Genomic DNA, 72,089 nt, shown 5'->3' with positions numbered 1-72,089 from the left:
CAAATTATGATAAAGATCATGATAACTCTAATAATATTATTAATACTGTTAATAAAAATGAAATACTTTTAATATTAATAATAAAAAAAACAATATTACTAAAAATGAATAAATAAAAAGTCTTATGCTAATAATAATAATAATAATATTTGTGGTAATAATGTTTATGACATTAATAATAATAATGATAATAATAATACTTTAAATGATAAAATTAATAATAATAAATTTACTAATAATACTTATAAGACTAATGACAATAATAATGATTATAACACTTATAATTGTGATAATATTAATAATAATAATTATACTACCAATAATAACAATAATAATGATAACAATAACAATAATACTTGTAATAATAATAATAATAAAAATAATAATAATAATAAGTTTGAAAAATGAGAACTACCTTAAAAGCCCTTTAATAAAAACAATGCACCAAGTGAGGATCGAACACGAGACCTCCCGTATACCGTTAACACTCTAAACCATTCAACCATTCCAGTCTTTCTGATTATTATCTCTCCTAAATCTATATATTCAGTATCTAATTAACTCTCTATTTCTTCTTCTTCTTCGCGATACTGATCGACCATAGCTCACATAATCAGAACAACAAATTATATTTGTGGTTTAGGACTTGAATATAAAACAGAATCGATCATTACAGGGTTATTGATTTATTTAAAACAGATAAAAAAATTTTATTCTGCCACAGACCCATTACGACATCATAAACTCATATCGTGATTTCGAATTTAAAAGCGTTTTAAATATAACTTACAATATGAAATAGTTTGCAAAAAACTCCTGTAAACTATATAAATCCTTAATTTGGCTTAAAACTTCAAATTGAACTCCAATTTCCCTAAGAACAGAAAGTTGACTTTTTATTTTGAAAACTTTGACTTCGAAATTCGATCTCAATTTGACGAGGTTTAATCTGAAACTTTCCAGAAATTTGAAATGGGAGATTTAGAATAAAACAGCATTAACAAAATCTGGTATTGATTACGATTTTGTTTGATTTGAAAAATAGAATGAAAACAGAACAGGGGCCTGGGTTCTTCTTCTTTCCATTTAAATTCGTAAATTCAAAGGCTGTAAAAGGGTAGTTGTAGTTGTTAAATGATATTGTAAATCGACTGGTAACAATTAACACTAAATGAATTCGATTATATAATGAATCTAAAGTCGACAGGATAAATTTATCCAGTACAAAATATATAATAAAAAAAAATATAAAAAGGTAAATGAGATAGCAACTGATTTGGATATTACTGTTAATGAAATCGTTTAGTACAGATTTTATAGGCAAAATTCCAATTTACCTACAGGTTGATAATGATACGAAACAGATTACATATTTATTTATTTTGCGTAAATATCATGTTTATATTCATATATATATATATATATATATATATATATATATATATATATATATATATATATATATATATATATATAATGGATCATAATAATTTTAAGTATACATATTTTAATATCTAGTATTAACAAATAACAATAGAAATAATAATGATAATGATAATAATACTAACAATAATATTAATCAGAGTAGATAATAATGATAACAATAATAAGATTTGTAATGAAATTGATACTACTAATATCATTGATGATATAATAATAGTAATAATAATAATAATTTCAATAAGTTTAATATTGTTTAAAAGTGATATTAATAATATTATTAATAATACTAATTTAAATAATATTAATATTTTTAAATGATAGTAATAATATTAATAATAATATAATAATTTATACATATCAATTTTAATTATAATAATATTAACATAATAACTACTCCCTAATAGGATTCAAATTCTTAAATTATAGTTTGTTGATGAAGCGTGGGATAAAGTCCAAAGATTAAATAAACGATGAAATTGTCTTAATGAAACAATGTCGATTTACTTAACTTATCGATATCGATTTTCTGAGTTATCCCTATTCCCTAATTTCACTTCCACGTTAAATAATATGATAACTACATTGTTATCTTATCAAAAGTCATGAGTAAAGCATGTATTGGAAATCAAACAAGAATCTCCACTAACTTTTGTCTAACTCTAGTTAAGTGATACTTTGTTCTCACTTGTAAATTACTTTACCATTTATTCCGAATACTGTTAAAACGAAACGATTTCTCAAATCATCGTGGACCTCATAAAAAGGACTCATAAATAAAATATCTTATTATGTTATCAATTAAATACGTTTATGTAAAATATTATATATTTAATACACATAATAGTTCATGAATCGTCAGGCATGGTCTAAAGGGTAACTGATAATCCAAATATAGATTTCAAACTTTCTAGACTCAACATTACAGATTTTTACTTATCGTGTCGAAAACATATAGAGATTAAGGTTTAAATTTGGTCGGAAATTTCCGGGTCATTACAGTACCTACCCGTTAAAGAAATTTCGTCCCCGAAATTTGATAGAGGTCGTCATGGATAACAATAAGAATGTTTTCATGATGAATATGAAGTAATAATGGAGTTTTATCATCATTGGGTAATGTAGATCAAACGATTCGATTACGTGAAGAATATAAATGAGGCTACCGCAAAAGAGTGAGATGAGTGAAAATATATTCATTTAACCGATGCCGTAGTTATGATTAATTTCCGGAATTTAGGAGATTTAAAGAAAATTTTACGTAATAAGATTTGGTTCTTCAGCGATTTAGGAATCAAATCTTCTTTGATTAATGCAATAATCTGTTCGGATTTCTCTGTCAGGTATATTGCTATAAATCCACCCCTTTCGTTTTTCTTATTCTCCACACCTTCTATTCTTTCTCCCTCTACTCATTCCTTAATATGCTCCATCCAATCCTGATTCTTGATATATTCTTAATCTTCACATCTGTCATCCTTCTCTTTCATCTACCACCGGAAAAATCTATTTACTTCTACTATACTCTTGGGTTTATAGTGTTTCTAGTGCTCCCGTGTCTTTATATTGCTATATGCATTGATATACACGGTTTGTAGTTTCTGAGTGGTTGATGGATTTTATATCTTCCCTTATACCTCGATGTTCCTGCTTCTGTCTTCTATAATCATTGTCATCCATAGTTAATGATCTCTCCTATTTGCCGTGATTTTTACTCCAATTTCCATTTCGGGGCTTTGTCCCTTCATTTCTTCTTCCCGTCCTCAAGTCAAGCGAGCAATGATCCGAAATTCGTAGGTATGAAATTTGAAATGAACCTAGTTAATGTTCTAAGAAAGAATTGGTAGTGGCACGATTTTTGATTCGTCAAATTACCAGAATACCCCGGAAAAGACCAGATCATCAAGAAATGTGTTCTTGATACTTTTAGAATTTGAATAGAATGTAAGAGTCGTGTAACATGGCACATAATGATGGTACTGTGAATCATCACATTTCATTAGAAACTCAACATGACTTACTGTAATATAATGACGTTGATCAAGTGTCATTATATTATACTAATTCATGCATCAGTTCCCAACACTACTTCAAAACATTCCTATTTCAAACACGAAGGTTTCAGAATTTAGAAACTAACACAGTTTCTTTTATATTGTAACGCAGATATTACGGGGAGATACATGATCTCATATAAGAATAGTTGTGAAAATATCTCCAGAAATATGGAGAATATGTATAACGGAAGATATGAAGATATCTTATAATATCTAAGATAAGATGATGATGAAGAATATCATTTGGAAAGGTTTGGAATAAGAAGTAGGGTTCTTACTAACGGTTTTAGCAGGCACGGAATCATTTGGATTCTTTGAAGGCAGGTTCAGTCCTTGTATTTGTTCTTTGTTTCCTTCACGGTTAGCTCAATCCGTTTTTCAGTACCAAATTTTTTTTATCGAGCGTTCCCAACACTCTATTCTCTTATCATAACTTTTGGCCATTAAGACCATTTACTACATGCTGCTTTGTCAGCATTTTCAAAGTTAACGGATCTGGGTCATTGGTTATCAAACCGAGGTGATTTCAGGAGAATTGTGTTTTTAGATGATTAAACGCTGAGGGTAATATAGTGGGATATAAAAGGTTCTCCGGTAATGACGGCGAAAAGACAACGTATATATATATATCGAGGTTATAATAAAACTAGTCTTACTGAGAAGTCGAAGTTAACTTGCTGGAGCTGTGACAAAAATTGACTACCTTGAAGAAGAAATCGTAAGGCTGTTTTTGCTAGTGAATGGTAAAGGATTCAACACAGGTACGTGTTAAACCATGACTTTGGGTTTGAGAGTTTTTCGAGTGCATAACTATATGCAACAATCTTTTCTTCCGTAGATGAAGTGCGGTTGATTCAACCTCTCGATTGAGGTATTTTCAAAAATCATGAAAGATTTGAACGCGGATTGTAACTGTTGAGGTACAAATGAGGTTTAAGATAAAATCAAGTAGCAAACTTGAAGAATTATTTAGTTTCATATGTTATAATCAATATTTTAAGTCATTTTAATTGTCCAAAGTTAGCAGTCCAATAGTCCGATTGTCCAATGGTCCAATAAATTCATATATAAATTAAATATATAATATTCAAATTAATTAATACGTATCGTGACCCGTGTACCGGTCTAGTATTGATCACAACTCAAACCATATATATATTTTGGAATCAACTCCAACCCTGTATAGCCAACTCCCACATTCACATATAGAGTGTCTACGGTTGTTCCGAAATACATATATAGATGGGTCGATATGATAGATCGAAACCTTGTATACGTGTCCCGTTATTTATAGTGCGTAAAATAAATAAATATATATATCATGACCCGTGTACAACGTATTATCTCAGAATTAATCCGACGTATTGTGTACGTGTGTCCCGATTTAAAGTGCGTAAAAGTAAATAACAGAAATTAAATGACAATTAAATTAAATTGCAATAAAATGTAATACAAAATTAATAGTTAGCTGGGAACAGTTAGCTAGGAACAGTTAGCGTGGAATCTTAACAATATTTCAATTAGTTAATCCGTTTGTTTCTAACACTTTTTATTTGTCCAATGTTTTCTTCGTTATGCCACTTGTTGGATTCTGATAGGTCAAAATCCAAATATGAAATTTGAATGGAATTGTTTATTTTGTGGTGAACAGATACGTATATCGGTGGTTGTAAGTAGGATAGTAAATAATCGTTGAATCAGATTTGAAGAATGACCAGTAGCTTACCGACTTGAGTTACCTCAACAACTCGCGGCTGTACATAACACTTTCCACGTCTCGAATTTGAAGAAATGTTTTGCTAAAGAAGATCTCACTATCCCGTTAGATGAAATCCAAATCAACGAAAAACTTCAATTCATCGAAGAACCCGTCGAAATAATGGATCGTGAGGTTAAAAGACTTAAGCAAAACAAGATACCAATTGTTAAGGTTCGATGGAATGCTCGTAGAGGACCCAAGTACACCTGGGAGCATGAAGATCAGATGAAGAAGAAATACCCTCATCTATTTCCAGAAGATTCGTCAACACCTTCAACAGCTTAAAATTTCGGGACGAAATTTATTTAACGGGTAGGTACTGTAGTGACCCGAACTTTTCCATGTTTATATATATTAATTGATATTGATATTTACATGATTAAATATTTCCAACATGTTAAGAAATCAAACTTGTTAAGACTTGATTAATTGAAATAGGTTTCATATAGACAATTGACCACCCAAGTTGACCGGTGATTCACGAACGTTAAAACTTGTAAAAACTATATGATGACATATATATGGTTATATATATAGTTAACATGATATTATGATAAGTAAACATATCATTAAGTATATTAACAATGAACTACATATGTAAAAACAAGACTACTAACTTAATGATTTTGAAACGAGACATATATGTAACGATTATCGTTGTAACGACATTTAATGTATATATATCATATTAAGAGATATTCGTACATCATAATATCATGATAATATAATAATTTAAAATCTCTTTTGATATTATAAACATTGGGTTAACAACATTTAACAAGATCGTTAACCTAAAGGTTTCAAAACAACATTTACATGTAACGACTAACGATGACTTAACGACTCAGTTAAAATGTATATACATGTAGTGTTTTAATATGTATTTATACACTTTTGAAAGACTTCAATACACTTATCAAAATACTTCTACTTAACAAAAATGCTTACAATTACATCCTCGTTCAGTTTCATCAACAATTCTACTCGTATGCACCCGTATTCGTACTCGTACAATACACAGCTTTTAGATGTATGTACTATTGGTATATACACTCCAATGATCAGATCTTAGCAGCCCATGTGAGTCACCTAACACATGTGGAAACCATCATTTGGCAACTAGCATGAAATATCTCATAAAATTACAAAAATATGAGTAATCATTCATGACTTATTTACATGAAAACAAAATTACATATCCTTTATATCTAATCCATACACCAACGACCAAAAACACCTACAAACACTTTCATTCTTCAATTTTCTTCATCTAATTGATCTCTCTCAAGTTCTATCTTCAAGTTCTAAGTGTTCTTCATATATTTTACAAGTTCTAGTTACATAAAATCAAGAATACTTTCAAGTTTGCTAGCTCACTTCCAATCTTGTAAGGTGATCATCCAACCTCAAGAAATCTTTGTTTCTTATAGTAGGTTATCATTCTAATACAAGGTAATACTCATATTCAAACTTTGGTTCAATTTCTATAACTATAACAATCTTATTTCAAGTGATGATCTTACTTGAACTTGTTTTCGTGTCATGATTCTGCTTCAAGAACTTCGAGCCATCCAAGGATCCGTTGAAGCTAGATCCATTTTTCTCTTTTCCAGTAGGTTTATCCAAGGAACTTAAGGTAGTAATGATGTTCATAACATCATTCGATTCATACATATAAAGCTATCTTATTCGAAGGTTTAAACTTGTAATCACTAGAACATAGTTTAGTTAATTCTAAACTTGTTCGCAAACAAAAGTTAATCCTTCTAACTTGACTTTTAAAATAAACTAAACACATGTTCTATATCTGTATTATATGCTAACTTAATGATTTAAAACCTGGAAACACGAAAAACACCGTAAAACCGGATTTACGCCGTCGTAGTAACATCGCGGGCTGTTTTGGGTTAGTTAATTAAAAACTATGATAAACTTTGATTTAATAGTTGTGATTCTGAGAAAATGATTTTTATTATGAACATGAAACTATATCCAAAAATTATGGTTAAACTCAAAGTGGAAGTATGTTTTCTAAAATGGTCATCTAGACGTCGTTCTTTCGACTGAAATGACTACCTTTACAAAAATGACTTGTAACTTATTTTTCCGACTATAAACCTATACTTTTTCTGTTTAGATTCATAAAATAGAGTTCAATATGAAACCATAGCAATTTGATTCACTCAAAACAGATTTAAAATGAAGAAGTTATGGGTAAAACAAGATTGGATAATTTTTCTCATTTTAGCTACGTGAAAATTGGTAACAAATCTATTCCAACCATAACTTAATCAACTTGTATTGTATATTATGTAATCTTGAGATACCATAGACACGTATACAATGTTTTGACCTATCATGTCGACACATCTATATATATTTCGGAACAACCATAGACACTCTATATGTGAATGTTGGAGTTAGCTATACAGGGTTGAGGTTGATTCCAAAATATATATAGTTTGAGTTGTGATCAATACTGAGATACGTATACACTGGGTCGTGGATTGATTCAAGATAATATTTATCGATTTATTTCTGTACATCTAACTGTGGACAACTAGTTGTAGGTTACTAACGAGGACAACTGACTTAATAAACTTAAAACATCAAAATATATTAAAAGTGTTGTAAATATATTTTGAACATACTTTGATATATATGTATATATTGTTATAGGTTCGTGAATCAACCAGTGGCCAAGTCTTACTTCCCGACGAAGTAAAAATCTGTGAAAGTGAGTTATAGTCCCACTTTTAAAATCTAATATTTTTGGGATGAGAATACATGCAGTTTTTATAAATGATTTACAAAATAGACACAAGTACGTGAAACTACATTCTATGGTTGAATTATCGAAATCGAATATGCCCCTTTTTATTAAGTCTGGTAATCTAAGAATTAGGAAACAGACACCCTAATTGACGCGAATCTTAAAGATAGATCTATCGGGCCCAACAAGCCCCATCCAAAGTACCGGATGCTTTAGTACTTCGAAATTTATATCATATCCGAAGGGTGTCCCGGAATGATGGGGATATTCTTATATATGCATCTTGTTAATGTCGGTTACCAGGTGTTCACCATATGAATGACTTTTATCTCTATGTATGGGATGTGCATTGAAATATGAAATCTTGTGGTCTATTATTATGATTTGATTTATATAGGTTAAACCTATAACTCACCAACATTTTTGTTGACGTTTTAAGCATGTTTATTCTCAGGTGATTATTAAGAGCTTCCGCTGTCGCATACTTAAATAAGGACGAGATTTGGAGTCCATGTTTGTATGATATTGTGTAAAAACTGCATTCAAGAAACTTATTTTGTTGTAACATATTTGTATTGTAAACCATTATGTAATGGTCGTGTGTAAACAGGATATTTTAGATTATCATTATTTGATAATCTACGTAAAGCTTTTTAAACCTTTATTGATGAAATAAAGGTTATGGTTTGTTTTAAAATGAATGCAGTCTTTGAAAAACGTCTCATATAGAGGTCAAAACCTCGCAACGAAATCAATTAATATGGAACGTTTTTAATCAATAAGAACGGGACATTTCAGTTGGTATCCGAGCGTTGGTCTTAGAGAACCAGAATTTTGCATTAGTGTGTCTTATCGAGTTTGTTAGGATGCATTAGTGAGTCTGGACTTCGACCGTGTTTACTTGAAAAATGATTGCTTAACAAATTTTGTTGGAAACTACATATTTTTAACATGTGAATATTATGTGATATATTAATCTCTTAACGCGTTCGATATTATGTGATAGATGTCTACCTCTAGAACAAGTCCCATTGACTCACCTAATAATAATGAAGAGTCAAATGTAAATTGGAATGATTCGTGGACTGATTCACAAGTTCCCGAAGAGGAACCGGAAGAAGAGTCGGAACCGGAAGAAGAATCGGAACCGGAAGAAGAATCGGAACCGGATGAAGAAATAGAACCGGTGGGGGAAATAATAAAACGGTTAAGTAAAAGAAAATCCTCAACCAACCGACCAAGGTTAATTATGGTCAATGGTGTTTCCGCCAAGGAAGCAAAATATTGGGAGGATTACCAATTCTCCGATGAATCGGATTCCGACGAGAATTCCGATGATGTTATAGAAATTACCCCAACTGAATTTAAAAAGGCAAAAGAAAATAATAAGGGAAAGGGCATAAAAATAGAGAAATCTAATTCCAACCCCGATGAACTTTATATGTATCGTCAACCCCCGAAGTCCTTAAGTTGTAACAATGACCCGGGAACCTCTAAACCACCAGGTTTTTCTAAACCAATGTGGACAACGACGGCTCGTATTAGGGGAACATCATATATCCCTACAAACTTGGCAAAACGAACCAAAACCGAACAAGAAGAAACGAGCGAGTCGGAATAAGATAGTTGTATTCGTGTGGTGTAATATATGTAATATAGGGTGCTTATGCTTTAAGATATATGTAAAAATTGCTTGTATTAATAAGTATTTTTTTTTATGAATCTAACTCTTGTCTATTTTACAGTATAAAAACACAAAATGGATAGACAACCCAATATTTTAAGAGACCTACCCGGAGACATGATTGATGAAATCTTGTCTAGAGTCGGTCAGAATTCTTCGGCACAACTATTTAAGGCGAGATCAGTTTGTAAGACATTCGAAGAACGTTCCAAGAATGTCTTGGTTTATAAGAGACTTTCGTTTGAAAGATGGGGGATATCACATTGGGAAACCCATAAGTTACGATGTGTTTACTTTGACGCATATATTGCGGGGAACCCAAATGCTATTTTACGCAACGGGTTAAGAAATTATTTTGACTCAATATATCCGAATATTGGACTTCGTGATTTAGAAAAAGCGACTAACATGCAACATAAAGAAGCATGTTATGCTTACGGATTAGTAATGTTTGCTTCTCACCAAAGTGAGAACAAGAACATCGGGCTACAACTATTAAACAAAACGTTTCCACAAGTGACGGAGTCGGTAATTGGGGTAAGAAATGAGGTTTTTAGATTGTTACGGGACTGTTGGACATTACGTAACCCTCGTCCCTTTGATGACGTTACAACACGCTGTCTTATCAACGGCCATAACGGTTATGTTCCACAAGACCAAGGATGGGAAGTAATCCTAGTAAAACCAGAATGCATGACTTGTTTCTGGACGTATGAATTACGTGTCTTTATTGCCTTTGCTGAACGACTTGTGTACTAGCTAGAATTATCTTCACAACCATCTTGTATCAAATTTATTGTGTGCTATATTTCATGCTATATGTAAAATAAGCGGTATTGTAAGTTTGTAAAATATTGTATAAAAGTTTGAACAATATTATTATAATCAGTTTTTCATATAGAATTGTAGTAGTTGAATTGTATATTAGCTACTAAGTATGAACTTAACGGGTAGGTACTACCCGAATTTAAACTTATAAAACGCTAATATGAAGAAAAAGCTTTTATAAATGAGTTCATATTATGCTACGAAATACTATTAACTACTCTTAATATTCTGTATGATTAACTTGTTCCATTTGACTATTTTGAAGGAAATGGCACCGACTACTCGACACACCGTGAATATGAATGAAGAGGAATTTCGTACATTTCTAGCTTCAAACATAGCCGCAGTACAGGCTGCGCTACATACCAACAATAACCTTGGATCTAGCAGTACAGGAAATCGTGTAGGATGCACCTACAAAGAATTCACTGCCTGCAAACCTTTGGAATTTGATGGAACCGAAGGACCGATCGGATTGAAACGGTGGACCGAGAAGGTCGAATCGGTGTTTGCCATATGTAAGTGTACTGAAGAGGACAAAGTAAAGTACGCTACGCATACCTTCACAGGTTCTGCGTTAACATGGTGGAATACCTATCTAGAGCAAGTGGGACAAGACGATGCGTACGCACTACCGTGGTCAGCATTCAAGCACTTGATGAACGAGAAGTACCGTCCCAGAACCGAGGTCAATAAGCTTAAGACAGAACTTAGAGGGTTACGAACCCAAGGATTTGATATTACCACGTACGAAAGATGATTCACAGAATTGTGCCTATTGTGTCCGGGAGCATTCGAAGATGAGGAAGAGAAGATCGACGCATTTGTGAAAGGATTACCGGAAAGAATCCAAGAAGATATAAGTTCACACGAGCCCGCCTCCATACAACAGGCATGTAGAATGGCTCACAAACTCGTGAACCAGATTGAAGAAAGAATTAAAGAACAGACTGCTGAAGAGGCCAATGTGAAGCAAGTCAAAAGAAAGTGGGAGGAAAACGGTGATAAGAATCACCAATACAACAACAACAGCAATTACAACAATAATCGCAACAATTATCCCAACAATCGCAACATCAATCGCAACTACAACAAACGGCCCAACAACAACAACAACAACAACAACAACAACAACAACAACAGCAACTACAACAATCATCCCAACAACAATAATAACCGCAACAACAACAACAATCAGAAGCAGCTATGCCAAAGGTGTGAAAAGAATCACTCGGGGTTCTGCACCAAATTTTGCAACAAGTGTAAAAGAAATGGTCATAGCGCGACGAAGTGTGAGGTCTACGGACCAGGGGTTAATAGAATGAAAGGAACAAATGGTGTCGGAACGAGTAATGGCGGAGCAAGTAGTGTCGGAGCAAGTTATGCCAATGTAGTTTGTTATAAATGTGGAAAACCGGGCCACATTATTAGAAATTGCCCGAACCAGGAGAACACGAATGGACAAGGCCGTGGAAGAGTTTTCAATATTAATGCGGCAGAGGCACAGGAAGACCCGGAGCTTGTTACGGGTACGTTTCTTATTGACAATAAATCTGCTTACGTTTTATTTGATTCGGGTGCGGATAGAAGCTATATGAGTAGAGATTTTTGTGCTAAATTAAGTTGTCCATTGACGCCTTTGGATAGTAAATTTTTACTCGAATTAGCAAATGGTAGATTAATTTCAGCAGATAATATATGTCGGAATCGAGAAATTAAACTGGTTAGCAAAACATTTAAGATTGATTTGATACCAGTAGAGTTAGGGAGTTTTGATGTGATAATCGGTATGGACTGGTTGAAAGAAGTAAAAGCAGAGATCGTTTGTTACAAAAATGCAATTCGCATTATACGAGAAAAAGGAAAACCCTTAATGGTGTACGGAGAAAAGGGCAACACGAAGCTACATCTTATTAGTAATTTGAAGGCACAAAAACTAATAAGAAAAGGTTGCTATGCTGTTCTAGCACACGTCGAGAAAGTACAAACTGAAGAAAAGAGCATCAATGATGTTCCCATTGCAAAAGAATTTCCCGATGTATTTCCGAAAGAATTACCGGGATTACCCCCACATCGATTCGTTGAATTTCAAATAGATCCTGTACCAGGAGCTGCACCAATAGCTCGTGCTCCTTACAGACTCGCACCCAGTGAGATGAAAGAACTGCAAAGCCAATTACAAGAACTTTTAGAGCGTGGTTTCATTCGACCAAGCACATCACCGTGGGGAGCTCCTGTTTTGTTTGTCAAGAAGAAAGATGGTACATTCAGGTTGTGTATCGACTACCGAGAGTTGAACAAACTTACCATCAAGAACCGCTACCCACTACCGAGAATCGACGACTTATTTGATCAACTACAAGGCTCGTCTGTTTATTCAAAGATTGACTTACGTTCCGGGTATCATCAAATGCAGGTGAAAGAAGATGATATTCCAAAGACTGCTTTCAGAACACGTTACGGTCATTACGAGTTTATGGTCATGCCGTTTGGTTTAACTAATGCACCAGCTGTGTTCATGGACCTTATGAACCGAGTTTGTGGACCATACCTTGACAAGTTTGTCATTGTTTTCATTGATGACATACTTATTTACTCAAAGAATGACCAAGAACACGGTGAACATTTGAGAAAGGTGTTAGAAGTATTGAGGAAGGAAGAATTGTACGCTAAGTTTTCAAAGTGTGCATTTTGGTTGGAAGAAGTTCAATTCCTCGGTCACATAGTGAACAAAGAAGGTATTAAGGTGGATCCGGCAAAGATAGAAACTGTTGAAAAGTGGGAAACCCCGAAAACTCTGAAACACATACGCCAATTTTTAGGACTAGCTGGTTACTACAGAAGGTTCATCCAAGACTTTTCCAGAATAGCAAAACCCTTGACTGCATTAACGCATAAAGGGAAGAAATTTGAATGGAATGATGAACAAGAGAAAGCGTTTCAGTTATTGAAGAAAAAGCTAACTACGGCACCTATATTGTCATTGCCTGAAGGGAATGATGATTTTGTGATTTATTGTGACGCATCAAAGCAAGGTCTCGGTTGTGTATTAATGCAACGAACGAAGGTGATTGCTTATGCGTCTAGACAATTGAAGATTCACGAACAAAATTATACGACGCATGATTTGGAATTAGGAGCGGTTGTTTTTAAATTAAAGACTTGGAGGCACTACTTATATGGGGTCAAAAGTATTATATATACCGACCACAAAAGTCTTCAACACATATTTAATCAGAAACAACTGAATATGAGGCAGCGTAGGTGGATTGAATTGTTGAATGATTACGACTTTGAGATTCGTTACCACCCGGGGAAGGCAAATGTGGTAGCCGATGCCTTGAGCAGGAAGGACAGAGAACCCATTCGAGTAAAATCTATGAATATAATGATTCATAATAACCTTACTACTCAAATAAAGGAGGCACAACAAGGAGTTTTAAAAGAGGGAAATTTAAAGGATGAAATACCCAAAGGATCGGAGAAGCATCTTAATATTCGAGAAGACGGAACCCGGTATAGGGCTGAAAGGATTTGGGTACCAAAATTTGGAGATATGAGAGAAATGGTACTTAGAGAAGCTCATAAAACCAGGTACTCAATACATCCTGGAACGGGGAAGATGTACAAGGATCTCAAGAAACATTTTTGGTGGCCGGGTATGAAAGCCGATGTTGCTAAATACGTAGGAGAATGTTTGACGTGTTCTAAGGTCAAAGCTGAGCATCAGAAACCATCAGGTCTACTTCAACAACCCGAAATCCCGGAATGGAAATGGGAAAACATTACCATGGATTTCATCACTAAATTGCCAAGGACTGCAAGTGGTTTTGATACTATTTGGGTAATAGTTGATCGTCTCACCAAATCAGCACACTTCCTGCCAATAAGAGAAGATGACAAGATGGAGAAGTTAGCACGACTGTATTTGAAGGAAGTCGTCTCCAGACATGGAATACCAATCTCTATTATCTCTGATAGGGATGGCAGATTTATTTCAAGATTCTGGCAGACATTACAGCAAGCATTAGGAACTCGTCTAGATATGAGTACTGCCTATCATCCACAAACTGATGGGCAGAGCGAAAGGACGATACAAACGCTTGAAGACATGCTACGAGCATGTGTTATTGATTTCGGAAACAGTTGGGATCGACATCTACCGTTAGCAGAATTTTCCTACAACAACAGCTACCATTCAAGCATTGAGATGGCGCCGTTTGAAGCACTTTATGGTAGAAAGTGCAGGTCTCCGATTTGTTGGAATGAAGTGGGGGATAGACAGATTACAGGTCCAGAGATTATACAAGAAACTACCGAGAAGATCATCCAAATTCAACAACGGTTGAAAACCGCCCAAAGTCGACAAAAGAGCTACGCTGACATTAAAAGAAAAGATATAGAATTTGAAATTGGAGAGATGGTCATGCTTAAAGTTGCACCTTGGAAAGGCGTTGTTCGATTTGGTAAACGAGGGAAATTAAATCCAAGGTATATTGGACCATTCAAGATTATTGATCGTGTCGGACCAGTAGCTTACCGACTTGAGTTACCTCAACAACTCGCGGCTGTACATAACACTTTCCACGTCTCGAATTTGAAGAAATGTTTTGCTAAAGAAGATCTCACTATCCCGTTAGATGAAATCCAAATCAACGAAAAACTTCAATTCATCGAAGAACCCGTTGAAATAATGGATCGTGAGGTTAAAAGACTTAAGCAAAACAAGATACCAATTGTTAAGGTTCGATGGAATGCTCGTAGAGGACCCGAGTTCACCTGGGAGCGTGAAGATCAGATGAAGAAGAAATACCCTCATCTATTTCCAGAAGATTCGTCAACACCTTCAACAGCTTAAAATTTCGGGACGAAATTTATTTAACGGGTAGGTACTGTAGTGACCCGAAATTTTCCATGTTTATATATATTAATTGAGATTGATATTTACATGATTAAATGTTTCCAATATGTTAAGAAATCAAACTTGTTAAGACTTGATTAATTGAAATAGGTTTCATATAGACAATTGACCACCCAAGTTGACCGGTGATTCACGAACGTTAAAACTTGTAAAAACTATATGATGACATATATATGGTTATATATATAGTTAACATGATATTATGATAAGTAAACATATCATTAAGTATATTAACAATGAACTACATATGTAAAAACAAGACTACTAACTTAATAATTTTGAAACGAGACATATATGTAACGATTATCGTTGTAACGACATTTAATGTATATATATCATATTAAGAGATATTCGTACATCATAATATCATGATAATATAATAATTTAAAATCTCTTTTGATATTATAAACATTGGGTTAACAACATTTAACAAGATCGTTAACCTAAAGGTTTCAAAACAACATTTACATGTAACGACTAACGATGACTTAACGACTCAGTTAAAATGTATATACATGTAGTGTTTTAATATGTATTTATACACTTTTGAAAGACTTCAATACACTTATCAAAATACTTCTACTTAACAAAAATGCTTACAATTACATCCTCGTTCAGTTTCATCAACAATTCTCCTCGTATGCACCCGTATTCGTACTCGTACAATACACAGCTTTTAGATGTATGTACTATTGGTATATACACTCCAATGATCAGCTCTTAGTAGCCCATGTGAGTCACCTAACACATGTGGGAACCATCATTTGGCAACTAGCATGAAATATCTCATAAAATTACAAAAATATGAGTAATCATTCATGACTTATTTACATGAAAACAAAATTACATATCCTTTATATCTAATCCATACACCAACGACCAAAAACACCTACAAACACTTTCATTCTTCAATTTTCTTCATCTAATTGATCTCTCTCAAGTTCTATCTTCAAGTTCTAAGTGTTCTTCATATATTTTACAAGTTCTAGTTACATAAAATCAAGAATACTTTCAAGTTTGCTAGCTCACTTCCAATCTTGTAAGGTGATCATCCAACCTCAAGAAATCTTTGTTTCTTACAGTAAGTTATCATTCTAATACAAGGTAATACTCATATTCAAACTTTGGTTCAATTTCTATAACTATAACAATCTTATTTCAAGTGATGATCTTACTTGAACTTGTTTTCGTGTCATGATTCTGCTTCAAGAACTTCGAGCCATCCAAGGATCCGTTGAAGCTAGATCCATTTTTCTCTTTTCCAGTAGGTTTATCCAAGGAACTTAAGGTAGTAATGATGTTCATAACATCATTCGATTCATACATATAAAGCTATCTTATTCGAAGGTTTAAACTTGTAATCACTAGAACATAGTTTAGTTAATTCTAAACTTGTTCGCAAACAAAAGTTAATCCTTCTAACTTGACTTTTAAAATAAACTAAACACATGTTCTATATCTGTATGATATGCTAACTTAATGATTTAAAACCTGGAAACACGAAAAACACCGTAAAACCGGATTTACGCCGTCGTAGTAACACCGCGGGCTGTTTTGGGTTAGTTAATTAAAAACTATGATAAACTTTGATTTAATAGTTGTGATTCTGAGAAAATGATTTTTATTATGAACATGAAACTATATCCAAAAATTATGGTTAAACTCAAAGTGGAAGTATGTTTTCTAAAATGGTCATCTAGACGTCGTTCTTTCGACTGAAATGACTACCTTTACAAAAACGACTTGTAACTTATTTTTCCGACTATAAACCTATACTTTTTCTGTTTAGATTCATAAAATAGAGTTCAATATGAAACCATAGCAATTTGATTCACTCAAAACGGATTTAAAATGAAGAAGTTATGGGTAAAACAAGATTGGATAATTTTTCTCATTTTAGCTACGTGAAAATTGGTAACAAATCTATTCCAACCATAACTTAATCAACTTGTATTGTATATTATGTAATCTTGAGATACCATAGACACGTATACAATGTTTCGACCTATCATGTCGACACATCTATATATATTTCGGAACAACCATAGACACTCTATATGTGAATGTTGGAGTTAGCTATACAGGGTTGAGGTTGATTCCAAAATATATATAGTTTGAGTTGTGATAAATACTGAGATACGTATACACTGGGTCGTGGATTGATTCAAGATAATATTTATCGATTTATTTCTGTACATCTAACTGTGGACAACTAGTTGTAGGTTACTAACGAGGACAGCTGACTTAATAAACTTAAAACATCAAAATATATTAAAAGTGTTGTAAATATATTTTGAACATACTTTGATATATATGTATATATTGTTATAGGTTCGTGAATCAACCAGTGGCCAAGTCTTACTTCCCGACGAAGTAAAAATCTGTGAAAGTGAGTTATAGTCCCACTTTTAAAATCTAATATTTTTGGGATGAGAATACATGCAGTTTTTATAAATGATTTACAAAATAGACACACGTACGTGAAACTACATTCTATGGTTGAATTATCGAAATCGAATATGCCCCTTTTTATTAAGTCTGGTAATCTAAGAATTAGGGAACAGACACCCTAATTGACGCGAATCCTAAAGATAGATCTATCGGGCCCAACAAGCCCCATCCAAAGTACCAGATGCTTTAGTACTTCGAAATTTATATCATATCCGAAGGGTGTCCCTGAATGATGGGGATATTCTTATATATGCATCTTGTTAATGTCGGTTACCAGGTGTTCACCATATGAATGACTTTTATCTCTATGTATGGGATGTGTATTGAAATATGAAATCTTGTGGTCTATTATTATGATTTGATATATATAGGTTAAACCTATAACTCACCAACATTTTTGTTGACGTTTTAAGCATGTTTATTCTCAGGTGATTATTAAGAGCTTCCGCTGTCGCATACTTAAATAAGGACGAGATTTGGAGTCCATGTTTGTATGATATTGTGTAAAAACTGCATTCAAGAAACTTATTTTGTTGTAACATATTTGTATTGTAAACCATTATGTAATGGTCGTGTGTAAACAGGATATTTTAGATTATCATTATTTGATAATCTACGTAAAGCTTTTTAAACCTTTATTGATGAAATAAAGGTTATGGTTTGTTTTAAAATGAATGCAGTCTTTGAAAAACGTCTCATATAGAGGTCAAAACCTCGCAACGAAATCAATTAATATGGAACGTTTTTAATCAATAAGAACGGGACATTTCACGTGTGATGTTGATATTTGAGGTTTATGACGTGGTTGTGGTTGGGGGTGATATGGGTACTGTCGTTGTTGATGATGGTGGTACGGATTATGCTGCTGGTGCTGCTGCTGGTGTTTGTAACCTTCGTACCATGTTCTCCAAAGCCGTCACGCGAGCGCGAAGTTCGTTAACTTCCGCTAGTACACCGGGATGATTGGCGGTTGGAGCGAGTGGATGAACAAGATTCGAAATATGGGATAATATATAATCATGACGAGATACTCTAGAAATGAGAGAGAAAATGGTTTCTTGAACAGGTTCGCCGGTAAGTGCTTCAGGTTCATCGCCAAGAGAGCAATTTGGTGGATGGAAAGGATCGCCTTCTTCTTGTCTCCAGTGATTTAGTATATTACGTACCCACCCCCAATTCATCCAGAATAGATGATGGGAGATTGGTTGATCCATTCCGGTGACGCTGCCTTCGGATTCCGAATGGAAATCCATATCGCCGTAGCTGTCGGAGTCTGAGGAATTCGAACTGGATGCGGAATCTATCTTGTATAGTCGGAGAAATGAAATTTTGGTTTGTGATAGATTATAGAAGTTAGATTTGGTACTCTTCAATACATATTTTACATATGTATATATAATACCAAAATCCCGTAAATTACGGAGAATCTTTGAAAAGATATTAGTCAAAGGTAACAATAACAGATACGCTAAGATATGAATTTTGTCTATACACTATCGATGCAGTAAGTGCAGTAAGACATGTCTAGACTTAGCTATGATAAGCAGGCAATTTCCTAAGGATGATAAGCAGATGATTTCCGACTAGATATGATAAGCAAAACTTTTGACATGTAGACACGGTCAAAGTCTAGACTCATTAATGTATCCTAACAACTATCAGTTAGACACACTAATGCAAGACCTGGTTCACTAAGACCACCGCTCTGATACCACCTGTAAAGACCCGTCCTTATCCACCTGGACAAAATCTTCAACATTTGGTTCCATTGCGATGATCGACACCAAGTAATGTCTTTAGTATGAGCTAATGCACAGCGGAAGACTTAATTTGTACCTGAGAATAAACATGCTTTAAAACGTCAACATAAAGTTGGTGAGATATAGGTTTGATGCTAGCAGCGTTATAACTATGGACCACAAGATTTCATATATTTAAACATAATACACTCGCAAATGTATGTGAAAGTAGTTGAGCACTTGGTAACCATACTTAACATTTAAATCATCGCAGCATATTCTTAAATAATCGCTACACCGTACCAAGTGTAGTATACAGAAACGAAGTACTGTGCAACCGTTGAAAATTGGTCGTCCAGCCCGGTTGGGGTTGTCAGGCCCAATAGATCTATCAACAGGATTCGCGTTTACATTCCTCATGTAAATATTAGCTACCAAGTATAAAGAAATATGCCATGGTACAACTCAACATAGAATTTATTTTTGATCACTTATGTCCATAACGTAAATCATAAAATGCATGTATTCTCATCCCAAAATATTTAGAGTTTAAAAGGAACTATATACTCACCATACTGTATTTTGTAGTAAAAATACATATAACATCATTGAACAAATGTAGGGTTGGCCTCGGATTCACGAACCTATATCAGTTATATATATTAAAATATATATTTAACATGTAATAATAATCAAACGGGTTTATGTATATATTATTTATTTAGTTTAGTCATATATTCGTTATTTTAAAAGTTATATATATTTATTTTGTATCTTTAATATTTATACCTGTAGTTATATTAATATATGTACATTTATATGTATATTGTAAATAAAAAAAAATAATACAAATTATGATAAAGATCGTGATAACTCTAATAATATTATTAATACTGTTAATAAAAATGAAATACTTTTAATATTAATAATAAAAAAAACAATATTACTAAAAATGAATAAATAAAAAGTCTTATGCTAATAATAATAATAATATTTGTGGTAATAATGTTTATGACATTAATAATAATAATGATAATAATAATACTTTAAATGATAAAATTAATAATAATAAATTTACTAATAATACTTATAAGACTAATGATAATAATAATGATTATAACACTTATAATTGTGATAATATTAATAATAATAATTATACTACCAATAATAACAATAATAATGATAACAATAACAATAATACTTGTAATAATAATAATAAAAAAAATAATAATAATAAGTTTGAAAAATGAGAACTACCTTAAAAGCCCTTTAATAAAAACAATGCACCAAGTGAGGATCGAACACGAGACCTCCCGTATACCATTAACACTCTAAACCATTCAACCATTCCAGTCTTTCTGATTATTATCTCTCCTAAATCTATATATTCAGTATCTAATTAACTCTCTATTTCTTCTTCTTCTTCGCGATACTGATCGACCATAGCTCACATAATCAGAACAACAAATTATATTTGTGGTTTAGGACTTGAATATAAAACAGAATCGATCATTACAGGGTTATTGATTTATTCAAAACAGATAAAAAAAATTTATTCTGCCACAGACCCATTACGACATCATAAACTCATATCGTGATTTCGAATTTAAAAGCGTTTTAAATATAACTTACAATATGAAATAGTTTGCAAACAACTCCTGTAAACTATATAAATCCTTAATTTGGCTTAAAACTTCAAATTGAACTCCAATTTCCCTAAGAACAGAAAGTTGACTTTTTATTTTGAAAACTTTGACTTCGAAATTCGATCTCAATTTGACGAGGTTTAATCTGAAACTTTCCAGAAATTTGAAATGGGAGATTTAGAATAAAACAGCATTAACAAAATCTGGTATTGATTACGATTTTGTTTGATTTGAAAAATAGAATGAAAACAGAACAGGGGCCTGGGTTCTTCTTCTTTCCATTTAAATTCGTAAATTCAAAGGCTGTAAAAGGGTAGTTGTAGTTGTTAAATGATATTGTAAATCGACTGGTAACAATTAACACTAAATGAATTCGATTATATAATGAATCTAAAGTCGACAGGATAAATTTATCCAGTACAAAATATATATTAAAAAAAATATAAAAAGGTAAATGAGATAGCAACTGATTTGGATATTACTGTTAATGAAATCGTTTAGTACAGATTTTATAGGCAAAATTCCAATTTACCTACAGGTTGATAATGATACGAAACAGATTACATATTTATTTATTTTGCATAAATATCATGTTTATATTCATATATATATATATATATATATATATATATATATATATATATATATATATATATATATATATAATGGATCATAATAATTTTAAGTATACATATTTTAATATCTAGTATTAACAAATAACAATAGAAATAATAATGATAATGATAATAATACTAACAATAATATTAATCAGAGTAGATAATAATGATAACAATAATAAGATTTGTAATGAAATTGATACTACTAATATCATTGATGATATAATAATAGTAATAATAATAATAATTTCAATAAGTTTAATATTGTTTAAAAGTGATATTAATAATATTATTAATAATACTAATTTAAATAATGTTAATATTTTTAAATGATAGTAATAATATTAATAATAATATAATAATTTATACATATCAATTTTAATTATAATAATATTAACATAATAACTACTCCCTAATAGGATTCAAATTCTTAAATTATAGTTTGTTGATGAAGCGTGGGATAAAGTCCAAAGATTAAATAAACGATGAAATCGTCTTAATGAAACAATGTCGATTTACTTAACTTATAGATATCGATTTTCTGAGTTATCCCTATTCCCTAATTTCACTTCCACGTTAAATAATATGATAACTACATTGTTATCTTATCAAAAGTCATGAGTAAAGCATGTATTGAAAATCAAACAAGAATCTCCACTAACTTTTGTCTAACTCTCGTTAAGTGATACTTTGTTCTCACTTGTAAATTACTTTACCATTTATTCCGAATACCGTTAAAACGAAACGATTTCTCAAATCATCGTGGACCTCATAAAAAGGACTCATAAATAAAATATCTTATTATGTTATCAATTAAATACGTTTATGTAAAATATTATATATTTAATACACATAATAGTTCGTGAATCGTCAGGCATGGTCAAAAGGGTAACTGATTATCCAAATATAGATTTCAAACTTTCTAGACTCAACATTACAGATTTTTGCTTATCGTGTCGAAAACATATAGAGATTAAGGTTTAAATTTGGTCGGAAATTTCCGGGTCATTACATATAAGCACAATCCAAGTCAAAAGAGGTGATGGAACCCTAAGCTAGAGAGCTTGGATCCATTTCACACAAGTTACAAGGTTACAAAGCTAGAAAGCTTGAACCTTTAAGTGTTCTTGAAGATCTTGAAGCATAAAGCTTGGATCTTGAAGATACATGAAGATTACAAATAAAAGTTTGAATCTTTTCAACAAAATAACAAGATCAAAGCAAAAAGAACTTAAATCTAACAAAAAGATATAAAGATTCAAGCTAGAAAGCTTGCATCTTAATTGTTCTTGAAGATCTTGAAGCATAAAGCTTGGATCTTGAAGATGCATGAAGATTACAAATAAAAGTTTAAATCTTTATCATAAAATAACAAGGTTAAATTAAAAGAAAGATGAATCTACAAAGTTGGTGAAGATTCAAGCTAGAAATCTTGAATCTTCCATGTTCTTGAAAGATTCATGCTTGAATCAACAAGATATAAGCAAGATCAAAGCTAAAAGGAACTTTGATCTCCATAATATGATGATGATGACCACGAAATTGAAAGGAAAAGAAGAAGGAAAAGAAGACTTACAAGAAGAACTAGAGAGGAAAGAAAGAAAGAATCAAGTGTGTGTGAAAACCAAAATGAGAGCAAGTGTAAAATGGGAGGTAAATGGCTAGTATTTATAAGCAAATGGGATTGACATGGATTGGTGACATGGCACCTATGGTGGCCATGATTTTGAGGGGATGGGGAGGGAGACACAACTTTGCTTTATGGATAATGGTTGTCTAAAGTGTGTACTAATGCTAGAATCCCATGTGACAAATAGATAATCCTTATCCATTATGCTAGTATGACTCATTAATTAATTAATTAATTAATTTATTTATTATTATAGCTCACTAGTAATAATACTTGGGCTAATTAATTGGGTCACTAGCTAGAGTAGGGTGGGCTTGGGCCCAACAAGGTAGAAAGTCCAACAAGACTAACTATTGGGCTTTAGCAATTAAATAAATAAAATTAAGCATCCAAAGGCACAAGTAATTATTATTATAAAATAATAATTAATATTTCGTTGTCCAAATATTCCGGTTCCGACAAAAGTCAAACGTGCGCGCAGTCCGCGGTTTATTCGTAACGGCAAGTAACACCAACGGTTATAAAGCATCCGGTGGACAAGTTAAGCATTCTACATACACCAAGGCACATTTTAAAGTATATATGAATATAAAACATGTGTGCCAAGGTTCCGGAGTAATAAAGTAACACAGTACGCACAAATACGCAGTTTCGCAAAAATACAAGGCATAAAAGCAAGTCGAAAAAGCCGGGTCGTTACACACACCCCTAAATAGGGTCTAGGGTATTTGTGACTAATTATATCAAATCACAGTTGTATAAACGAGAACGACTCTATATGAGACGTTTTGAATAAAACATTTATTAATAAAACAGCGGAAGCATTAAAAGTTTTACATCAAATTTAAACTGAAATAATAATAATAGTCTTAATGCAAAGTAAATGTAATGAAATGAAGACTCCATGTAGCAGCATTCAATTCATCAAGTAGCAATCATGGCAATCATCTTATTCGTCACCTGAGACAAAACATGCTTAAAGTGTCAACCAAAAAGGTTGAGTGAATTTCATAGGTTTAACAAAAAGTTTGACCGTTGTTTTAGACCACAAGATTTAGTTTGTAAAGTTGATCTCGAAAGATCGAAAGAAATAGTTATTCCAATTCGTGATATTTAAACTAAACGATAGTATGCCCCATGACAAGTTAGTTCTACTTGTCGGTTTAATTTCATTATCAAGTAATACAAAGACATAGTCAAATGTATCGGGGACGTTACTCCCGATAGGCCTACCCCCAATAACCTAGCATGCCGAGCACTTAAAAATATCACTGTAGGGACTTTAGCCGAACGAAGCCGGGTATAGCATAGTTTAAGCAGTTTGGTACTTGTGTCTAAAGTGTAAAACAGTTATAAAGCAAGCATGTGTCTCACCCCAAAAGTTATAACAGTTTAATAAACAGTAAAAGTGGAGCTATGAAAATCACCTTAAATAGAAGTTGAAGTATTCCACGCAAGAAAGGAAAGTAAAGCAAGTAAGTGACCGGGATATCAACTAGAAGTAGTCCTTCAAGAGAGAAATGAGAGATTAAGGTGCAAGTTTGAAATGAGAAATGTATGTGGTATTTATAGTTGAAAATGTTAGGTAAAAATATAAATTAAGTAAAAGAAATAAAAAGAAAAATATATATTAAATCTTAAAATAATAAAAGTAGTTTGTATTTTTATTAAAAGTAAATCTTAAAAGTTAAAATAAGAAAAAGTAGTTTGTAATTTTATTAAAAGTAAATCTTAAAAGTTAAAATAAGAAAAAGTAGTTTGTATTTTTATTAAAAGTAAATCATAAAAGTTAAAATAAAAAGTAGTTTGTATTTTTTATTAAAAGTAAATCTTAAAAGTTAAAATAAGAAAAAGTAGTTTGTATTTTTATTAAAAGTAAATCTTAAAAGTTAAAATAAAAAGTAGTTTGTATTTTTATTAAAAGTAAATCTTAAAAGTTAAAATAAGAAAAAGTAGTTTGTATTTTTATTAAAAGTAAATCTTAAAAGTTAAAATAAGAAAAAGTAGTTTGTATTTTTATTAAAAGTAAATCTCAAAAGTTAAAATAAGAAAAAGTAGTTTGTATTTTTTATTAAAAGTAAATCTTAAAAGTTAAAATAAAAAAAAGTAGTTTATATTTTTATTAAAAGTAAATCTTAAAAGAAAAAGTAGTTTGTATTTTTGTATTTATTTATTAAAAGTAGATATAGTTTTGATTTTTTTTTTATAAAATTCTAAAAAAATCGTTTAATACATTTCTAAGAACATTTAACATTTTATTTCTATATTTGTTTAATTATTAAATACGAATTTTATATAAAAATTATTATTATATTTAGTTTTTATAATTAAAATTAAAATTTATGATTATTACTTTATAGTTTTTATTAGTTTTATAAATGTTATAATATTATTTATTATTTAGTTAATTATATATTCTATTAACTAAATAACAAAAGTAATATAAATATTATATATATATATATATATATATATATATATATATATATATATATATATATATATATATATATATATATATATATATTCATTGATGTAATTATGTTATATTATATAACATAACCTTATTTATAATATTTATAATTATATTATTTATTTTAAGCGTACGTTTATTCGGTCAACGTTAAATTTATTCGTATATAACAACTCTAGGTATTTTAGTAAAATCGAAAGTCGAAAAGTGAGGGTTGTTATACTTGAATGGTTTATGTATAAAGAAATTGGTGTATACCACGTAATTTGCAGAACCGGTCCAACTTTTAGTCAATTAAACCGGTGGTTCAGCATACAATGTAACAAGAAGAATCAGCAAAATATCCGATAGAACACAAATCTATAAAAAGCTAAATAATACCCTTCAAGTATTGGAACTTTGTAGTTTCAGTCCGTCAACATTTCATAAACTAGTGGTAGTTAGGGATGACAATGGATCGGATATGGATCGGATGATGCCATATCCACATCCAAATCCATTTATGTTTTGCTCATCCATATCCATATCCATATCCATATCCATTTAATTTCATTCCATCCGTCCATATCCATATCCGATGGATTAAGCGGGTTAATGGATATTCGTTGGATATCAAGTGAAATGTTAATTTAATGACAATTTTATCAATTTAATATAAATTATAATAAATGTAAATATTAAATCTTTATGTTTTTTATTTGTTTCACATGTTTTTATTGTAATTTGTCATCGATTGTGAATTTAATTGAGCAAAATCCGTTACGATATAAGTAAATATACGCTTAAACTAATATAAATATGTAATTTTTAATATTGTTAGTAACAATTTAATAATTGTCACTATCACACCCTTATTTTCGTTAATAATTCAAGAATTTGTAGGTTTTATGTATATGTATATCGATATGCAGATGTATATGCATATATTTTAGTACGTATATATGTATATATAGATGTATTTCGGGTGATAATGGATATATCCGTGGATGGTAAATTGTCATCCATATTCGACCCACGAAATATTTAGGTCATCCATATTCATATCCATATCCGTTAATCGTCCATTTACATCATCCATATCCATTATAAATGGATCGGATCGGGTGGATGTCCATGGATGCAACATCCATTGCCATCCCTACTGGTAGTTGACATGTTTAACCGAATATCTATATTTAACTTATACTTATTTTAGAACATCTATAAAATTGAATTAAATTACTAGGTTAGTATAGTTTTATGTTCCTTATATCAATACGGTGTTAAACCTGGTTTGACTTTGACAATAATTCATTCTGCTGTACAAACCATAGGAGTAGTGATAAAATACACTTTCGAATTTAAAACTTGTAATTTACACCAGATATGGTAAATAAAAATGTGTAAATTATTAGGTTGTTATACCTACACGAATAAATCATTTGTTAGACTAGTTTCTTTGTCTAGTGCGTGTCAAGTGCAATCCCTGAAGTACGTGTACTTTCTAAACTCAGTCCCTAGACTTTTCAAAGGCACCTACCCCCTAATAAGATTAACGGTAGCGGTTGTGTGTAGTTGAGTTTAACCAAAACCGCAAACTCACTCTGTTTTTTCAGGGTTGTTACAAATTAAAAATCAACCGATAAACTTTCTACTACTGAACCAAACCCACTGTTCCATTAATCATTGGTTAGTTGCGCATCGGTTATATATTTCAGTAGATCTAATTGTATGACTTATCAAATAAATTTTGATTAACTAGTTGTATCCATGCTTTTGTGAAAGTTGAATACCAAAAAGGTAATAAATAATGCATGGTGTTTTAGCTAGTATTATTGGATCAACCAGTTACAATAATATAACGAAATAGATCTAATTACTACGGAGTATTAAATATCAGTACCTAAACCCATCTATCTATCTATATCTATATAGTCTAATAAATCTCTAAAATAATAACATCATTATTAAGCTAAATTATGATTTAATTTTCATAATGATGATATCATAATTATATATTAATTTAATTAATAAAATAATACAATATTTTATAAAAGGAAATATTAATCTCTCATAAATTGTAATTTTATTTTTCTAAAAAAATTTAAAAGGCATTTATTAATAATAATAATTATTATTATTAAAAATATAAATATAAATATTCAACTTTGAACGAACTTTATGTTTGTAAAATCAACGACAAGTTTCTTAGTCGGAATCCGTGGTTCCACGAGACAATAAACTAAATGACTTTAACATTTATATTCATTTAATACCTAAAATATATCATTAAATTATTTCGTTTAAATAAACTCATATTTCCACGGGTCATTTCACTAGTTTAGAGGACAAATGACTATACTTTAACAAATAACAAAGGCATCTATAGTTGGTCAAACCTTGTAAAATAAAGAGACGGTACAAACCTGGAAGATAAAACAACACTAGTTATTCAAATATGAAAGTTATGAAAAATAATAGATTTTTTTTTTCCAAAAGAACTTTAATGATATAACCAAGGGACTTTCATTACCAAAGTCTTCTGTACTTCTCGCAACTAGAAAGCAAAATTAAAAAATAAACTAGCGAAGAAGCCTAACAGAAGACAAACCGAACCGAACCAAAAAACAAACAAACCCAGGCAACAAAAACGAGCAACCAACAAACAACCGAACCATTGGCCTGGAGATATCATGGTGACTTTCAACCAAGAGATTTGGGGTTCAAGTCCTGTTGTGGACGTGTTTCATGAATTACTTTATTGAGTGTGTGATTTGCCTTTCTAAAAGAAAATCATGCAAATACACCAAACCAAATAAGAAACCATACACAAACCTAAAACAACCACATAAAAAAAATAAATAAATAAATAAAAAAAGGTAGTCTAACACCGACAAAACAAACCCGTCAAATTAAAAGGCCGACTCAAGAACAATTAAACCATCCGTGACAAGTGCACCGTGACCTCGATTTGAAACCTTACCATCCACCCTTTTCAAGCGAGCCGACTTTTCGAATCGAGACAAAAACGAATACTTCTTAGGGAAACCGAAAGAGAAAACCATCTTACACAAATTTAAAGTCTTTTTCGCATAACCCATATACAAAATATTCCTCATGGTACAACGATACTTTTTCCATTGAAGGAACAAAAATGATAGAACCAAAAGTATAGTCAGAGGCGGAGACAGATGAATGCATGTAGATACTTTGTCACTTTCAACTCCTCAAATATAGTTTATCTGTATTTGTATTGTATTAAAAATTGTGAATTAATTGCAAAACGTGCCCTAATAATGAATACTAACCTACTTTAAATATGAATAATATAAAATATTTGTTAATTCTTTGATTCAGTTGTATACGGAATATGTATGAAATTTTTATATCGATATTTAATTTTCTTCGGTTGACTATCTTATTCTTAAATCATAGTTTCACCTCCGAGTATAGTAGCACCTACATTTTAAGCCGTCCCTACGTGTATTGATAGCCATAAAGCTAAAACCAACATAATATGAAAAAGCACAACTCTTTAAGTTATTCGAGAAACTAACCTAACCTTTAATGGTTCAAAAAAATTAGCATAACATTTATGCACAATCATTAACTTATTCGAGAAACTAACAAAAATCACCAACACAAGTAGACCAAGCCAGAATTAACAAAAACCTCATTATTATGAATCAAATAATAGCATTACTACTTATTTAATACAAGAAAAACAGTGAAGTACAGTATACTAAAACACTAAATGCTTTAATATGAGCTCACTAGGTTAGTCCAAAACCTCAACTACACAGTTTCGGGTCTAGAACGACACATCCACGATATAACCGACGTTAACGAAACACACATGAATCATACATTAGTTGAAACTCTGTATTTTCTAACCTTTCATAATACAAAAACAATAAATCTCAAGTCAACAATCTAGCTATATATATACAAACATCATACAGAATATTGAATGAGCTACAGATCAAGTATGAAACTTTGTGTCTAAAACAGAGAATTTGCCATGAAGGCAACCAAGTTGGCAGTTATTGAATGCATACATGTTAGCTATTCTAGATCATTTAAACAATTTAACCCCATCCCTCAAGGATCCACAAAATCACCAATCTAGCGTAATCCCCCTCGAAATGTAAAGATTATCGATGGTTTTTATAACATCAAGTGATGCCTTTATGTACCTCCTCATTTCTTTCTCTGCTGATTTATCTGTTAATAATTATAAAAAGAAATATTCAGTCAATCATACGAATGAATACTAGTTAACAAAAATAAGTACACACTAAGCGCAGGGCCATCTCATTGATTTGTAAGTCCCTATTTACGGAGTATAATATATATAGAAATGAGCCTTACAAACGTTAAATTTTTCAATACATATAAAAAGATAATACTGTTTGAAAGTTATCATTAACAAAAGCAAAACAAGTTATTATCGTTTCCAAGATCTCTCAATCAAAATGACTTCAAAATAAGGGTAATTTTTGTCAAAAGAAGAAAAATTCCTCTTCTTGTTTGCTGCAAGATCTTTATAACCTATTTGTACTAATAGCAAAACAAATATATATGAAGGTTTTTTTTTTTTTTTTTTTTTTTTATAAATTTTGGGCCCTTTCAAAATTTCGGGCCCTGTTCGATGGCCTATCTTGCACACCATCTAAGACGCTCCTGACTAAGCGTACAGATCGCCTTACGTTCCATCATTTTCCTACTGCGTTGTTAAGAGGAAGAGTGTTTGGAACAAAAAAAAGGGTTCCAAAAAAGCGTTATAAACACTATTAAACAGCCCATAACTTCAAACTAAACGCCTGTAAAATTCCTATTAATTAGTAGACTCACCCGTTTCATTTATGTTCACCAAAAGTTGATCCCGTGTAGGAAGTGTACACATTCCAGCAGAAACTGCAGTTCTGACTGCCCATGTGTGGTATGGTGCACAAACTTGTTGATACGCTGTTGTAGCGGCTTTTTTAAGTGTATGGTTCCTAAAATATCACAAAAAACATATGGAATACAGTTATTAAAAACACAGTTCATTGCAATATACTGATGTAATCTGTTCATGATATGTAAAATTATAATTGAGAGAATAACATACTCGGATGATAAAAAATTCTGAAACAACTCTCTTATGAGATCCAGACCTTGCCTAACCCTGCGAAGATTGCGAGTATGGCTCCCGGGTGATTTTACCGTCTTATTTTTTAAGTCATGGTCAACTACACTACTTAAAGTGTTAAATTTCTTCGATGCTTCAAGAAGATCTCGTACCTGACATCCGTCAATCACTTAATTAGTTACAATTTACGAGGCTGTTAAACAAGACAGAAAATCCCTGTTTACGAATTTTACAAGTAAGCAAAAATGATACTCACTCCGTCCCAAATTTATTGTCTCTCGACAAAAATCACACAGTTTAAGAAATAGTGACTGTCACATGTACTTTTTGTTAACTTTCCAATTTTACCCCTTACTTTTTATCGACTTTTATTTTTTATTTTACATACATAAAGCAAGGGCATAAATACTTTTGGAAGTGAACAATTAATTTGGAACGGCTCAAAAAGAAATAGTGAACAATAAATATGAGACAGAGGGAGTATTGTACTATAATATGTGATGAAGACAAACACAGTTTCAAATCAATGGTTTAATGTTCAAATCTAATGGAACAGTGAATATGAATGATGAAAGTGTTCGATGATGATGAATGATGGATATTAATTGATGAAGAATCACAGATCTGAATTGATATAACAGTCGTGTATATAAATCTGTTTTTCAATTTGTATGTATACAATTTGTATTGATTGGCATCACTCCAACTCTATGAGGTGTGTGAGTATTTATACACGAATACTCAACACCATTGCGTTTAGGTCCTAGCCACTATCGATGCAACTTAACATGTTTATTTAATTTGAGATCCTAACAATATGCGAAGTCAAATGTAAATGATAAGATTTTAGTCGTAAACGTCAAACTGATACACAATTTAGTGATGAAGTCCAGAATGATTATAACAATGTATGCTTGGCATCTCTCTTTATAGTATAATAAAGAGGCCTAATATGCCTAAATTAAGGCAACAAAATGTTTTCTTGGACACTTCAGTGATTGAAGTTAGAAATTTGCATTAGTTGTTAGGAAGATATGGTTATGGCATCTTTCTTTAAAGCATAAATAGAAAGGGACTATCTTACTTACATATAATTAGGGGATAATGCTGACATCACTAAACCTGTTTTCCTTAATTTTTCATGTATTGATCTTCCAGATGTTGTTGTGTTATTAATTTAGCTGATGTCATGTTTTATTATTTTTAATAATGAATATAATTAATTTAATTAAGAAATAAAATATGGAGTAACTCGCTGCCCGAGAAATATTTGATATCAATATTTTCACACGCTTTGTCGCCTTGAGTGTACAACCTTCACTGCCTTCTCCAATCAAAATCTCTACCGTATAAGTCACTCTCAATCAAGTTTAAATTCAAAAATTACATACCAATACTCCTAATTCTATAACAAAACCCACATCTACTTCCATTTTGACCCATTTATTTATAAGTAAAAATGGCTGGAAATTACCTTTACCTTTATATTACACTAAAAATCTAAGTTTTCAATGGCTTCAGTGTGTTCATCTCTTTTATTCTTCTTATTTTACTTCTCTTAGTATGTATGTTCGCAACAGGTTCGATTGATTCATGTTTAATAAGTTATTTTGTATTTTGTATATGTATTTGTTGTTTCAATGTGGTCTTTCTAATTTGTTTTGAAAGCTTAATGGTTCTGTTATTTTTATTAAATCCAAATTTGAAGATGATGAGCCAGATATGAAGCTGGTTAAGTTTAATTACTATAGTGAACTTTATTATTACTTGATTAATATAGGTATAAGTGGACTTCATTATTTGCATTATTTGCACTTTATGTTACTGTCTCTTTGGAATTGGATGCTTTTGAAATTGGAAATTTGCATTTCCTAAGCTAACTAATGCTTCAGGTTTTAAATACTCTCTTAAAGTGTAAGCAACATTGAAAATCAACATTTACAAGCACTATGAAATAAGATAAGGTATGTTGTAATCTGATAAAAAAATTTCATTTATCTATATGAATATTGTTTTTTTTCTTTTTTTTCTTTTTGTATTTATATAAGATGTATTGGTTAAAGTATACATCATGCACAACTGTCACTAACTTTTCATGATCACATATAAATGTTTTTCTTAAAATGAGATCACATGTGAAGAGAATCACAATAGGAAGAAACCAATAAAACTTGGTTTTTATATAAACGGGTACAATAATAGCTAGCCTTTTACTTATTTGTGAGATTCAGTTTAGTAGTGTTGGGACCAGTACTAGCACTCCCAAAAAAAAATAAGAATGAGAACAGTTTGATCCATATCACCGGCGAATCTCCTTATAAAGTTTGGTGTCATTTATAACATATTCTTTTAAAGTTTGATATAAAGTCCGCCCCTGCTATTGTTAAAGGGGTTCTAAATATTTAGTTTATTTTGTGTCGTTGTTGTCCATCTGTCTTATTGAAGATAAGACGATCACTATTATGTGCAGTCCTAATCGTAATCAGGTGAGTGTCAGAGGTATTTTAATAGAGAAAGGAATCGAAAAAACGAGTGTGTATTCAGAAGAATGTGTATGATGACATGCCAGATCGCTGCATCATATTGGTTTGAGTAGTCTCAGTTTTGACCTTTTGTTTTGCTTCAAATTGTCTTTGATGCTATTGAATTATGCTTAATTGTTATGGTAACCATGGTAAGTTTTATGTTATCATAGTGTTACTTATGATTTTCAGTTTGCATGCCTCATTGGTTTGACATGGATGTGTATGAGTATCCTTAGCGTGGGACGTACTTGATCACTTTTCTGGGTTACAAGGATGATTTGCAGTTTGCCTCATTGGGTTTACAAGGATGCGGGTCAAGATTATATTGATGATGACAATGTAAGTTTGTTTAATTAACATTGGTTTACTTATATAATTTATAGTGTTAATGTTAATTATGTATTATTAATTTTTTATTGTGCTCTATTAATTAGCATATAGTTGACAAAACCATAAAATCTTCCAATGCATATTACCCGCGAAAATTAGCTGTGTCAAACTGTCAATAGTTTAATATTTTTCTTTGCTGAGCTTTGGATACTTGATTTGCAGTTTCGATGATGTGATCTATTTTTTCGGCTGAAGGCAGCTTTGAAAGAGCGTAGGTTGGCAATACGTTTTTGTGTTGTGTTGAAAGAGCGTAGGTTAAAGGCCAGCTTCGATGATGTGATCTATTTTTTCGGCTGAAGGCAGCTTTGAAAGAGCGTAGGTTGGCAATACGTTTTTGTGTTGTGTTGAAAGAGCGTAGGTTAAAGGCAGCTTCGATGTTGTGATCTATTTGTCTCGGTTAAAGGCAGCTTTGAAAGAGCGTAGGTTGGCACTACGTTTTTGTGTCGTGTTGCATATGATTAGGAAGTATCTCTAATACATTGCCCATTGTGTGCAGAAAATTGATGGGTTTATGACTGTATTCAGGATAAATGGAAGGAGCTTTTCACCAAAAGCGTTTGCACTTTCGTTTGGAGTCACAATTGTGGATGCCAAGCATAATTATAATAACTACAAATTCTTTGGACATTTGTATATGTAACAAACAAATATATAATAGAGTATCATTTTTTCTTGGTATATGGTACTAATCCATTGCACTGAGTAAGGATGAATCGTATATATACTACTATATATTACTGTATTATATAAAAATTATATGATCAACAAGCAGGGGTGTGCACCATTTGGTTTGAAACCATTTAAACCGAATATCGAATCGAAACCAAATGGAAAAAAACCAAACCGAATTTGAAAAATAGTTTCGGATCGAGAAAAACCGAAACCGAATTTTAATTCGGTTTTTCAGTTTGGTTTTCCGTTTTGAAAATTTTTAATTTGGTTAACCGAAAACCGAATATAAAACCGAATTCAATTTATACAATATTAAACAAATATTTTAAGTTATTTATATTATTGTATACATGTACGAGAAACGATTTTGAATATATATTTTAACTCGTCAAGTCAAATTCGGTTCACTTTGATTGAAATCCTATTTTAATCTTTAATTTCATAATTTTCCTTTTAACTCAACATTTTTGAAACTGTAATCATTTCAAGTCGATTTGCTATTCAGTTCAATTTATGTGTGTGTGCACATTGAATCAATCAAATTTATATACACTGCTTTACAACAGTCTATTATTAGAAAGTATACACTATGACTAAAACAGAGAAAGTTTTAGTTTTGTTATTGGTATTGGTTTTGTTTATTTTTTGATATAAAATGTATTGTATTATGATATTATGTTAGCTTATTTTATTTTCTAAAATTTGTATATATGTTCAATTATATATTTTATTTTAGAACGATACTTACAAAGTTAATAATATAATGTTTATTTATATCGTGAGAAAAAAAATCGATGTGGAAGTTAATTTGGTTTTAACCGAAATCGAACCGAATTCAAATTTGGTTTTTGGTTCAGTTTTGGTTTTGGTTTTGATATTTGAAATTGGTTTCGGTTTGGTTTTTGGTTTTAATTTTTAGAATTTCAAAACCGAAAAAACCGAACCGAATAAACCGAAAAACTGAAAACCGAACCGATGAACACCCCTATCAACAAGTATACTATCATTTATTTTTTTCAAATATATTTTTTTCAAACCTGTGTAATCATGGGTCATAAACTAGTATGCTTAAGAAGCCAATAGCATATTTTTAAATTATTCAACTTTATATTTATTAACTTTTATAAGTGACTTTTCTAACTTTTTGATTCTCTTATATCTTGAATATCAGATCAGATAAAAAATAAAAGAAAAGAAACTATTCTCATTCTCAGTCGAACAACATAAAAATTGCATATTGATGTACAAGAAGTATATATGCTGCAGATAATAATCCACTGTCACTTTCCCTATATAATCCGTTTATATAGACAATTATACTTTCACTTTCCCTATATAGTATTGGATGCCTAAAATAAATGAACATGATCATGCGGCGAAGATTGAATGAACACTTTCGTACGGCCTAGAGGGCATAATTAGAAGACCTAAATTGAAACATCTAATGAAGTTTTAAACTATATCTTCTCTAGTGATTAGATGCCTAAACCTGCTTTTAAATATACCAAAACACATTACGTAAGAAATATGGTTTCTTGTTAGTACTCATTTCCTACAGACACATATAACATCATTACTCAAATACTTCGTGATTAACGAAACTGCTTCAACGATACAATTGAGAAAACAATACCAGTTTCATCCAATTACAAACATACCTAACTTAATATACTCTATTCACATATCATATGAAGCATAACAACATAAAGCATCAACAAATGGTAAAAATGATTAAAACTTTCAATTAATAGATAAAATAAATAAATTAGAAATCAAATAAACAAACAAACCTTGGCAGTGTATTCCATTTCGGCGAATTTGAAAGCCATACCAAGACAACCAAATAGAACAGATACCAAAGTACACGCTTCACAAAACGGCTTTAATCGCAAATCAACAAATTCATTATCATTATTATTATTATTGTTATTGTTATCATTTCCCTTTTTATTTTTATTAATCAGATCCGAAATTTCCTCAAACGCTTGTGCGATCGAAGAAAGAGGGGTTTCTTTTTTACCATCTTTATTAGCAGCATCTTCATTATTCATCTTCCGAATCCTAACACTTCAGATATTGAATTCAAATAAGTGAAAATACATTCATTTTAATCATCTGGAGTAAAACCTAAAATCAAAATCTCGATGAAATGAAAAAAAATAAACGCATACTTTTCTCGATCCCTGAAGTATGAAAGGAGAGCCATTGAATTTGTGAATATTTATTAGAGTTACGAATTTGCCCTAAAAAATCGCTGATTATTATTTTGTGTGTGTAAAAAATTGATTTCGGTAACGGTGGTTAACTAGTTATACATACTTCGCGCCATATGAATATCAAGCAAAATATAATTATAATTAATAAAAAAAAAAAAGTACTCGTAATAGGAAAATAATAATCAGACAAAATTTCATTACTCGTCCCTGAACTATACATCAAATTTGACTCCTCGTCCTTTTTCTTTTTTTTGTGCATCCCTCGTCCCTAATGTATCAAAATTCTACATCCCTCGCCCTTTTTCTTGATTCCACGTCCTTTTTCTTTCTGTCAATTCTACATCCCTCATCCCTAAAAAGGACGAGATATGTAGAATTGTGATACATTTGAGGGATACAAAAAAAAGAAAGATAAGGAGTCAAATTTAATGTAAAGTTAATGGAATTTTGTATAATAATCATAAAGTGTGCTTATGTATGACTCGAGTATTTTTTATGTTCCTGATGATTGGACCGTATCTTTTGTGAAGTTACTGATTTTACCCCTAACTTATAATAAATGACGAAATGGTCCTTTTGCACAAAGTTTATAACATTGGAAACCATGTAACGTGTTGGTTTGCTTTTATCAGTATTTAGGTTTGGATTTGAATCTAATTTAGATTTAGATTTAAAATCTGGGTTTAACTAATTTGTTGATGTTAATAATTGGGTCTGATATTATAAGTTGTTGAGTGTATGATGTTTAGTTTACTATGGTAATTATAATTAATATGTTGGAGATGTTCTTGTTGCGTTTAATTAGCATGGAGAATAAACAAAAGAAAATTCATGGAGACTGATTAAATGGAACCCTAAAAGGTTGGTTTATTTATAAGAAATAGAGAGAGAAAAAACAAAAGTGAATGAAGAAGAAGATGGACGAAAGACCGAAATACCCCTCACATGCATCGCTCATGACTAAAGTTAACGTACATTTTTTACGACTGTTACTGAGAGGGACTACCCACGCCAATTTTGTAAACCACAGGGGCCAATCACTCCGGAAAAAACTTACAGGAACCAACTACATATGATCTAAACTACAAAGACCAATCACGCAATTTTCTCTATATTTAAATCTAATTTCATTAATCAAGTACAGTATTTATTAAGGCTATCACTTATTTGGCATGTGAGGGTTGTCGATCCAAACTTTGAAAAAGGCAATCTATTTGTGATTGTACATATATAAATATTGTTTAAAACGGAATAACCATGAGTCGATGAGTGTTAACATTATCATTTGATTGCTTGTATCTCGGTTTCTCGTTAGGTTGTGTGTTTTGATTGCTGGTATCTCAGTTTTTCTTTCCGAAAATAAAGAGTTGTTATATATTCAAGATTTTTTCCTGAAGAAAAAAAAAAACAACCCAAACAGATTACAACAAAACTCTAGTTTCATACTTTCATTTATATTTCTTAGCCCTCAACCTTTTACATAAATATAAATTCAGTCATTTTAAATGAATACTTCCAACGACCATCCTCAGAGACATTGTTAAAGATGTACAAATATTTTATACAATTTTATAACTGTCAGTTTAAATTATGTACGACCGTTACGTAAAAGAAGTGTTACATACTATAACGACGACTCTTAAAACTTCAATTAGGAAACTTTATACAAAAGACTCAATGTTAGTCAGTTATTGTCCACACTAATATAATTTTTTTCCACAATTAATTTTGAGAAATGAATCACATGGAGATCCCATCAAAATGGATCATTGTCATAAGATCACAGAAACCAATTGCTTCAGATTTAAGTTTTATTAATCAGACAAACATGAGTATCGTAATAAAAAAGTCGTAAACATCTATAGAATAAACTATACTATGATTTAAGATAATATAAAAGGTGCAATGATACCCCTAAATCCAAGTTTCATCAGTTAGTATAACCACAAAAAAGTTTCATAAAAAACAGAGAACGAACGAATACCTTTTTTCCCGTTCAAATACGCTAACGTTAGTCAATACCAAAACAAACTTGGATGCCAAAAAAGAACTGTAGCCATGGATCAACACTAGTCTAGTTTCAGGGACAAGAACAAAAACCGCTATTGTTTTTTAGTTTCCTTTACAGGAAATTGCTCCTCAGATTGCCTCTGCCACAATAAATACGCAGCTTCTAACCATCTTGGTTCAACCAAATACTTCTTATGATGAACCGCCCAATGTGACTTTTCAGTTCCTGTATCTGTTGAAATGACATGTGTCACTGACGGGTCGACTTCTGTTGCACATATCGCTCCTAACCGTTCAGCCATCTTCCATAACTGATGATTTTCAGCCGGGAACTTTGTAGGAAACACACGACTAAACACAACTTTACACCCCTTCAATACTTCACAACGAACTGCCCCCAGTACCTGCAACAAAAGATTACATCAAACAAACCGGAACTCCAACCGAGGATCAAGGTTGCAAAAATCTCTATTCGGGTACTCATTCGGGACTTTTTAAGGAGTACTCAAAAACTCAGGGAGTACTCGGATGTTAACCAAGTATAACCTTGACCAATGTTCCAAGTAATCCCGACTTTTGGCCGAGTTTAACCGATTTTAGACCAAGTTTGACTGATTTCTCGCAGAGTTGCAAAAACTGAGTTTTGACCATGTTTGACTTTGACAAATATTTGACTGAGTTTTGACAGAGGTCTCGCCGAGTACTCCCTGAGTTGCAAAAACCAAGTTTTGACCAAGTTTGACCTTGACAAATTATTGAACGAGTCTTGACCATTTTTGACCGATTTTGACCAAGTTTGATCGAGGTCTCGCCGAGTACTCCCCGAGTGGCAAAAACCGAGTACTCACTGAGTAATTCCGAGTTCTGCAACACTGCCAAGTATACATTTAGTTTCTGTATAACAAGGGTACGTAAGATACATATCTTACCTGCCGTACATCTCGGACCGCAATATTTTCATCTAGTTCCTATCATTTAAGTTAAAACAATATTAAGAAACCGAGTTTTATACGATAGGTTGAACAAGTAAGGTTGGTAGTACGTACGGGATCGAAGAACTTTTTGTGGATTTTTTTGAGCACTTGTAGAACAGTAGCAAGACTTCCATCAACTTTACTTTCATCTGATTTCAGTTCAGAAAGCGATTTTCATCTGATTCCACGCAAGAAAGGAAAGTAAAGCAAGTAAGTGACCGGGATATCAACTAGAAGTAGTCCTTCAAGAGAGAAATGAGAGATTAAGGTGCAAGTTTGAAATGAGAAATGTATGTGGTATTTATAGTTGAAAATGTTAGGTAAAAATATAAATTAAGTAAAAGAAATAAAAAGAAAAATATATATTAAATCTTAAAATAATAAAAGTAGTTTGTATTTTTATTAAAAGTAAATCTTAAAAGTTAAAATAAGAAAAAGTAGTTTGTAATTTTATTAAAAGTAAATCTTAAAAGTTAAAATAAGAAAAAGTAGTTTGTATTTTTATTAAAAGTAAATCATAAAAGTTAAAATAAAAAGTAGTTTGTATTTTTTATTAAAAGTAAATCTTAAAAGTTAAAATAAGAAAAAGTAGTTTGTATTTTTATTAAAAGTAAATCTTAAAAGTTAAAATAAAAAGTAGTTTGTATTTTTATTAAAAGTAAATCTTAAAAGTTAAAATAAGAAAAAGTAGTTTGTATTTTTATTAAAAGTAAATCTTAAAAGTTAAAATAAGAAAAAGTAGTTTGTATTTTTATTAAAAGTAAATCTCAAAAGTTAAAATAAGAAAAAGTAGTTTGTATTTTTTATTAAAAGTAAATCTTAAAAGTTAAAATAAAAAAAAGTAGTTTATATTTTTATTAAAAGTAAATCTTAAAAGAAAAAGTAGTTTGTATTTTTGTATTTATTTATTAAAAGTAGATATAGTTTTGATTTTTTTTTTATAAAATTCTAAAAAAATCGTTTAATACATTTCTAAGAACATTTAACATTTTATTTCTATATTTGTTTAATTATTAAATACGAATTTTATATAAAAATTATTATTATATTTAGTTTTTATAATTAAAATTAAAATTTATGATTATTACTTTATAGTTTTTATTAGTTTTATAAATGTTATAATATTATTTATTATTTAGTTAATTATATATTCTATTAACTAAATAACAAAAGTAATATAAATATTATATATATATATATATATATATATATATATATATATATATATATATTCATTGATGTAATTATGTTATATTATATAACATAACCTTATTTATAATATTTATAATTATATTATTTATTTTAAGCGTACGTTTATTCGGTCAACGTTAAATTTATTCGTATATAACAACTCTAGGTATTTTAGTAAAATCGAAAGTCGAAAAGTGAGGGTTGTTATACTTGAATGGTTTATGTATAAAGAAATTGGTGTATACCACGTAATTTGCAGAACCGGTCCAACTTTTAGTCAATTAAACCGGTGGTTCAGCATACAATGTAACAAGAAGAATCAGCAAAATATCCGATAGAACACAAATCTATAAAAAGCTAAATAATACCCTTCAAGTATTGGAACTTTGTAGTTTCAGTCCGTCAACATTTCATAAACTAGTGGTAGTTAGGGATGACAATGGATCGGATATGGATCGGATGATGCCATATCCACATCCAAATCCATTTATGTTTTGCTCATCCATATCCATATCCATATCCATATCCATTTAATTTCATTCCATCCGTCCATATCCATATCCGATGGATTAAGCGGGTTAATGGATATTCGTTGGATATCAAGTGAAATGTTAATTTAATGACAATTTTATCAATTTAATATAAATTATAATAAATGTAAATATTAAATCTTTATGTTTTTTATTTGTTTCACATGTTTTTATTGTAATTTGTCATCGATTGTGAATTTAATTGAGCAAAATCCGTTACGATATAAGTAAATATACGCTTAAACTAATATAAATATGTAATTTTTAATATTGTTAGTAACAATTTAATAATTGTCACTATCACACCCTTATTTTCGTTAATAATTCAAGAATTTGTAGGTTTTATGTATATGTATATCGATATGCAGATGTATATGCATATATTTTAGTACGTATATATGTATATATAGATGTATTTCGGGTGATAATGGATATATCCGTGGATGGTAAATTGTCATCCATATTCGACCCACGAAATATTTAGGTCATCCATATTCATATCCATATCCGTTAATCGTCCATTTACATCATCCATATCCATTATAAATGGATCGGATCGGGTGGATGTCCATGGATGCAACATCCATTGCCATCCCTACTGGTAGTTGACATGTTTAACCGAATATCTATATTTAACTTATACTTATTTTAGAACATCTATAAAATTGAATTAAATTACTAGGTTAGTATAGTTTTATGTTCCTTATATCAATACGGTGTTAAACCTGGTTTGACTTTGACAATAATTCATTCTGCTGTACAAACCATAGGAGTAGTGATAAAATACACTTTCGAATTTAAAACTTGTAATTTACACCAGATATGGTAAATAAAAATGTGTAAATTATTAGGTTGTTATACCTACACGAATAAATCATTTGTTAGACTAGTTTCTTTGTCTAGTGCGTGTCAAGTGCAATCCCTGAAGTACGTGTACTTTCTAAACTCAGTCCCTAGACTTTTCAAAGGCACCTACCCCCTAATAAGATTAACGGTAGCGGTTGTGTGTAGTTGAGTTTAACCAAAACCGCAAACTCACTCTGTTTTTTCAGGGTTGTTACAAATTAAAAATCAACCGATAAACTTTCTACTACTGAACCAAACCCACTGTTCCATTAATCATTGGTTAGTTGCGCATCGGTTATATATTTCAGTAGATCTAATTGTATGACTTATCAAATAAATTTTGATTAACTAGTTGTATCCATGCTTTTGTGAAAGTTGAATACCAAAAAGGTAATAAATAATGCATGGTGTTTTAGCTAGTATTATTGGATCAACCAGTTACAATAATATAACGAAATAGATCTAATTACTACGGAGTATTAAATATCAGTACCTAAACCCATCTATCTATCTATATCTATATAGTCTAATAAATCTCTAAAATAATAACATCATTATTAAGCTAAATTATGATTTAATTTTCATAATGATGATATCATAATTATATATTAATTTAATTAATAAAATAATACAATATTTTATAAAAGGAAATATTAATCTCTCATAAATTGTAATTTTATTTTTCTAAAAAAATTTAAAAGGCATTTATTAATAATAATAATTATTATTATTAAAAATATAAATATAAATATTCAACTTTGAACGAACTTTATGTTTGTAAAATCAACGACAAGTTTCTTAGTCGGAATCCGTGGTTCCACGAGACAATAAACTAAATGACTTTAACATTTATATTCATTTAATACCTAAAATATATCATTAAATTATTTCGTTTAAATAAACTCATATTTCCACGGGTCATTTCACTAGTTTAGAGGACAAATGACTATACTTTAACAAATAACAAAGGCATCTATAGTTGGTCAAACCTTGTAAAATAAAGAGACGGTACAAACCTGGAAGATAAAACAACACTAGTTATTCAAATATGAAAGTTATGAAAAATAATAGATTTTTTTTTTCCAAAAGAACTTTAATGATATAACCAAGGGACTTTCATTACCAAAGTCTTCTGTACTTCTCGCAACTAGAAAGCAAAATTAAAAAATAAACTAGCGAAGAAGCCTAACAGAAGACAAACCGAACCGAACCAAAAAACAAACAAACCCAGGCAACAAAAACGAGCAACCAACAAACAACCGAACCATTGGCCTGGAGATATCATGGTGACTTTCAACCAAGAGATTTGGGGTTCAAGTCCTGTTGTGGACGTGTTTCATGAATTACTTTATTGAGTGTGTGATTTGCCTTTCTAAAAGAAAATCATGCAAATACACCAAACCAAATAAGAAACCATACACAAACCTAAAACAACCACATAAAAAAAAAAAAATAAATAAATAAAAAAAGGTAGTCTAACACCGACAAAACAAACCCGTCAAATTAAAAGGCCGACTCAAGAACAATTAAACCATCCGTGACAAGTGCACCGTGACCTCGATTTGAAACCTTACCATCCACCCTTTTCAAGCGAGCCGACTTTTCGAATCGAGACAAAAACGAATACTTCTTAGGGAAACCGAAAGAGAAAACCATCTTACACAAATTTAAAGTCTTTTTCGCATAACCCATATACAAAATATTCCTCATGGTACAACGATACTTTTTCCATTGAAGGAACAAAAATGATAGAACCAAAAGTATAGTCAGAGGCGGAGACAGATGAATGCATGTAGATACTTTGTCACTTTCAACTCCTCAAATATAGTTTATCTGTATTTGTATTGTATTAAAAATTGTGAATTAATTGCAAAACGTGCCCTAATAATGAATACTAACCTACTTTAAATATGAATAATATAAAATATTTGTTAATTCTTTGATTCAGTTGTATACGGAATATGTATGAAATTTTTATATCGATATTTAATTTTCTTCGGTTGACTATCTTATTCTTAAATCATAGTTTCACCTCCGAGTATAGTAGCACCTACATTTTAAGCCGTCCCTACGTGTATTGATAGCCATAAAGCTAAAACCAACATAATATGAAAAAGCACAACTCTTTAAGTTATTCGAGAAACTAACCTAACCTTTAATGGTTCAAAAAAATTAGCATAACATTTATGCACAATCATTAACTTATTCGAGAAACTAACAAAAATCACCAACACAAGTAGACCAAGCCAGAATTAACAAAAACCTCATTATTATGAATCAAATAATAGCATTACTACTTATTTAATACAAGAAAAACAGTGAAGTACAGTATACTAAAACACTAAATGCTTTAATATGAGCTCACTAGGTTAGTCCAAAACCTCAACTACACAGTTTCGGGTCTAGAACGACACATCCACGATATAACCGACGTTAACGAAACACACATGAATCATACATTAGTTGAAACTCTGTATTTTCTAACCTTTCATAATACAAAAACAATAAATCTCAAGTCAACAATCTAGCTATATATATACAAACATCATACAGAATATTGAATGAGCTACAGATCAAGTATGAAACTTTGTGTCTAAAACAGAGAATTTGCCATGAAGGCAACCAAGTTGGCAGTTATTGAATGCATACATGTTAGCTATTCTAGATCATTTAAACAATTTAACCCCATCCCTCAAGGATCCACAAAATCACCAATCTAGCGTAATCCCCCTCGAAATGTAAAGATTATCGATGGTTTTTATAACATCAAGTGATGCCTTTATGTACCTCCTCATTTCTTTCTCTGCTGATTTATCTGTTAATAATTATAAAAAGAAATATTCAGTCAATCATACGAATGAATACTAGTTAACAAAAATAAGTACACACTAAGCGCAGGGCCATCTCATTGATTTGTAAGTCCCTATTTACGGAGTATAATATATATAGAAATGAGCCTTACAAACGTTAAATTTTTCAATACATATAAAAAGATAATACTGTTTGAAAGTTATCATTAACAAAAGCAAAACAAGTTATTATCGTTTCCAAGATCTCTCAATCAAAATGACTTCAAAATAAGGGTAATTTTTGTCAAAAGAAGAAAAATTCCTCTTCTTGTTTGCTGCAAGATCTTTATAACCTATTTGTACTAATAGCAAAACAAATATATATGAAGGTTTTTTTTTTTTTTTTTTTTTTTTTATAAATTTTGGGCCCTTTCAAAATTTCGGGCCCTGTTCGATGGCCTATCTTGCACACCATCTAAGACGCTCCTGACTAAGCGTACAGATCGCCTTACGTTCCATCATTTTCCTACTGCGTTGTTAAGAGGAAGAGTGTTTGGAACAAAAAAAAGGGTTCCAAAAAAGCGTTATAAACACTATTAAACAGCCCATAACTTCAAACTAAACGCCTGTAAAATTCCTATTAATTAGTAGACTCACCCGTTTCATTTATGTTCACCAAAAGTTGATCCCGTGTAGGAAGTGTACACATTCCAGCAGAAACTGCAGTTCTGACTGCCCATGTGTGGTATGGTGCACAAACTTGTTGATACGCTGTTGTAGCGGCTTTTTTAAGTGTATGGTTCCTAAAATATCACAAAAAACATATGGAATACAGTTATTAAAAACACAGTTCATTGCAATATACTGATGTAATCTGTTCATGATATGTAAAATTATAATTGAGAGAATAACATACTCGGATGATAAAAAATTCTGAAACAACTCTCTTATGAGATCCAGACCTTGCCTAACCCTGCGAAGATTGCGAGTATGGCTCCCGGGTGATTTTACCGTCTTATTTTTTAAGTCATGGTCAACTACACTACTTAAAGTGTTAAATTTCTTCGATGCTTCAAGAAGATCTCGTACCTGACATCCGTCAATCACTTAATTAGTTACAATTTACGAGGCTGTTAAACAAGACAGAAAATCCCTGTTTACGAATTTTACAAGTAAGCAAAAATGATACTCACTCCGTCCCAAATTTATTGTCTCTCGACAAAAATCACACAGTTTAAGAAATAGTGACTGTCACATGTACTTTTTGTTAACTTTCCAATTTTACCCCTTACTTTTTATCGACTTTTATTTTTTATTTTACATACATAAAGCAAGGGCATAAATACTTTTGGAAGTGAACAATTAATTTGGAACGGCTCAAAAAGAAATAGTGAACAATAAATATGAGACAGAGGGAGTATTGTACTATAATATGTGATGAAGACAAACACAGTTTCAAATCAATGGTTTAATGTTCAAATCTAATGGAACAGTGAATATGAATGATGAAAGTGTTCGATGATGATGAATGATGGATATTAATTGATGAAGAATCACAGATCTGAATTGATATAACAGTCGTGTATATAAATCTGTTTTTCAATTTGTATGTATACAATTTGTATTGATTGGCATCACTCCAACTCTATGAGGTGTGTGAGTATTTATACACGAATACTCAACACCATTGCGTTTAGGTCCTAGCCACTATCGATGCAACTTAACATGTTTATTTAATTTGAGATCCTAACAATATGCGAAGTCAAATGTAAATGATAAGATTTTAGTCGTAAACGTCAAACTGATACACAATTTAGTGATGAAGTCCAGAATGATTATAACAATGTATGCTTGGCATCTCTCTTTATAGTATAATAAAGAGGCCTAATATGCCTAAATTAAGGCAACAAAATGTTTTCTTGGACACTTCAGTGATTGAAGTTAGAAATTTGCATTAGTTGTTAGGAAGATATGGTTATGGCATCTTTCTTTAAAGCATAAATAGAAAGGGACTATCTTACTTACATATAATTAGGGGATAATGCTGACATCACTAAACCTGTTTTCCTTAATTTTTCATGTATTGATCTTCCAGATGTTGTTGTGTTATTAATTTAGCTGATGTCATGTTTTATTATTTTTAATAATGAATATAATTAATTTAATTAAGAAATAAAATATGGAGTAACTCGCTGCCCGAGAAATATTTGATATCAATATTTTCACACGCTTTGTCGCCTTGAGTGTACAACCTTCACTGCCTTCTCCAATCAAAATCTCTACCGTATAAGTCACTCTCAATCAAGTTTAAATTCAAAAATTACATACCAATACTCCTAATTCTATAACAAAACCCACATCTACTTCCATTTTGACCCATTTATTTATAAGTAAAAATGGCTGGAAATTACCTTTACCTTTATATTACACTAAAAATCTAAGTTTTCAATGGCTTCAGTGTGTTCATCTCTTTTATTCTTCTTATTTTACTTCTCTTAGTATGTATGTTCGCAACAGGTTCGATTGATTCATGTTTAATAAGTTATTTTGTATTTTGTATATGTATTTGTTGTTTCAATGTGGTCTTTCTAATTTGTTTTGAAAGCTTAATGGTTCTGTTATTTTTATTAAATCCAAATTTGAAGATGATGAGCCAGATATGAAGCTGGTTAAGTTTAATTACTATAGTGAACTTTATTATTACTTGATTAATATAGGTATAAGTGGACTTCATTATTTGCATTATTTGCACTTTATGTTACTGTCTCTTTGGAATTGGATGCTTTTGAAATTGGAAATTTGCATTTCCTAAGCTAACTAATGCTTCAGGTTTTAAATACTCTCTTAAAGTGTAAGCAACATTGAAAATCAACATTTACAAGCACTATGAAATAAGATAAGGTATGTTGTAATCTGATAAAAAAATTTCATTTATCTATATGAATATTGTTTTTTTTCTTTTTTTTCTTTTTGTATTTATATAAGATGTATTGGTTAAAGTATACATCATGCACAACTGTCACTAACTTTTCATGATCACATATAAATGTTTTTCTTAAAATGAGATCACATGTGAAGAGAATCACAATAGGAAGAAACCAATAAAACTTGGTTTTTATATAAACGGGTACAATAATAGCTAGCCTTTTACTTATTTGTGAGATTCAGTTTAGTAGTGTTGGGACCAGTACTAGCACTCCCAAAAAAAAATAAGAATGAGAACAGTTTGATCCATATCACCGGCGAATCTCCTTATAAAGTTTGGTGTCATTTATAACATATTCTTTTAAAGTTTGATATAAAGTCCGCCCCTGCTATTGTTAAAGGGGTTCTAAATATTTAGTTTATTTTGTGTCGTTGTTGTCCATCTGTCTTATTGAAGATAAGACGATCACTATTATGTGCAGTCCTAATCGTAATCAGGTGAGTGTCAGAGGTATTTTAATAGAGAAAGGAATCGAAAAAACGAGTGTGTATTCAGAAGAATGTGTATGATGACATGCCAGATCGCTGCATCATATTGGTTTGAGTAGTCTCAGTTTTGACCTTTTGTTTTGCTTCAAATTGTCTTTGATGCTATTGAATTATGCTTAATTGTTATGGTAACCATGGTAAGTTTTATGTTATCATAGTGTTACTTATGATTTTCAGTTTGCATGCCTCATTGGTTTGACATGGATGTGTATGAGTATCCTTAGCGTGGGACGTACTTGATCACTTTTCTGGGTTACAAGGATGATTTGCAGTTTGCCTCATTGGGTTTACAAGGATGCGGGTCAAGATTATATTGATGATGACAATGTAAGTTTGTTTAATTAACATTGGTTTACTTATATAATTTATAGTGTTAATGTTAATTATGTATTATTAATTTTTTATTGTGCTCTATTAATTAGCATATAGTTGACAAAACCATAAAATCTTCCAATGCATATTACCCGCGAAAATTAGCTGTGTCAAACTGTCAATAGTTTAATATTTTTCTTTGCTGAGCTTTGGATACTTGATTTGCAGTTTCGATGATGTGATCTATTTTTTCGGCTGAAGGCAGCTTTGAAAGAGCGTAGGTTGGCAATACGTTTTTGTGTTGTGTTGAAAGAGCGTAGGTTAAAGGCCAGCTTCGATGATGTGATCTATTTTTTCGGCTGAAGGCAGCTTTGAAAGAGCGTAGGTTGGCAATACGTTTTTGTGTTGTGTTGAAAGAGCGTAGGTTAAAGGCAGCTTCGATGTTGTGATCTATTTGTCTCGGTTAAAGGCAGCTTTGAAAGAGCGTAGGTTGGCACTACGTTTTTGTGTCGTGTTGCATATGATTAGGAAGTATCTCTAATACATTGCCCATTGTGTGCAGAAAATTGATGGGTTTATGACTGTATTCAGGATAAATGGAAGGAGCTTTTCACCAAAAGCGTTTGCACTTTCGTTTGGAGTCACAATTGTGGATGCCAAGCATAATTATAATAACTACAAATTCTTTGGACATTTGTATATGTAACAAACAAATATATAATAGAGTATCATTTTTTCTTGGTATATGGTACTAATCCATTGCACTGAGTAAGGATGAATCGTATATATACTACTATATATTACTGTATTATATAAAAATTATATGATCAACAAGCAGGGGTGTGCACCATTTGGTTTGAAACCATTTAAACCGAATATCGAATCGAAACCAAATGGAAAAAAACCAAACCGAATTTGAAAAATAGTTTCGGATCGAGAAAAACCGAAACCGAATTTTAATTCGGTTTTTCAGTTTGGTTTTCCGTTTTGAAAATTTTTAATTTGGTTAACCGAAAACCGAATATAAAACCGAATTCAATTTATACAATATTAAACAAATATTTTAAGTTATTTATATTATTGTATACATGTACGAGAAACGATTTTGAATATATATTTTAACTCGTCAAGTCAAATTCGGTTCACTTTGATTGAAATCCTATTTTAATCTTTAATTTCATAATTTTCCTTTTAACTCAACATTTTTGAAACTGTAATCATTTCAAGTCGATTTGCTATTCAGTTCAATTTATGTGTGTGTGCACATTGAATCAATCAAATTTATATACACTGCTTTACAACAGTCTATTATTAGAAAGTATACACTATGACTAAAACAGAGAAAGTTTTAGTTTTGTTATTGGTATTGGTTTTGTTTATTTTTTGATATAAAATGTATTGTATTATGATATTATGTTAGCTTATTTTATTTTCTAAAATTTGTATATATGTTCAATTATATATTTTATTTTAGAACGATACTTACAAAGTTAATAATATAATGTTTATTTATATCGTGAGAAAAAAAATCGATGTGGAAGTTAATTTGGTTTTAACCGAAATCGAACCGAATTCAAATTTGGTTTTTGGTTCAGTTTTGGTTTTGGTTTTGATATTTGAAATTGGTTTCGGTTTGGTTTTTGGTTTTAATTTTTAGAATTTCAAAACCGAAAAAACCGAACCGAATAAACCGAAAAACTGAAAACCGAACCGATGAACACCCCTATCAACAAGTATACTATCATTTATTTTTTTCAAATATATTTTTTTCAAACCTGTGTAATCATGGGTCATAAACTAGTATGCTTAAGAAGCCAATAGCATATTTTTAAATTATTCAACTTTATATTTATTAACTTTTATAAGTGACTTTTCTAACTTTTTGATTCTCTTATATCTTGAATATCAGATCAGATAAAAAATAAAAGAAAAGAAACTATTCTCATTCTCAGTCGAACAACATAAAAATTGCATATTGATGTACAAGAAGTATATATGCTGCAGATAATAATCCACTGTCACTTTCCCTATATAATCCGTTTATATAGACAATTATACTTTCACTTTCCCTATATAGTATTGGATGCCTAAAATAAATGAACATGATCATGCGGCGAAGATTGAATGAACACTTTCGTACGGCCTAGAGGGCATAATTAGAAGACCTAAATTGAAACATCTAATGAAGTTTTAAACTATATCTTCTCTAGTGATTAGATGCCTAAACCTGCTTTTAAATATACCAAAACACATTACGTAAGAAATATGGTTTCTTGTTAGTACTCATTTCCTACAGACACATATAACATCATTACTCAAATACTTCGTGATTAACGAAACTGCTTCAACGATACAATTGAGAAAACAATACCAGTTTCATCCAATTACAAACATACCTAACTTAATATACTCTATTCACATATCATATGAAGCATAACAACATAAAGCATCAACAAATGGTAAAAATGATTAAAACTTTCAATTAATAGATAAAATAAATAAATTAGAAATCAAATAAACAAACAAACCTTGGCAGTGTATTCCATTTCGGCGAATTTGAAAGCCATACCAAGACAACCAAATAGAACAGATACCAAAGTACACGCTTCACAAAACGGCTTTAATCGCAAATCAACAAATTCATTATCATTATTATTATTATTGTTATTGTTATCATTTCCCTTTTTATTTTTATTAATCAGATCCGAAATTTCCTCAAACGCTTGTGCGATCGAAGAAAGAGGGGTTTCTTTTTTACCATCTTTATTAGCAGCATCTTCATTATTCATCTTCCGAATCCTAACACTTCAGATATTGAATTCAAATAAGTGAAAATACATTCATTTTAATCATCTGGAGTAAAACCTAAAATCAAAATCTCGATGAAATGAAAAAAAATAAACGCATACTTTTCTCGATCCCTGAAGTATGAAAGGAGAGCCATTGAATTTGTGAATATTTATTAGAGTTACGAATTTGCCCTAAAAAATCGCTGATTATTATTTTGTGTGTGTAAAAAATTGATTTCGGTAACGGTGGTTAACTAGTTATACATACTTCGCGCCATATGAATATCAAGCAAAATATAATTATAATTAATAAAAAAAAAAAAGTACTCGTAATAGGAAAATAATAATCAGACAAAATTTCATTACTCGTCCCTGAACTATACATCAAATTTGACTCCTCGTCCTTTTTCTTTTTTTTGTGCATCCCTCGTCCCTAATGTATCAAAATTCTACATCCCTCGCCCTTTTTCTTGATTCCACGTCCTTTTTCTTTCTGTCAATTCTACATCCCTCATCCCTAAAAAGGACGAGATATGTAGAATTGTGATACATTTGAGGGATACAAAAAAAAGAAAGATAAGGAGTCAAATTTAATGTAAAGTTAATGGAATTTTGTATAATAATCATAAAGTGTGCTTATGTATGACTCGAGTATTTTTTATGTTCCTGATGATTGGACCGTATCTTTTGTGAAGTTACTGATTTTACCCCTAACTTATAATAAATGACGAAATGGTCCTTTTGCACAAAGTTTATAACATTGGAAACCATGTAACGTGTTGGTTTGCTTTTATCAGTATTTAGGTTTGGATTTGAATCTAATTTAGATTTAGATTTAAAATCTGGGTTTAACTAATTTGTTGATGTTAATAATTGGGTCTGATATTATAAGTTGTTGAGTGTATGATGTTTAGTTTACTATGGTAATTATAATTAATATGTTGGAGATGTTCTTGTTGCGTTTAATTAGCATGGAGAATAAACAAAAGAAAATTCATGGAGACTGATTAAATGGAACCCTAAAAGGTTGGTTTATTTATAAGAAATAGAGAGAGAAAAAACAAAAGTGAATGAAGAAGAAGATGGACGAAAGACCGAAATACCCCTCACATGCATCGCTCATGACTAAAGTTAACGTACATTTTTTACGACTGTTACTGAGAGGGACTACCCACGCCAATTTTGTAAACCACAGGGGCCAATCACTCCGGAAAAAACTTACAGGAACCAACTACATATGATCTAAACTACAAAGACCAATCACGCAATTTTCTCTATATTTAAATCTAATTTCATTAATCAAGTACAGTATTTATTAAGGCTATCACTTATTTGGCATGTGAGGGTTGTCGATCCAAACTTTGAAAAAGGCAATCTATTTGTGATTGTACATATATAAATATTGTTTAAAACGGAATAACCATGAGTCGATGAGTGTTAACATTATCATTTGATTGCTTGTATCTCGGTTTCTCGTTAGGTTGTGTGTTTTGATTGCTGGTATCTCAGTTTTTCTTTCCGAAAATAAAGAGTTGTTATATATTCAAGATTTTTTCCTGAAGAAAAAAAAAAACAACCCAAACAGATTACAACAAAACTCTAGTTTCATACTTTCATTTATATTTCTTAGCCCTCAACCTTTTACATAAATATAAATTCAGTCATTTTAAATGAATACTTCCAACGACCATCCTCAGAGACATTGTTAAAGATGTACAAATATTTTATACAATTTTATAACTGTCAGTTTAAATTATGTACGACCGTTACGTAAAAGAAGTGTTACATACTATAACGACGACTCTTAAAACTTCAATTAGGAAACTTTATACAAAAGACTCAATGTTAGTCAGTTATTGTCCACACTAATATAATTTTTTTCCACAATTAATTTTGAGAAATGAATCACATGGAGATCCCATCAAAATGGATCATTGTCATAAGATCACAGAAACCAATTGCTTCAGATTTAAGTTTTATTAATCAGACAAACATGAGTATCGTAATAAAAAAGTCGTAAACATCTATAGAATAAACTATACTATGATTTAAGATAATATAAAAGGTGCAATGATACCCCTAAATCCAAGTTTCATCAGTTAGTATAACCACAAAAAAGTTTCATAAAAAACAGAGAACGAACGAATACCTTTTTTCCCGTTCAAATACGCTAACGTTAGTCAATACCAAAACAAACTTGGATGCCAAAAAAGAACTGTAGCCATGGATCAACACTAGTCTAGTTTCAGGGACAAGAACAAAAACCGCTATTGTTTTTTAGTTTCCTTTACAGGAAATTGCTCCTCAGATTGCCTCTGCCACAATAAATACGCAGCTTCTAACCATCTTGGTTCAACCAAATACTTCTTATGATGAACCGCCCAATGTGACTTTTCAGTTCCTGTATCTGTTGAAATGACATGTGTCACTGACGGGTCGACTTCTGTTGCACATATCGCTCCTAACCGTTCAGCCATCTTCCATAACTGATGATTTTCAGCCGGGAACTTTGTAGGAAACACACGACTAAACACAACTTTACACCCCTTCAATACTTCACAACGAACTGCCCCCAGTACCTGCAACAAAAGATTACATCAAACAAACCGGAACTCCAACCGAGGATCAAGGTTGCAAAAATCTCTATTCGGGTACTCATTCGGGACTTTTTAAGGAGTACTCAAAAACTCAGGGAGTACTCGGATGTTAACCAAGTATAACCTTGACCAATGTTCCAAGTAATCCCGACTTTTGGCCGAGTTTAACCGATTTTAGACCAAGTTTGACTGATTTCTCGCAGAGTTGCAAAAACTGAGTTTTGACCATGTTTGACTTTGACAAATATTTGACTGAGTTTTGACAGAGGTCTCGCCGAGTACTCCCTGAGTTGCAAAAACCAAGTTTTGACCAAGTTTGACCTTGACAAATTATTGAACGAGTCTTGACCATTTTTGACCGATTTTGACCAAGTTTGATCGAGGTCTCGCCGAGTACTCCCCGAGTGGCAAAAACCGAGTACTCACTGAGTAATTCCGAGTTCTGCAACACTGCCAAGTATACATTTAGTTTCTGTATAACAAGGGTACGTAAGATACATATCTTACCTGCCGTACATCTCGGACCGCAATATTTTCATCTAGTTCCTATCATTTAAGTTAAAACAATATTAAGAAACCGAGTTTTATACGATAGGTTGAACAAGTAAGGTTGGTAGTACGTACGGGATCGAAGAACTTTTTGTGGATTTTTTTGAGCACTTGTAGAACAGTAGCAAGACTTCCATCAACTTTACTTTCATCTGATTTCAGTTCAGAAAGCGATTTACATTTGTATCCGAATTGCTTACAGCTTGAAGCAAAAAAAAGGTATCTCTCAATTAAAATCAAATTCTCTTTGTGCTTCACCCATACCTACATCGCAAGTAATGATCTTTTATAATTCTTCAAATTGTATGATAAAACGTGTTAAAGTAATGATGCTCACTCCTTCGGTATCATCAATAACTAGAATCGCACTTTCTTGCCCAAGTACGACATCAAGACCTTTACGATGCTCTTCGGTGCAATCATTTTGTGCAATCACTCTAGAACCAAAGTAAACCTTTTGTGGGTCCAGCAGAATCGCCATTTCTTTTGCATACTCACGTTTTCCCATGGTGTAAATGTACATCTCGAAGAGTTTGCTAGCTTCTTTCAAGAAATCGTGCACAAAGGGTCTTAATTTTGTCATCATGTTCATGCGAGGCAATTTAAACAAACTGCTTTTTAATGCATCTGTTAATACATACATTAACAATATATTAACACAGGATTACTGTTTATCAAACATCGATACAAACAGATGCCGCTGAAGAGTACCTTGCATAGGATCACTTGGGTTCATTAGATAACCTTCTTCTTGACATACGTCCATTATATGAGTTGAATTAAGTAATGTGTGATCCAGATCAAGAACCAAAATAAGCTTCTTTGAATTCTTTAAATCCGTATTACGCAATCGTTCCATTTCATCCTTAGCAAGCCTCAGATCCTGCAAAACTGAAATATGATTACCTACATTCAAGAATTTAAAAAAAAAAAAAAACGATTCGTGCTCTTTTATGATTTTTGCTTACCTTGTGTACATAAGCCAACGGTATACCAGACTCACAATTCATTTTTTCTCCACATTTTATGCACATTCCTCCCATAACACCAGGATGCGTACATGTATCCTCATTCACCAATACGTCTGAACATGTTTAATAGAGAGACTATTAGTTTTTAACGAAACGTAAAAATACAATTTGCAAAACATAACATGCTTAGACAAATTAGTATTAGTACTATTACCTAAAGTTTGTGTTGTTTCGTCCTGAGACGTTAAATCAATGATTTCCGTAACACTTTCCATCACTTCAATTTTTTGCCTTTTTGTCCTATAGACAACCGATATGATTTAAGAAACATTACACTTACAAGGAAAATTCGAACGAGTATAATAATTTCTGTATGCACCTATTTATATCTGATAAGATCTCATTAGTGATGTCTTTTACATCAGAGGAGGTATCAGATACAGAATCTAATTCTGTATCAAGAAAGGCGGCAAAATCATCACTGCTGGATGAGTTAACCGGCGAATCATCCACTAAACTCATTTATAGTGCCACCTGTGCAAGAAACATACGTCAAAATGTTAACCGTAACTTTTAGTTACAAGTTAGGGAGATAACACCAAGAAATAGGCCAGTTAAGTAACAATAATAAACATAAGACAAAATATATATGTATATGCATTTCAATGTAAGATAGATACATATTAGTTAAATGCCCATACCATGATTAAAATTATGTAGTTTCTTTTAGCATTTTTGTTCTAATATGTAAGTTGGGGATTTTCAATGTTATAATAAAAGAACAGAAATACGTCTGCCGTCGAGCATATCAGTATTACATTAACCTCATTAATTCATGATCAGTGATTCTGAATATGATCAAATGGTAGTTATTTATAACAGACTTGTCCTTGATTTTTTTTTTTGGACAACAGTTAGTTGGGGATCAGGTGATTTAACCACCCACGCATCATCTCCCGCAGTTGCTATACCCGCCCCCCAACTGCGTGCCCAGAAGGAAACCCGCACCAATCCCATAAGGGGCATGGACGGTAAGAAAACATCGATTTACATACACAGATATAGACCCCATTGACAAGTAACTTGTTTGGTAAAATAGGCATTCTCTCTAAGGACTTTCATCAAACACTTTGGATGCATTCAACATTAACCTTGAAAAAAAAATTTAGATTATATATTAGTCCAACAAATTTTTCATCTGAATCAATGACACGCTCCCAACGTTGGTCCTGAACAAATCAAAACGGCTTTTTATTAATATAATCCTAAGCACACGAATAAAATAGCATTATTCTTAACCCTAACTTGTACCTATTATTCTTTAAACTAAATGAGAGATTATCTCTAATTAATTCAGCAATAACCTAGTGGAAATCAAATATTGTTACATATATCCAGAAAAATTAGTATAAACTTAATATATACGGAGTAAATTGAAACTTGCCGGAAAAAATAGCCGTTGCTGCAGCAGAATACGCCGTCGCCGGCTTAGGTTGACGGTGGCCCTAAATGAGATGGATGAAATTCAGATTAAACGAGAGGAGAGTTGGGCCCACAAACCGATTCGTCGTTGAAGTCGCAAAAACTGAAAACCCTCGAGAAAGCAATCAAGTTTTGCTGCCAATGGGCGAGGGGGCGGGAATTTTCCTATTTATTTTAGGATTTTCTTGCAAATTTTTTTTTCAGAATTTTATAAACTTTCAAATATATATTTGTCGGTGTGTGGGTTTTTTTATTTTTCGTATTTTAAGTTTATTTATAAATGTAATTTATTATTATTTTAACACAGAGTTTTCACGTGTTTAAGGAACACATTTGAGAAAAGAAGTGTCTAAAAAGATGAACACGAGCACGCCATCACCATCTCCTTGAGGGCGTTGTTGATAGCGCGTGTCTGCCCTTGAACATCCTCATCCACCTTCATTTCCTTTGTCATTAGCGAGTTTATTGATTAAATTATTTTATTTTTAGCTTCATGACTTATACATCGATAAATGTACATATTGATATAAGTAGTTAAGATAGCGAGTTTCAGTTTTTTAAGAAATTGTGTGATGAATTGCAGTGACTATGTCGTCATTCTATCCTAAGAAGTAAGTGTGATGCGGTCTTTAGAGTTAAAGTTGAGATTGACCTTACTAGTTTCAAAATAAAAATAACGAAAATCATAAACTAGTAACGTGATTGGTTCTATTAAATCTTAAATTGTATTTAAGAAATGTTCAATTTAAACCAGCAAAAAATACTAATTTAAGTACACTACATACATAACACATTGAGGAAGTCGTGAAGTAGCTTCTGTTGTAAAACGATGTATATGAATTACTTTTTACATTTGTAGATACCTACCATAAATTTTTGCATAATGAATAGTGAAAGTTATTATTACGTTTTTTTTCCACATTATTCAATGTGAAATGTGAACCGAGATGTGAACTGAAGACTGAAAATGACAGATCTAAAAATTTGAGAAAAATGGATCTCAATTCAAGTCCCAACTCGACCACGTTCTCGACCCAACCGATTAGACAGATTTAAAAGCTGACCTACATTTAATCACACCCAACCCAGCTGACCTACATTTAATCACACCCAACCCAGCCGTTTGTCAGGTATTATTCTAGATTTAATTATTTAAACTCTTGAAGATTATATTATGTGTTTTTGATCTGTTGAATCGGACTATTGTTTTTTGGATTACATTAGCTTGTACAACACACACTTTTCGCACGCAGGAGAGCACGTTATCCTCCTACTTGTCGCATATCATCAAATTCATTGCAAATAAGGTTATGAATAGTGTTACGGACCAAATTTGAAGACTCTGAGAAACAAAAGAGTTTACCAGAAAATAACAGAACTTAAAGATCCTATCTTAGTCAGTTACTGCACATTTAGATTTGGATTAAAACCAGCATAAAAACAAATTGCATAAGTAACAAGAAAAAACAGACGATTTAAGATTTTGAGTTGCATCGTAATTTCAGTTTTGACATTTTATAAAGTAAAAAGATATGCAGTCCGAAATAAAAAGACAATTGAGTAAGTGCATAAGCTTCAGATTAATTACCGTCCACCAAGTAAAAGTACGGAAGAAAGTGAATAACCACAAGAAATGAAGAAAAACGATATAAAATGGATGCTATTGAATTTAGATATCCATCAAATTTATCGACACTAGTCTTCGAATTCATGCATGTGGTCCAGTAAGTAATTGGCAGCAAGCTCTTCATTCTTGTTGCAGGCGAAAAATACCTCCAATACTAACGCTCTGTCAAATCCCATTGCTTCTAACTGAAGAAGATGAAAATTAAATAAATAAATAAAAAATGCTTATCACTTCATTGTTTATGTTCATTGTTTATCAATCAATCATTAAAGTTGGCAGATATAAATAAAAACTTACACGCTCAATAGCTTCACCTTCCTCGGGAGTAACTGTTACAGTTTGAGGCATCCCACCAGCAAGCTGTCCAAGTAAATCCCTGAATCCAGTCCAACATACACACTGGGTGTCAAATTGGGTTGGGGGTCAAAACTCAAAACAGGTATCTTTTGGTACAGATGTCCAATACTTTTGGCAGTTTGGTTGTTTAACAGATAAACCATATTTATCTAGTTTACAAGTATTTTGCAAGGGTGGCACACACCAAATACCGGTCCACGAATTTAAAAAACCCAACCTTTTAATTGACCCATTCAATAGAAACTTTATAAAACATAACAACCGATTTCATAAGTAAATGGGGCTAAAGTAGAAAAGATTAATTCAATGAGATGTAGAACATACTCTCCGCCTTCAACAGGTTCATTGATGAGACGAAGGAAATCGGCTTGATGCTCTTGAATGAGTCTCACTAACTGAGGATTTTGTTTCCCCAACTCTTGCAGCATAGGCTGTCAACATATTCATTTATAAGAATACATAGTTGTATACATTTTTTTTTTTTATTGTTTTAAAGTTATAATATAGGATACAGACCTGTAAGATTTGTGGATTAGCTTGCACCATGGCTCGTAAAGCTTGAAACTGTTGATTGTTGCGCAGAAAATCCAGATTACCGCCAGCACCGGCACCCGTACCCGCAGCAGCAGTCGCACCCATGTCAGGCAGACCCTATTATGAGAGAGAAATTTGTCATGTACAAAAAAAATTAATAAAAAAATAAAACTTTATACCTGAGGGAAAAGATTCAACGGATTTGCGTTTGGTCCGGTAGGTGGTGCAGCGGCTGGTTGGGTGGCTTGTGGTGGCTGAACCGGCGGGTTTACAGCTGGCACTGGTGGAGGTCCAGCTACTGGAGGAAGCTGAGCTGACTCAGGTATGCCCTATCATGCCATATAAAGAATCAAACTTTAGTTTTAAGTGTAACTATGTACGCTTTACTAATGATGCTTTGATGATAATTCAAATTTAGATATAAAGTATTATGAGAAGATGTTAAAGTAGTTACAGAATACAGATAATCAACAGCTCTTTCTGGATTGTTGAAAGCAGCACGAAGAGCACGAACAACTGTATCCCTGTCCCAAGTACCTCCACCCATATCAAGAATCTGCTGAATTGCACCTTCAAGATTGTTTCCTGCAACTAGATTTGATGCTGCATCGCCATATACGTTACCAGACGAGACATTCTGAATAGGTTCTGAGGTCGGAATAGATGAAGGTACAGATGCAGGCCTGGATAATAGAAAATCGCATGTTAGTGATAATCTACCTATTTTTTATATAACCATGAATCATAATTAGATGACAAATATAACCCATTAGCTTAATCTTACTGTGTCACAGTTGCAGGAACCTGAGGGGAAGCAACCACCGGAGCAGGAGTTGGAGCTGGTGTTGAAGTTTCAGCAGATGAACTCTTGCTCTGTAAATAACAAATAATAAAAGAAGATAAAATAAGTATCATATTATTGAAGGTTTAATCTATAAAAGAAATCACAAGTGAAGATGATCAGATGATTAAAGCATACATTATCATACAAAACTTGCTGACAACTAGTATGATTCAAGCATACATTATCATATAAAACTTGCATGCAAACAGTATGTGCTATTACGCAAGAACAGAATGCCAACAAGGCGAGTTACATATTTTTGACAGCATAAATATTTATATACTATTATGTGGAAAAATAAGTAGCCTAAGAAGCATTGTAGCAGTAAAAAGTATCTGAAATCTACTATATAATGGTTCTAACAGTATATCATAAGGTCAGGTTAACGAAATTCAATACAGAACGAAGAAACTTTGTGAACTTTAGAACATAATAATACTGAAATTAATCTACTAACTTCTCGGTTCTATAGCAATCCATTAGCTCATACAATTAGAGACCATGTGTATGATAACTAAGTATAATAACTCTGAACTATATCAAACTCATTACAATATATCATTAAGCTAACATGCATTTATTATAGACTTCGAGACAAACAACATTTTATCCAAACAAATAAAGCAGTTATCGTTCATACCTTCGATATCATAACGACGATAAAACTATTTTCCACAACTTTATTTTCTTCCAAAGTAGTGCCATCCTTTAGCACTTTACCCTGATGGATGAGCATCTGCTGTGCGGCTGGATATACATTCGATCCCTGAACAGTTTCTATAATTTTCTTCACATCAGCAACCTACATGAACAAACTTTAGTCTTAAACACAATTGAAAAACTAACATATAGTTACACAAATGCATATATATATATATATATATATATATATATATATATATATATATATATATATATATATATATATATATATATTCAGAGATTCTGCCTTTTCAGCTCAACAAATGCATACAACTAATAACTGAAAAACTGAAAATACAATTTAATGAATTAACAGCAATTCAATAATCAAATAGGTATCAAGTTATATAAATTGATCATAAAAGCGTCAATTAATACATATAAATTAATTAATATGAAATCGAATCCGCAACACAAACCCTAACTGCAATAAAAGTTACTTCACTTACAATTTATAATCAAATACAGTAAATAACCAAAAGTATAGATAGAAACAGTTAAAATCGAAATCATAACGAACCGTATCTTCGAGCTTCACTTCGATTTCAAAGTGAGTCCCCTTCAAGGTTTTCACGATAACCTTCATCTTTAATTTCTCGTATACAGTTACAACACAATAAATAAAATAAAATAAAAATATATATAGATATATATGTGTGTAGATAATTGATTTGTGTGACGAAGTAACCGGAAACTTCGAAACTAAAAAACGAATAATTGAAAAAGGGAAACCGAATCACAAACAAATTCGTTTTCTTTGCGTCTGTGTATGGTGAAGGTGGAGTAGTTGTCACGCGCTTACAGTGTTGCGGGTCGGGCACGCGACAAGGTTTTGGGGATGATTAAGGCGCGCGTGGTGGTGTGTGAGTGGGGTGACCTATATTTCCGTATTTATAATTCTGTCATGTTTATCTCGCTGGCAGGTAAGATTGGGTTACAGGCCCATATTGATAATGTTGAGATACTCTTTCGATGGGCTAACGTTATAAAGCCCAGTCATAAGTTGGATCAAAGTGCATGACAAGGCCCATTCATAATAAGTGCATGTTTTCGGTACGATTATAAAACTCCTTATTCGAGAGAGGAGTGTTGTGAAAAACCCGATTACTCGCCAATTAATCTCCGATTAATCATTTCTATGAGCAATCCGTTTCGATTTTTAAAAATCCGTTTAATTAAACGGTCAACGTCAATTGATGGGTCAAAATCGAATTTGATAACCAAAGTCGGTCAAAGTAAAAAATGGTTACCATTTTAACATGAATTTAAACTAGAACTTTATAGTTTTGCAGCAAAATGAACAATTTTATACAATTATGTTAAAGTTTATTTATATATTTATGATTTTTTCTATATTTACACATATAATTTTTTAAATTTAATATTTCAATGCATACAGTACAATCCGATTAATCCCCGAATTACCGATTAATCTTTCCAAAATTCCGGACGATTAATCCCCGAATAGCGAATTTTGCAACCTTGTTCGAGAGTACTCAGTCTAAACTTCGGAAGGAGTAATCAGTAATTCAAGGATTAGTCAAATTGCACTTTTACTATATTTAAATAATAAAATTTAAAAGATAAAATCGTTTGAAAATGCATTAAACTTTCACCAAATCTTTATTATATGCATCCAGGGGCGGAATATATAAGGGGCAGGGTGGGGCACCCGCCCCAGCTGGATTTAAAAAAAAATTCACACTAATTTTTTTTTTTTTTTACTATAAAATAAGGCTTTTTTATTGTTCGCCCACCTATCAATGAAAAATTTAATAAATTTTTACACACGCCCCATATGTGGCCGAGTTCAAGTTCCACCACTGTATGCATCTAACTTTTCAAATCTTGTATTGTAAGCTTTCGAATTATAAATATGTATAGTTATATGCAAGTCATGACTTATACATAAGGTATCCGGCTACTAACGTTATTTTTTTGACATAGTTGGTCCCTCAACATAACGACTGTTAGTTATCATCCCGCCTTTTCTAAAATTCGGTCATCTTCTTTCAAAATCATAACCTTTTTTAGAATCAAAACAGCACATCTTCATCTTCATCTTCATCTTCATCTTCATCACTAAGAACCCTAATTAACAAAAAAAAAAAAAAAAAAAAAAAAATTCTAAATTAGAGCCACACTTTCAATTGCAAATGAACGAGTTTCAGTTGCAAATGTTTAGAGACTGATTAGAACTAGAGAGTGTATGATTGAGGGTTTAATTACACATAAAAACTAAACGTAATTCAGTTGTAAATCATAAAGAAAATTTGAGATGACTATTGTTTGTATATACATCACTGAGCCATCAATAATTCTCAATTTAAGTTTATAACTTGATCTGCAACGTGAAGAACTAGGTTGGTTTCTATTGGACGGTAGCCACATTTGGTGGCTCACCTTTGTTGACTCACATTTATGTTTAATTAAGCATGCATGAAATACATGTGCAAAATATGAAGTTGGAAAAGGAATAGTTGGGCTACATTTATACTATTGTTTTCATATGTAGTTTTCACATTAGAAGGAAAACAATATAAATACATGGTTGTGTAGTCAAATGAAGATCATCCAAGAATGGGATCAAGTGATCTAAGGGAGGATCAAGTATCACAAATGAGAGAAAACACAGTTGATCGATAATATCAACGGAGTGTGTTTATTTGTGAGGTCGAGAGTTTTATTCTTGTAAGGAGTGTAAAAGAGTGTACGAGAAACTTAGATTTTATACTAAAATCTAAGGGGCTTGGGTTTGAGTTTAACTCATAGTGTACTTTTTCTTGTACCGGGTTCTTTTATATTATAAGAATAAAGGAGACTCTTGGGATGGACGTAGGCAGGGTTTTGCCGAACCACGTTAAATCGTCGTGTTATCAGTTACTTTATTTGCTTTCTATTATTTCACGCAAGTTTGTCTCAAACAAATTATATCCTCGCTTATCTTTTAATTCGTTCATCGAATTTACGCGATTTCTAAATGAAAAGTTATTGATTTTTCACCAGCTTTCCAAAAACATGCATATCATATACCTTTTATCAGTAATATATGTATTTAATTCGTGATTCATCATAAACTATCTAACGATAAAAATTAGCATATAAGCATGCATAAATATATATACTCGAGCACTAGACATGGATACACAATTAATATATAAAAGATAAGATATGAATGCTCACGTATCAATATTGTGATTCAATATTGCAGGAAAGTACGTAGACGCAACAGAGATGATAAACACTAGGTTTGATTTGCCAATAATACTCACGTACATTACCCATAACCTCCATAGCTATAACCCATAATTTCCTTAGCTCTATCCCGCTTGAAAACCCATTTTGAAAGTGACACGCTCATGACTTCGTCGTAGTATTTTATGTATAATAATACTACTAATAATAATAATTAATAATAATAATATTAATCTTAATAATAATAATAATAATAATAATAATAATAATAATAATAATAATAATAATAATAATAATAATAATAATAATAATAATATATAATTGAGAGATGAGATCGAGAGAGATTAGCAAATGAAACTGGTACCAGACTTCGCGTTTTATAGCATCTGAATTGTCCAGCCTTCCCATGCGATCGCATGGGACTCAAGGCATATAGCCATGCGATCGCATGGCTCTGTTTGTCAGCCCACATTCTTTTGTTTTGTAGTTCGTCGACGTATTAAATAAATATATAATTTATATATAATTTATATTAATTAATTATATATTATATTATTGATGTTAAAGCTAAGGGGTATAAAATACTATTAAATTTTAGCAGGAAATATTATTAAATACGATACAATTTTACACAAGATATTTATTTATTTATAGAATGGATATACTTAAACCTTGCTACAACACTTATAGGCAGTGTACCTAATCGTACAGTAGTGTAGTTTTTAGTAAGTCCGGTTCGTTCCACAGGAAAAAATCTTTAAACAAAGCTTAACGCTATATTAGTTTTAATTTTTAAAAATACAAATATATAAATAAGTAATATTATTATTATAAAGGGGGGTTTTACCGTTTAATGACCGGTTTGTCGATTTTTAAAACTTTAGTCGCAGTTAAAACCTAATGTAAAATATTAAATAAATATAACTTAATTTAAAGCGTAAAGTAAATAACGATAATGAAATTGCGATAAATAAAAGTGCAATTAAATACAATGACAATAAATAAAAGTGCGATAATTAGAAGTGCAATTAAATATAAAATAAAGGAAATTAAATATGAAATAAAAGAATTATGCTTATTTAAACTTCCGTAATCATGATGTTTGACGTGTTGATTTTAGTTTTATGCCCATGGGTTAATTGTCCTTTGTCCTGGATTATTTAATATGTCCGTCTGGTTTTTGTCCATAACAGTCCATCAGTCATAAATATAAAGTGCGAGTGTCCTCGTCAAATTATCCTTATACCCGAAGTTAAATATTCCAACTAATTGGGGACTTAAACTGTAACAAGGTTTTATTACTTTGTTTAATAATTACACCAGGATATCGACTGTGTGTAACCCAAGGTTTTAATACTTTGTTATCAATTATGCCAAGTGTCCTTGTACATAATTTCACCCCTGTTTTAATAATTCTAGTGACTATTAATCCATTCCCGTGTCCGGTTAAATGAACGATTATTCGTACATATAAATATCCCGCCCATCGTGTCCGATCGAGTGTATATGGTTATTTATAGGGACGTCCAATTGTAAATCTTTATATTAAAATTAACAAACTATCATTTAGTTAAACAAATATAAAGCCCATTAATAGCCCATAGTCTAATTTCCACAAGTGTCGTTCTTTTGTCCAAACCCCAATTATGGTACAAAACCCAATTACCCAATTTTAGTAATTAGCCCAACATCATGATTACTTCGTTTTAAATAAGCATAATAATAACTTAGCTACGAGACATTAATGTAAAAAGGTTGAACATAACTTATAATGATTAAAAATAGCGTAGCGTTACACGGACAAAATTTCGACTTACACCCTTACAATATTCGCTAACATACCCTTATTATTAGAATTAAAAATTAAAATTAAAATTAAAATATAAATATATATATATATATATATACGTTTACATATAGATAGAGAGATTGATATATGGATATTTAAAACGTCGAATTGCGCTGGCTTTTATAGGCATTTTTGTCCAGGGAGACTCCGCGAGTCGCGGCCTTTTTGGCCTTCAAACTCCGCAACTCGCGGAGTTTGTTTCTACATCTCATCTCATTTTGGAACCTTTCTTGCCGACGGTTTTAATATATAAATATAATATATATATAATTTATATAATTAATTATATATTATATTATATTTATATACATAGTTAACTTGTAATTTTTAGTCCGTTGCGTCGAGCGTTGAGAGTTGACTCTGGTCCCGGTTCCGGATTTTCGAACGCCCTTGCGTACAATTTAATATCTTGTACTTTGCGTTTTGAATCTTGTACTCTTGTAATTCTGAGACGTTTCTTATCAATAATTGGAACCTCTTTGATTGTATTTTGTACTTTTGAGCTTTTTGGTCGTTTGCGTCTTCAATTCGTCGAATCTGTCTTTTGTCTTCACCTTTTATTATTTAAACGAATATCACTTGTAAATAGAACAATTGCAACTAAAAGCTTGTCTTTCTTGAGGGATAATGCTATGAAATATATGTTCATTTTTAGCATTATCAAATATTCCCACACTTGAGTGTTGCTTGTCCTCAAGCAATATAGTCTTGAAATACTAGAATCACTTCTTTATTCTTCACACTTTGTACATCAGTGATTTCTTTACGGCAGTATAAACAATGGTAGTAACGTTATGGTTTACAGTCCCACATGACTATAAAAATTTAGATCCATTAAGGAAATTGGATCTTTATGAAAACATTTGATCTTTTGAAAATTAAATCTAGCTTTTACCCTAGATAAGTTTTCCGGAATAACCCTTCACCGGTGTTTGCGAATTCTTTTTGTGGGTTTGGTGGGTTTCATATTTGAAATTTTTAGCTCAAAACTTGCGGTTTTGTGTCACCCACTTGCTAACCTTGTATTGAGAAAGCAACACGTCCAGTGTACTTGCTCCGTATATTACCTTTCGGTAAACTACCGTCCGGTTGTAAAGGAAAGCGTTGAACAAGCAACTGTTAAGGCAATGTCCCCTGACATGCTTTTAATTATGGTCTATAATGTATCGGATGCAATTACTATCCTTGGTAAGAGCAATAGTAAAGCTCACCCTTATAATTTTTCGGTCTGGCACAAAGTCCTGTCTTTGACCATGCTATGCAACCACCGTTCTTACGGTTGACACCCGATTTGGTTCAGGAGACCTAATGAATTCCAGGTGAATTCCTAGGATTTTACGTTCAATGGTAATGAACGCATTGAAAATGGGTTTTCAGAAAACAAATCGGTTTGTAATTTTGATCAAAATATTTTCTCGTTCAAGCTCGAGTTTAGATATCATCGAATTCCATGAGTTTGTAATTCTCAATCTTTAAGGTCAATCTCTAGGATTGAGTAATATCAGTCTTAAAAGCTGATTTTTGATCTTTAAGGAGATTATCCTTTCTGGGGATCTGATTCATTAGTCTTATCAAGCTAATTTGCACGGCGTCCTCCCCATTGTACGAGATAAATCCTTCTCATGGTTAGGATAAGTCTGACCACTTGGCGACCCTGTTTGATGCTGAGGTCCGTGGATTTCCTGCTGATTTTAGTGATGACTTTTCTAGATTTTTCGTCAACCTACAGCTGGTCTGGACGACAACTTCATGACCTAAATCAAGAAGCGCGTTTCTTTTTCGTAAGACTTTACTTTCTTTTAATGATGGAATTGATTCATCGTGTAGATCCATCTTTTCTTTTCTTTCATTGGGTAAAACAGTTAATTATCGTCCAAAACAAAAGAATTTTCAATTATTTGTACAAAATATGTGACATATGTTTAAAATAACTTGGTAATTTTCCAACACTTGGCTTTTATTTTTCTTTTTATTGTCCTCTATTCCATTTTAAATGAATTCTAACATTTTGGTTTGTTTCTCAATTTATGTCTTTTCCGAGGTAACAATAATTTCGGTGTTAACACCTAGTTTTATCGTTCATAAATATGTATAAACATGATTTTGAGTTCATTTAATTGAAAATTTTGAAAATTTTTACTAGAATTGGGTAGTCAATATATAAGACGAGGGTTGTTCTTTATTATCAGAGAGCACTAGATTCTAATACAACTACTGCGTTACTAGTATTTTTAATGGTAACCAAGTGTTTAAAGTAAAAATTTTTAAAATCCGAAAGAATTTAACCCCTTCCCACACTTAAGATCTTGCAATGCCCTCATTTGCAAGAAATCAGTAACAATTTAAATTATTGAGGGTGATTAGCGTAGAAAAATGATTAAATTTTACCAAAGTTTCCAAACATATTGTTGTTTATTTTCTGAATGATAAATGGTGCATATCATTTGTTCATTCCGTCTTGTTGTTACATCACATATATTTTGCATCTTGTCGTCAAAATTAGTTGCTTTTGCTGAACTTAATGCCAGTCTTTGAAAATGCGTTGTTTTACCCTGTTGTGTACATAAGATAAACTGCAAACATATATACATATTTTTGAAGTTTGGTATATTACCCCACATTCAAAAATTATTAAAATCTAATAATAAAAGTTAGAAAATTATAAAAACTATTACAATATCAACATAAGTGCTAAATGTAGTAACATTACAAAAATAAAATAAATAAAACTAAATAAACTAGGGTTGTTACTGATACCAGTAGGGGTTCCATGCATAACTGTATGTGTTATAAAATGCTTCAGCTGGGTTATAAGTAGGATATGGTGGTTGGATCTCTATAGACCAGGGAGGAAATACGGGCTTTGGAGTAGGAATATAGTTTCTACCTATATGTTGGCAATGAGCTATGATGTGGTTTTGATGAACTTGCCAATCTTCAAATGCTCGATGTCTAGCATTTCATACTCTTGTGAAGCTATAAACCTTTGCATTTCTGTCATTTCATTTCCCCCTCCCACATTACCTGGCTGTTGATTTCTCTCAACCTGTGGATGTCTTCCATTATATTGTACTGCGGCGTTATTTCGCCTCTTCAAAACCTTAGCACCATGATATACATTTAAACCAATTGTATCGTGGGGTTCTGGTTCTTCGATTAATAATCCCCCCCCGACTTATATCCACATCGAGATACTCAGCAATTAATGTAATAAATATACCACCTCCTATTATACTGTGCGGTCTCATCCCCCTAACCATAGCTGATAAATAATAACCCACACAATAAGGTATACTTACAGCGCTTTGTGGGTCTCGAATACACATGTGGTAAAATAAATCTTGCTCATTTACCTTTTCCTTATTTTTACCTCGCTGTGTAATCGAGTTCGCTAGAAACCTATGGATTACTCTTAATTCAGCTCTATCAATATCAAGATAAGAGTAATTTCCCCCTTTAAATCGGTGATGGCTAGTCATTTGACTCCATACACCATGCGTATCAAAATTTTCATCAATCTTCCTACCATTTAATATCAACCCTCGACAATCGGCAGATGCTAGCTCCTCAGGCGTATATATACGTAAGGCCTGAGCCATGTCTAGTAGAGACATGTGGCGCATCGAACCTCCTAACAAAAATCTAATAAAAGTTCGATCGGTTAAACTAGTTACCCGATCATTTATTTCTATACTACACAATAATTCTTCACACCATACTTTATATACAAGTCTACGCATGTTGAATAATCGTACCCAATCATTAAAAGTAGAATTACCATACCTCTGTGTAAGTAATTCTCTAATTCGTTCGCCTAATCCTACAGCTTCTAACGGTTCCCATTCTATTACCCTAGGTACTTCAACATCTTTAGAATGAAGAGTGTGCAAGCTCCTTTGGTATTTTGGATAATCTATCCAACGTCTGTCTAATCTCAAGTTCGGGTGCAAATCTTCCACGTGCATATCTGAAAATGTCATAACTGGATGAGGTATATCTTGTTTGTAATAGTTATCAACATCTTGTTGTTCCGCATTCTCAGGAGGAGCAATGCGAGCTTGGGATGAAGATTCACCCATTTCAGTCTGCAAAACACATCAAACACAATTTTTTGTGCATCCAAATATGCATTAGTGTCAGCAAAATCATCAATCAAAATAATTATAATGACATGTTCAATTTATATCAAACTTATGCTCATTTTCATATTTTTATCAAATCTACACTTTTTCAAATAAGCATATACGAAAATGTTCGCCAAGTTCATAAGCATTCAACTCAAATAACATGTCAAAATAATCATTATTAGCAATTAAACAAGTTTCAAATGGCATTATCTCTCAAAAATCAAGTTCATGAATTTTAGACTTGAAAAAGTCCACTTTAATTCTCAAAAATCATGTTTAGGCTCAAAGTTTGGATCATTTAACTACCTAAACATGTTACACTACTTAATTTAGCAATAATTCATGACAAAAATCGGCCATAACCTGTTTATATCAAAAAGCCCCAAATTGCTCAAGAACACAAACCCTAGATTACTCAAAATTTGAAGTTTAAGGCTTCTAATCATGTTAAATAGCATCACTCTAGGTTATACAAGCATAATACATAAACAATTTAAGCATAATTACACTAAAAAGCATCAAAATCGAATTGGGTATAAAATTGCTCAAGAACACTAATTTTCGGATTAAATGGTGTTTAGGTGTAGAAATTTACCGTTTTCCTTGATAGCATCCTTCTCAACATGATTTTAGTAATAAATGTGATGCTTTTTGGTGAAAAATTTCGATTTTGAGAGTGTTTTTTCGCTGTGTTTTCGCAGTTTTGTGTAAGGTTGTGTGGATACTGATCTGATTCTGCGTTTTATTTTTTTTCTGGAATTTTGATCCTCCGCGAGTCGCGGTGAATTTCCCCTTCAAACTCCGCGAGTCGCGGAATTTTTTTTTTTTTATATAAAAATCTTATACTAATTAAAATAATTATTTAATTAATTTTAAAATTTTGTTTCCCTTGTTATTTAGGACGAGGTCGTTTCGGAACGATGTCCTAGTCCGTCCCTCGACAAAATTTTAAAATTTGTCTATTTAAAGCGCGGTTTTAAAAGCAAAGATTTTTGGGTTTTTTAATATTTTTGGCATACTTTAATTCAATAAGATTAAAAATAATGATAATAAAAGTTCTCGTCCCTCCCTCGGGTAAAGCAATTTCGGTTCAACGACCTAGTCTTCAACTCACGATGAATTTTAAAAATTATATTTTTAACTTAGCGAAATAAAGTAAATTTTTGTTTTTAAATTCACACCAAACTTAAATTTAAAATGCATAAAATTAAAAAAATTCACACCAAACTTAATTAAAAATTCATATTATAAATTCACACCAAACTTAAATTATATTTTTGTTTCTATACATACAAACTTATATTAAAAATATTAATTTTCCAAATATTTACAATTTTAAAAGTTTACAATATTTATTTAATATTAATTTATTAATTTTTTTAAAAACATGGTAAAAATAAAATTAA

At 31.5% G+C, this 72,089-nt stretch overlaps 3 protein-coding genes across 5 annotated transcripts; all 3 read right to left on the bottom strand.

Annotated features, from left to right (window-relative positions):
- Positions 1-29,839: 29,839 nt before the first annotated feature.
- On the bottom strand, positions 29,840-36,989 carry LOC139896912 (ACD11 homolog protein-like). 2 transcript variants are annotated; one of them, XM_071879547.1, is made up of 5 exons: positions 36,890-36,989; positions 36,509-36,785; positions 31,111-31,283; positions 30,852-30,997; positions 29,840-30,221 (listed from the first exon to the last, which is right to left on the bottom strand). In XM_071879547.1, exons 1-5 carry the CDS (start codon positions 36,922-36,924, stop codon positions 30,115-30,117), a joined length of 738 nt encoding a protein of 245 aa, XP_071735648.1. In that variant the 5' UTR covers positions 36,925-36,989; the 3' UTR covers positions 29,840-30,114. The 2 variants fall into 2 exon arrangements, with proteins under 2 accessions (XP_071735648.1, XP_071735649.1); XM_071879548.1 differs by having other exon boundaries at positions 36,509-36,779; positions 36,890-36,983.
- A 7,929-nt stretch (positions 36,990-44,918) lies between these two features.
- LOC139896910 (ACD11 homolog protein-like) lies at positions 44,919-52,069 on the bottom strand. 2 transcript variants are annotated; one of them, XM_071879545.1, is made up of 5 exons: positions 51,970-52,069; positions 51,589-51,865; positions 46,191-46,363; positions 45,932-46,077; positions 44,919-45,300 (listed from the first exon to the last, which is right to left on the bottom strand). In XM_071879545.1, the coding sequence occupies exons 1-5, from the start codon at positions 52,002-52,004 to the stop codon at positions 45,194-45,196; spliced, it is 738 nt and encodes a 245-aa protein (XP_071735646.1). In that variant the 5' UTR covers positions 52,005-52,069; the 3' UTR covers positions 44,919-45,193. The 2 variants fall into 2 exon arrangements, with proteins under 2 accessions (XP_071735646.1, XP_071735647.1); XM_071879546.1 differs by having other exon boundaries at positions 51,589-51,859; positions 51,970-52,063.
- A 1,828-nt stretch (positions 52,070-53,897) lies between these two features.
- LOC139900503 (uncharacterized) lies at positions 53,898-62,228 on the bottom strand. Its single transcript, XM_071883271.1, has 18 exons — positions 62,033-62,228; positions 61,451-61,612; positions 60,751-60,839; positions 60,421-60,649; positions 60,146-60,295; positions 59,949-60,083; positions 59,757-59,863; positions 59,373-59,451; positions 59,145-59,260; positions 56,851-56,948; positions 56,346-56,490; positions 56,181-56,266; positions 55,964-56,079; positions 55,707-55,878; positions 55,333-55,622; positions 55,071-55,259; positions 54,954-54,992; positions 53,898-54,428 (listed from the first exon to the last, which is right to left on the bottom strand). Exons 1-18 carry the CDS (start codon positions 62,096-62,098, stop codon positions 54,117-54,119), a joined length of 2,580 nt encoding a protein of 859 aa, XP_071739372.1. The 5' UTR covers positions 62,099-62,228; the 3' UTR covers positions 53,898-54,116.
- Positions 62,229-72,089: the final 9,861 nt, after the last annotated feature.

The sequence above is a fragment of the Rutidosis leptorrhynchoides genome, chromosome 3, assembly GCF_046630445.1.
Source record: "Rutidosis leptorrhynchoides isolate AG116_Rl617_1_P2 chromosome 3, CSIRO_AGI_Rlap_v1, whole genome shotgun sequence".
Lineage (NCBI taxonomy): Eukaryota > Viridiplantae > Streptophyta > Magnoliopsida > Asterales > Asteraceae > Rutidosis > Rutidosis leptorrhynchoides.
The sequence above is the reverse complement of the archived record's forward strand: the minus strand, read 5'-3'. Positions and strand labels throughout refer to the sequence as shown.

Bases quoted from the DNA above. Each gene is read 5' to 3' on its own strand.
- LOC139896912 (XM_071879547.1), bottom strand. From the start codon at position 36,924: ATGGCTCTCCTTTCATACTTCAGGGATCGAGAAAA. The intron at 31,284-36,508 runs GTTTGTTTGTTT...GACGGATGTCAG, and splicing joins AAATGGAATACACTGCCAAG to GTACGAGATCTTCTTGAAGC. The intron at 30,998-31,110 runs GTATGTTATTCT...GTGATATTTTAG, and splicing joins CAGAATTTTTTATCATCCGA to GAACCATACACTTAAAAAAG.
- LOC139896910 (XM_071879545.1), bottom strand. From the start codon at position 52,004: ATGGCTCTCCTTTCATACTTCAGGGATCGAGAAAA. The intron at 46,078-46,190 runs GTATGTTATTCT...GTGATATTTTAG, and splicing joins CAGAATTTTTTATCATCCGA to GAACCATACACTTAAAAAAG. The intron at 45,301-45,931 runs GTGAGTCTACTA...AATTATTAACAG, and splicing joins GGTGAACATAAATGAAACGG to ATAAATCAGCAGAGAAAGAA.
- LOC139900503 (XM_071883271.1), bottom strand. From the start codon at position 62,098: ATGAAGGTTATCGTGAAAACCTTGAAGGGGACTCACTTTGAAATCGAA. The intron at 59,452-59,756 runs GTATGTTCTACA...GACTGGATTCAG, and splicing joins GAACCTGTTGAAGGCGGAGA to GGATTTACTTGGACAGCTTG. The intron at 55,260-55,332 runs GTGAGCATCATT...CTTGCGATGTAG, and splicing joins TTATTGATGATACCGAAGGA to GTATGGGTGAAGCACAAAGA.